The sequence below is a fragment of the Equus quagga genome, chromosome 3 (genome assembly GCF_021613505.1).
Source record: "Equus quagga isolate Etosha38 chromosome 3, UCLA_HA_Equagga_1.0, whole genome shotgun sequence".
NCBI classification, from domain to species: domain Eukaryota; kingdom Metazoa; phylum Chordata; class Mammalia; order Perissodactyla; family Equidae; genus Equus; species Equus quagga.
The window spans coordinates 135800229-135872104 of NC_060269.1; the positions used below are offsets into that span (position 1 = coordinate 135800229).

At 46.1% G+C, this 71876-nt stretch overlaps 1 protein-coding gene across 1 annotated transcript; it reads left to right on the forward strand.

Moving 5' to 3' along the window:
- The first annotated feature begins 8638 nt into the window (after positions 1 to 8638).
- On the forward strand, positions 8639 to 36483 carry LGI2 (leucine rich repeat LGI family member 2). The gene is made up of 8 exons (XM_046656665.1): positions 8639 to 9036; positions 10965 to 11036; positions 12578 to 12649; positions 14630 to 14701; positions 19715 to 19786; positions 20465 to 20634; positions 26972 to 27136; positions 34501 to 36483. Exons 1-8 carry the CDS (start codon positions 8834 to 8836, stop codon positions 35316 to 35318), a joined length of 1644 nt encoding a protein of 547 aa, XP_046512621.1. The 5' UTR covers positions 8639 to 8833; the 3' UTR covers positions 35319 to 36483.
- Positions 36484 to 71876: the final 35393 nt, after the last annotated feature.

Genomic DNA, 71876 nt, shown 5'->3' on the forward strand with positions numbered 1-71876 from the left:
GTGAATAAAACTGAATGAACATGGGCGTGTAGATGTCTCTTCAAGATCCTGGTTTCATTTCTTTTGGACATATACCCACTAATGGGACTGCCGGATCACATGGTAGTTCTATCTTAAGTTTTTGAGAAACCTCCATACGTTTTCCATAATGGCTGCACCAATTTACATTCCCACCAACAGTATACAAGTGGGAAAAGATATGTCTTCAAATAACTTGGAACAAGATGGAGGAAGGAATGGCAGGGTTTCTGCTTTCTAGAATCACATGGAAGGCACTGATACGGTTTTTTCCAACTCATCCCTAACCCTCACCCCAATACCTCCCAGCAGGATTGTGATGGCGTTGGACAATCCTGTCCACTGCAGTCCCTGACACTGTGACATTGGCTGCCTGATCTTTGGCAGGCCACTTAACCTGCCCTTGCCTCAGTTTCTTCATCTGAAAACGCCTTCTGTTCCAGGGTTATCAGGAGGCTGCCACTGAGATAATGAGAGTGAAAAGGCCTTGTAAACCTTGAAACTGCTGTATAAACATCGGATCTCATCAGTGCACTCTGAAGAGCTGCTTTATTTCTCCTGCCAGGCAGGGTAAATACCCCAACACGCGGATGCTTGAGATAGAAACACTCCCAGAACTTTTTTTTTGCTTTTTCTCCCCAAATCCCCCCAGTACATAGTTGTATATTTTAGTTGTGGTTCCTTCTAGTTGTGCCATGTGGGATGCGTGGCCTGACAAGCAGTGCCATGTCCGCACCCAGGATCCGAACCAGTGAAACCCTGGGCGGCCGAAGCAGAGTGCACAAACTTAACCACTCAGCCATGGGGCCGGCCCCAGAACTTTTCTTAACAGAGAGCAAACCTTTATCTGACATGAGCTAAGACAGCCTGCTGAGGACAAAGTCCGGATTTACAGCTGCCTCTTCCTGAAACAACCACTCTGGGTCAGTGTCCAGGCCGGTGGACACACCCCCTTGCCCTGCTTTAAATGATGGATCACTCGCTCTCCTACTGAATTAGCAGTCTTCAGGAGCCACATAAATTCTAAGCTCCAGTGTCATCCTCATGATCCAGAACAAGGAGTTGTGAGGTTTGTTTAAGGGGTGGAAATTATCTCAGTGCAGTGGAGGATCTGGTCTTGCCCTGGTGTAACGGGAGTGGTGAGGAGTGTGCTGGAATCAACACCATCTTGCCCTGTGAGCTGGCTCCTGAGATTCTGTCCAGTTGCCTGAGAGCTGCTAACCCAAGCACGCAGGATGTCCACCTGGATATGCTGCATGTGCAGCGCAGGCCAAGGGCAGCAGGAATCCACAGCTGGACCATATCTACCTTGTCCACCACTGTATTCCCAGAGTCTAGCATGGTGCCCGGCCCTGAAGCCACTCAATAATATTTGTTGAACATTAAACTAATCATTTCAGCTTTCAGATAAATGCACAGATTCTGTCTCTTGGACTGTGGAAGGAAAGTGTTGGGGAAAAACTAAGATATTTCTGAGGTACTAGCACAGTTTTTTGACATAGAAAAGTTTTATTTCCTTGGGTACATTTTAAGCATCTTGAGGCGAATATATCTATTTCCAAACCTATATCTATCTGTATCCATATCCATATCTATATCTGTTTATCTCTATATTTATATCTGTACATATCCATATTTATATCTGTATCCATACCCATACTCATGTCTATATTTATATCTTAATCTATATCTATCCTATCTATATCTATATCCAAGCCCATACTCACGTCTATATCTATATCCTGATTAATATCTTCATCTATCCATATCTATTTCCATATCTATACTCATACCCATACCCATATTCATATCCCTATCTACATCTATATCTATATCTACAGGGATTTGTGACTCTCAATGAACAGGTAGAGACCAACTTAATTAAGTAATTTGTACTGCTTATAAAGAGTTTTCCCATTCTTCAACTGATTTCATCCTTCAAGCAACCCAAACCGACATGCATTGTCTTCTCCCATTTGGAGAAGAAGAAATCCAGGCCCCCAGAAGATGAGACCTGCCAAGGTCTTGCTGGTGATAAATTACTGATAAATGGTGAACCTGGAATTCAAATCAGGACCTCCAACAATGCATTCCATGGTCCCCGCACTACATCAGAGTTTCTTAGTACTAGATTCTGATGAGCTCAGAGAGAGGCTTGGGGGAGGACTCTGAAGGTAAGTTCTGGATACTTTTCTTCAAAACAACTCTTCCTACAAGACTTAGGTGGAGTGAAGAGGAGAGACCCAGAGCCAGGCCTGTAGGTAGCAGAGGAAGCCTAGTCTACTTTCTGATATCAGGGACTGTCTGAAATTCTCGCCTAGGTGTTTAGTTTATACCTGAGAGCTATGTTCAAACGCAAACGTCCCTGAGAAGGGCAGTCCAATGAATCAACAGCCATTGGGATTAAATGTTGATGCATTTCAGATACTTCCCTCAGAACGATGTGAGCTGGGATGGGTTGAGCAGAGGGCATAAGATCATAGAATAACTCAGATGATATAGAATAGGAAAATTATAAGCCCCAAATATCTTTAATTTCATCTTGATTAAAACTAAATTGAGACCAGAGGCCACAGTCTTCAATAGCAGGAACCTTGAGGGGATATACATGTCCTTGGAGAATGCAAAGAATTGAATCAACCATTGTTTATAGATAAGAGAAGAGCTTAGAGGATATTTACAGACCCATTATTATAAATTTAAGTTAAATCTGCACTCATTTTGTAACTTGTTCCCCTAAAGTAGAATTTCTAAGTCTGCTTGCTAAGAAGAGTAAAGAGATTTCCCATAAAATTATTATACTGACTTATAAATTTGAGATAATGAAAGTTTGTTATATGGAAAAACTGTCCTTGTCTTAGGGGATTGGCTTTACTCACAGACCCATTGTCTGTGACTCACAGATGTACTTCTAATCAACTCAACCCAACTAAAAGAATGGGTACATTCTCTTAGAATTAGGAACATAACTAAAGGCATTCTGGTAAATATAAATTAAGCTACGTATTTGTCAGGGTTCTCCAGAGAAACAGAACCAATAAGATATATAAGAGAGGATTTATTATAGGAATTGACTGACTCAGTTATGGAGGCTTAGAAGTCCCATGATCTGCTGTCTGTACGCTGGGACCCAGGAAAATGGGGAGTGTAATTCAGCTTAGTCCAAAGGCCTGAGAATGGGGTGCAGGCGCAATGGGGTAAGTTCTGGTTTGAATCCAAAAGCCTGAGAAACAGGAGCACCAATGTCTGAGGGCAGGAGACGGATGTCCCAGCTCAAGCAGACAGAGCAAATTCCACCATCTGCCACCTTTTTGTTATATCTGGGCCCACAATGGATTGGACGATGCACACCCATCTTGATAAGGGGGATCTTCTTTAACCAGTCCACGGAATTACATGCTAATCTCTTTCTGAAACACCCTCGCCAATACTCTAAGTGATTAACTTTTTTAAAAAAGTACAAAATTTCAGAATAAGTAGAAGAAAATAGATGATAAAGGTAAGAGCATATATTAATGAAACAGAAAACAAAAACTGAACAGAGAAAATCAACAAAGGCATCACTTGGTTCCTTGAGAAAACTAATAAATAGACAAAACCCTGGTAGTACTGATCAAGAGAAGAAGAAAAAAGACAAAAAAAAAAAAAAGTGCAGAATTTCAAAATTTCCTTGACAAAGCGGAGGGAAAGAACATCACAAAATTGGAGAAAGAGGGAAAAGTTCATTGAAAGGCAGATCTGGGGACACTTACTGAGTTCTACCTGCCTGTCAGTTGTGTCTCAAAGTTGCTACACATTGCCTCTGATGTCTGAGTGGATTAGTGGTGTCTGAATGGACTAGTTAGGGTTCATTTGGTTGCAATGGACCAAAACCCGTACTCTGACTAGCTAAGAAAAAAGAAGAATTTACACATAACTGAATTTCACATAACTGAAGAGTTGAGTGGGGTGACTTGATGTGAGGTCCAAACAACACCATCAGGATCCCGCTCCTCCATGGGTGCCTTTCTCAGGAAGCTGCACAGGTTCTCAGGCCCACATCACTACAACTCCTTGGCCAGTGGAAAAGTGAGACTGCTTCCTGATATTTCAAGCATAAGCCCTACCAAGGGGTTTTGTTAGCCCTAATTTCTGTTTAGTGTTCATCACTAAACCAGTCACTGTGGCTGGGAGAATGGAATATTCTAGAATGCTCTAGTCTAGATGACGTGTACAATGGGAGATGGAAATATACAAGTGAGCCACACGGATTGAATATTGAGAAGGAATCATTGCCTCCAAGGCAAAATTGTGTCTGTTGTCACAAGAAGGGGCAGCTGATGCTGAAGAACAAATATCCCACAGGTGTCCATTACATGGTGGTGGGGAGGAGGTGGCAAAGGTCACCAGAAACCATAGCCAGGGTCTTGAGGGCCTTTCAGCTGATTTAGGAAACTGCATGAGATATCCACAGGGAGCCCTTGAAGAACATGGTTGAATTTAAAAGGCCAATCTGGGGCAGATTTAACATGAATTCCAGACTGTGACACCCACTGAGTTTGTAAAGAAAGGAAATGATGGGAAGCCAGAAACTGCATCTACATTTGACCAGCAGCCAACCACAAGAGTGGCATATCGGGGTGATGTGGTCAAAGAGGGATTGGCAAACTCTTTGGATAAAAATAAAAAGGACAAAACTGTTTTGGTTGGGTTTTTTTTTTTACCCCAGGGAATCCAATTTGTAGCCATTCAAACCAAGAGCCTTTGAGGTTTGGATGAATAGTTTTTCTTCCGTTGTTACAGCAAGGATCAGAGCCAGAGTGTTCGATGTTACTGAAGGCTTTCCAAAGCTTACAGTTCTGGAGGGAAGACCAGCTTGGGTGGAGGGGGGAGGAGGGGCGGGGAGTTTAGTTGGAAAATGGGGGAGGGGGATTAGAAGCATGATGAGGTCTCTGAGATTCCTACAAGATTTACAGTTTGCTTTAGAATTTGAAGATTATGTTTGGTTTAAAAATAGATCCCCCAAATGCAGCATTCTTAGACTTACCCTCTTCTGTAAGAATTCTGTTTCCCCTTGCTGACTGACGGCACCTGAGAGATATTTTCTCTTTAATGTCTGTATGTCCAAAATGTCATTCATTCATTCATTCCCTCACTCATTCATTTATTCAATCAACTAAAATTACATTGAGGGCTTCCTGAGGGAGAATCAAGGTTTCACCTAGGGTATGAAGATTTCCCAGGCACCACCCCCATCTCCTCCTCACCATCCCCACTGGTCATTTAGCTGCCAACTCAGCATCTGCACGTGGATGCCTCATGGACATTTCAGAGGCAACATCTCCAATACTAAACTCTTGCTACATCTCCCAGCCAAACCCTCTCCTCTTCTAGGCCTTCTCATCTCAAGAAATGGTGCTTCTATCCACTCACTGGCTCAAGCCAAAACCTGGGAGACATTCTTAACATTCCCTTCGACTTCACACCTAAATGCGATCAGGCATCCAGTCAATATTGACCAAACGAAATGACGGGTGGTTGACTGAGAGGGTGAACGAATGAACAATGCTTTGAGATGCCCACACATCCCACTCCAGCCTGCACTACTTTGTCCCCTGCAGGAATGCGTGCTCATGTCATGGAGATGCAGCTTAAGTAAGTGTACATCTGAACAAGGATTTTTACATTTTGAAAAACTTGCTATTTCCTGGAAACAGATTGTGTCTCTCTGATTGTCTATGAAGTTTTTTTTTTTAACCGCTGAAGATCTTGGAACCAAACCAAAGTAATCTGCATTTCCATTTTTACATCTTGATTTATAAACTGCACCTTATAATTTACAAGCACTCGCTTACTTAGTGTCTCTAACAGAGCCGAAACAAATACCAACCCTGCCAGCTATGCTACTCAAGTCTTCTCTCTGCACTCTTTCTATCAGGAACTTTCTAGTTTCTCAGGTTGCAGGGGATGCGCTAGAGTATGGGGAGGGTAAGGATAGTAATAATGATGATATGTCACATTTCTTTAGGGAAGAGGAGGGAAGGTCTCATTATTCCCATTTTATAGATGAGAAAATAGAGGCTGGAGATGGGAGTGACATGACCAAGAAGGTTTGCTTATGAGTGGTAGAGCCAGGCCTAGAGTCTGTACCTCTGGAATTCCTCATGCCAGGGGTCTTTCCAGGACACCAGACCAGGCTCTCCCTACCTCAGCACGAGCGACATTTTGGGCTGGATCATTCTTCGTTGTGCATTGCAGGATGTTTGACAGCATCCCTGGCCTCTCCCCATTAGATGCCAGTAGCACCCACATCACTGTGACAACCCAAAGTGTCTCTAGACATTGCCAAGTGTCACCCTGATTGAGAACCACTGTGCTAGACTGTGCCCTTATCTTTGATCAAAACGGAGGCACAAATGTTAAGAAAATTCTTCTTCTTTTACAGCCCCTCACACCCACACCCCGGCCTGCTCCCTCCAATCCTATGGTTTAGCTGAGAATTGCCCTGCCCACAATATCACATGGACCAGAACAAGCACCTAGGACCGCCCGTATGACACTGGGTGCTATACATTCTTGATCACATTTAACCCCAAAGGTGGATTCAACGATCGAGTCTTTGAGTGGTCATAACTTGCCCACAATTACACAGCTAGTGAGTGGCAGGCTGGGATGCAAACCCAAACCTGTCTAGTTCTGGGGACAGAGAGCTTACTTGCCCACCCTTCCTCCTTGCTTCGCTCCAACACAGCTGAGAACCAGGTTTTCTTTTCTTAGGTCTGCAAGATGGTACCGCATTTGAGAAGTCTCACTCCTCCTCTCTATAAAGCAGAAGCCCATCCCTCTTAGGGCAGACGTCTATCAGGCATGCAGGACACACCTCCATGCTGGTGGGTCCATGTGCCTGTCGCCCTCTCCAGACTGGTCTGCAGCCTCAGCCCCAGCACTGGGCCTTGCTGAGAAAGCCTTTGTGGAGTGCCTGCCGCCGTAGGAGTGCGGGCTAGACACAGCAGCCAGTTCCAGAGTAGGATCCTCCTGGCTGTGTCTTGCATGACCTTGGGCCACAGAAAAACATCTCTGAGCTTGATTGTCCCATCTATAAAACAGGAAGACCCACTTCTTGGGGTGGACTTGAGAATTAAATGATGATAACCATAGACTGGTTCACATCGATGCTAGGTGCTGGGAAAATGGTGACCTGCCATGAATGTCCAACTCTCTCCATGGAGTTACCTGTGACGAACTCACTTTCGATTCCTGAACCCCTTTTGGTCAGTCTGTGACCCCCATGTAGCCACGTGGAGTTACTTCTTTAGAGCTAATTGCCTAGCTAGACCTCAGGCTCCCTGAGGATAGAGCCTGTCCCTTTGTCCCCTCCCACAGTGGCCAGCTGGGTATGTGCTGAAAATGATTGCTGAAGGAGCAATAGCATTGATGACTCCTGTAGTAATAACCTTTTGCACCGGGTACCGCCTTTTCTGGGTATATCTTCACATATGAAATGGTTTTCCTTGGTTAGCATCCTGATGATGGTGCCCTTGATTCCCCATTCCGAGTAGTTCTGGCTCTCAGCCATTATTTTCCTTCTGCTTTGGCCATTTTCTTTGATTTCCCCATTTCACACTACCTTGTGGTAAGACTCAAGCTCAGTGGATCCAACATGCAGAGGACAGGAAGGGCTCAGTGGGGCCCTGTCCCAATCCCATCCGAGGCTCCCATCCCCATCTCTGCCCAGAGACGGTGGTTACTCCTCAACCACCAGCCAGTTACTGATGCTTTCTGCGCCTCAGTTTCTTCATCAGTAAATTAGGGCTATTACTAGGACCTGCCTCAAAGGGTTAGAAGATTAAAGGGACAGTGCCTAGAATGTATCACGCCCTCGCTCAATCTCTATTAACAATTACCCCCTGTCCTTTAATCGGGGTGGCTGGGGCGCCAGTGAGCATGCTGAGCCAGGGAAATCTTCGCAGGCTTTGTAGCTCTGTAGCAGGCAGTAGGCAGCCCCGAGGCGCAGGCAGGGGTTGGCAGCTTTTCTGTGGGGAAAGGAGGCTGGCTTCAGGAAGCCCAGGGTGCAGGGGGACGCGAAGCCAGACCCCACTGCCCCACCGCAAAACACAAGCAAAGCCATCCCCGTCGAACCACTGGCAGCATTCATTTCATTTCTTCTCGAAAATTAATGAAGACTGCTCAAAATTCTGCACTCTTCCAGCACCAGCACCGAGTCTCTCCTCCCACTAATCAAGCCAGTACCCCCGGCCCTACTTTTTGGGCCTCACGTTTGGGCCCGGCTACAAGGAGCCCAGCGCCTCCCCCAAATTATTGAAGTCCTTGGAGGGACTTCGGGGATCTGCTGCCCCACCGCTCAGCCAGGCCCCCAGGGGCTCTCCGTCCTGGCCGGCCCCTCCCCCAAGGTCCCCCAACTTTTGCCTCTCGCCGCTGCTCACGGGGAGGCTCCGGCAGGGTCCGGGAGGGGGCGGCGGCCGGGCGGGCCCCGAGGCCCCGCAGGCCGGCAGGGGCGCGGCCCCCTCCCCGGGGGCGGGCGGCCGCCCCGCCGTCTCCATTGGCCAGAGCGGGCTGCGGGCGCGGGTGCTGATGTCAGGCGGGCGCGAGTGCGGCGGGCGCAGCGGCGGCGGCCGCCCAGCAGCCCGGGCGCGGGTGGGGGGGCGCCGAGTGGGGGTGGCGGCCAGCATGCTGCTCGGCTGCGGCTCGGCCTCCCACACCCGCGGCGCCCTCGTCCTCGCCAGCAGCGGCGGCGGCGGCGGAGCAGCGAGCGGCGCCCGCGGCCGCAGCGGCGCAGGGTCCGAGCGCGCGGGGCCCGGGGACCCGGGGACCCGGCATGGCGCTGCGGAGGGGCGGCGGTGGCGGCGGGGCGCTGGGACTGCTGCTGCTGCTGCTGAGCGCCGCGTGCCTCATCCCGCCGAGCGCGCAGGTGAGGCGGCTGGCGCGCTGCCCCGCCACTTGCAGCTGTACCAAGGAGTCCATCATCTGCGTGGGCTCCTCCTGGGTGCCCAGGATCGTGCCGGGCGACATCAGCTCCCTGTGAGTGAGTGGGATCCCCCGGTCCCCGCCCCACCCTGCGCCCGCCGCCGCCGCCGCCGCCCGGGGAGTTGCCTCTGGCGCTGGGACAGCGCGACCCGGACCCGGCTCCCCAGCCCCATTCTTTGCGTTTGGGTGGGGGCTTGCTATGGGACGTGGGTGGAGGCTCGGGCCCTGGGGAGGATGGAGGGAACCCGAGACCCGGAGTCTGGGAACCCTGACAAGTCGCTGTGGCAGTGTTTCTCAAAGTATGGCCCGCGGGCCACCTGCATCAGAGTGACCTGGGGAGCTAGTGCCAATGCAGATTCTGGGGCCCGCGCCGAATGAAGCAAGGTTCTGGAGTGGAGCCTTAGAGTCTGTATTTGGCGTCCCCAGGTGATTCTAGGATGCATTAAAGTTTGAGAGAATGTGTGCTTTGAGGGGTAGAGCTGATAGTGTAGGGGCGTGTAGAAGCGGGGAGCGGGACTGGAGTGAGTGCGGCTGCGAAGGGGTGAGGCCTCACTGTCCCACCTCAGGTCTGGGGAGGTGGTTTACGCCCGGGCCTCCGCCGACCTCTCCACACTGCAGTTTGTGAAGAACCTCGGTAAAGGCATGCAGCCTCTGGAAGTGGGGGTCCGCCCCACGTAGCCTGGAAGAGGGGCGCACAGAGGACTCGGCAGAGCCCGGGACATGTGGGACTCTCCGCCCAGTGGCCAAGCGCTGGCCATCAGCCTGACTTCTTGCCCTGGGTTCACAAGGGCTTCTTGTCCCCCTCCCCACCACACTTTGTGTTGGCTGCTTTTTCTGCCCGCTGGACATAGGGACAGGAAAGAGCTCCACGGTGTTTATCCACCTGCTAAGAGGTGCTTTCATCCTGCCCTCACACAGCCACTCAAGCCACATGACCAGCTCTGTCACGGCTGTGGAAGGGGCTCTTGGGCTACAGCTTTACGGCTGGGAAATGCTTCCTGCTGAAATGACTCCCTTGTTCCAGGCCAAGGTGCTGGGGTGATGCCCGCTCGGTTACAGAGGCAGAGAACCCCGGCAGTGAAGTCGCTTGTGCCCAGGGCACTTCCTCTTGTGCCACACTGCCCTGCCTCGCACCCCAGACGCCGCACACAGGCCTGGCCCCAGGAGTAGAGGGCTTCCCGTTGGCGCTTATAGAAAGTTAGGAGGGTCTGGCTGGCAGGAAAGGGGGCCTTTGGATTCCTAATATCTCGAAGTCGGGTGACATGGAGGATTCCAGAAATTAGAATTCCCCTTGTTAAATCCTTTAGACCAGCAGCTGCTGGATTGATCTGCATGTTAACTGAAATAATTCTAAAATAATATATTGAGGTCCTGCTGTGGCCAGAAAGGACAGGGAACCTGGTGGGAAAAACAGTCAAGCTTCTTGCCCTCTCATTGACCGTTCTATCTGGCAGATGACATTGCCTCCCACCACACATTCAAGTTCAGGTGTCTCTGAGTTTTTCCCCAAGGCTTTCACGGTGCATTTAATCGGAAGTGCTGTGAGTGTCTTTCAGAGATGTGCTCCCAAGGGGAGTGGTTAATCCTACCCTGGCGTTCCGTGGGCCCACATTAGGGCTGTGTCTCCACAAACGGAATCATGGGCAGAGGTGAAGCAATTACCCCTTTTCAGCCACGGCCTCGTGTAGTTAAGTAAAGGAGGCGAGGGGATTGATTCAAACTGGCTGAGAGAACGTCTGTGGAAGGAGCTGGACTGATGGCAAAGGTTTCTGTTAGCCAGACTAGTTTTCGTATTGATCCAGTTCATTGGATAATGGCTCGACCCTTCTCCTTGCTACCCCTGAGAAGCTCCTGGCCAACTGTTTTAAGCCTCGTTCGTGAGGAGGAGCTGAAATACAGGTGGAGGATGAGACCGGTTGCCCACCCTGCCTGGCACTTCTAGAAGCAACCTAGGCCCCGTTGTGTTCCTCTTTTGTCTACAGGAGCCTGGTAAATGGCACGTTTTCGGAAATCAAGGACCGAATGTTTTCCCATCTGCCTTCTTTGCAGCTGCTGTAAGTATGGGACGTGCTCTCTGAAAATGGGGATCCGGAGGTGCGGTCCTGGGGGGAGCAGTCCCTGCCTCTTTGGTGTCAGTCCTTCGTAAAATAACCCTGGCTGCTCTTAGAGTGAACTTGCCCTGTGGTGTCCCCACGGAGCCGAGTCCCAAGGCTGTTCGCTTGGTGTCCTGTCCTTCTTTTGGCACATTTTCCTCAAGGACTTTATTGTAGATCCCAACACCCTTATCTGGCAACTGGGGACATGATTACATTGAATTACGACCTGAATTTCTCCTAAATGAACTGTTTCCCCAACACCTCCCTTTAAAAGAAAACCTACATTTTAAACTCTTCATGTTACTCTGAAAATAGAAGTATTTCTAGTTGACTGAGCACATAAACCGTGGGGCAGCATGTACATTTATATGCAAAATTTTATTTAGTCATCCTGTCACCCCTACGAGGAGGGTATTTTTATTTCCCCATTTAACAGATGAGAAGCCTGAGGCTCAGGGAAGTTAAGTAACTTGCCCCAAAGCACAGCCAGAATTCTCACCCACACTCGTAACTGCTCTGCATCCTGCCACTCCTGGCGACTGCTCGCATCGTGCTGGTGGCCCAGGTCAGTTCCTGTTTGCTGCTGAGAAGAAATGTCCAAAAAGCAGTTTTTAAAAGCAAGTCAGTGACAGGCACAGACATGAGTACGTAGCTCATTCTCTTTATTTGTATTGTTTTCTTAAATTTGAGATGAGATCAAAATTAAAACAACAGACTGCAGAAGAATATGGAGAATGGAATCCTAAATAAACTTCATGTTGATATTTTCGTTCTTGAAATGTGATGTACCTCCTTATACCATTATACTTAACATTTCAAAAGCTATCATTTCTTAGAAACTGTAGCTCTATTAAAATATGCTTTCCGTATGGTGGAAATACAATTTTAGATGTTTCACCAAATAAGTGGTAGCTATACAGACTATATAAACTTTTACCAAACAAACTTAAGTGGTGACTCATAGAAAACAATGTGCTGATCAAGAGTCTTCTGAAGATTTCCTAAACTTTTTTTTATTATTTCTTATAGAAATGTATAATATAGTAGAAAGGATTTTTTGGGGGGGGGTTCTCAGCTGTATGACTTTGGTCAAGTCACTTAACTTCTCTGGGCTCAAATTTTTCTAAAAGTAGAGTTGGATTAGATTCTTCTAGATCTCTGCTTTTAGTGATAGCTGTGTATCATAAAGCATTCCCTGGCTGTTTAGTTGTGCTGAGCTTTAGAATGTTTTGAAATAGCAGTTATCAGGTCATATTTACTGAGACCCGCAGGCGAGAAATGTGGAGTAATGGAGGTGACCAGAAAATCTAGCCAAAGGAATCCGCTTGCCATCATCCGTGAGCATCTGTGAGTTGGGTTGTGCCTCTAATGGACCAGTCTTAGGCTGAGAAGAGCCTGTGTTTGCCCGTGGACCAGAACATTCCAAAAGAAACAGAAAGGGCTTCATTATCTGACTCAGGTTTTACATCTCTGCCTTGAAATCTATCCTTTATTTTCAGGTTGCTGAATTCTAACTCATTTACAGTCATCCGGGATGATGCGTTTGCTGGACTTTTTCATCTTGAATACCTGTAAGTTCTCTGCTTTGTCCATCTGCCTAGCATTTGGCATCTCAGTAGAATTCCTGTATTGCTTTCCAAGCTGGAACACCATCTCTTCGAGAGCTTAGGGGTGGAGAAAATGGAGAAAACCCCATTCTCTTTTCAGTGCTGACCTTTTATAGTTCACTTGTGTGTAAACATGCTGGGACAGGAGGAGGCTGGAGACAAAGACGGGGAAAGGAGACAAAGAAGGAAAGATATTCATTCATTCTCTGCTGACATTTAATTTGTCATGTAGTAAGCACAATTGGAAATTGCATTGGATATTTTTACCTCTCATAACTAGGCATGGATTTGCTGATCAGCCAGAAATAAAGCTGAAGGATTCTGAGGGTTACTTATTTTTAAATAAAGTCTCCCTATTTGGGAATACAACTTCATGTTTTTAATTCAGCTGTTCTATATCCTGTTCGCAGTATCTCCTGTGAGCGCTTGATGAGCGTCTGATTTTATTTTTTCTCCTTTAAAAAAAAAGGTTATTTTTCCCTTTTTAGATGTGCAGTTTTTTTACCTAGCAATGAGCTTGCCCTTGTTCTGATTTCTTTTCCTGATTTGCCTTTTCCCCCTTTCATGTCTTTTTTCCCCTTAAATTCTTTCATCCTTGTCTTCTAACTTTGTAATAATATTAATCCTGCTATCAGATGGGCTTTCCCTACTTAGCATTCGGAGGGGTTTTTAAAGCCTCGTCTCTGCTTTCTTATCTGAGGTTCACAGGTAGATGTTTGAATTCTGAACACATCCTGGGTCTAGGAAAACTGCTGATTTTATGTCCTCAGGAAAGACGTCTCTGGGGAACACCTTTCTCCAGAGGACACATAATATGTTGCTCTCACAGTACTCTGACGGCATGCCTAGTATGGAAAGTGCGGTCCTACTGAAGTACTGGATCTAACTAGGTTCTGCCAAAGCACGTGAGCGGCTGAGGGAGGCAGCAAATGCAAAGCTATCAGTTTTCTCTTATGAGCCCTTCATCTTACTGTCAAGGTTATGGAGGAGGAAGTTCGCTTCAGTTTATCCTGAAGTCTATTATGGAAAAGACCCCTGATTTTTTAAAAAAAACAGACATCAGAAAGTAATCAGTACAAGAGTGAAGAACTATTTTGCTCACTAATGGCATCATGTTGCAAAGCCTCACCCTTGGACCGTCTCATCAAAGACCCTCTTACATTTCATGTAATGTGATGCCATAAACTAAAGTTTAGTTCTCTCTGGCCCTCAGGAGTAGTCACAGTGCATTCGCTTCATACTTTTCCACGAAGACTTTAAAGCATGGCCACAGGTATTATTGCAAGGTCCTGTGTGCAAGCCCTAAGACGTCTTAGCACAGAGAAAGAAGTTTGGGCCATACATACCTTCCTTGTACCTCCAATTCCCTAGTGGCCTAGGGATCTTGAGAATCTCCTTGCTCTGTCACCCATTTGCTCAGAGATTAGACTGCAGGACTCGATGAACTCAAGTTTGCCAGAAGCCAAGCTTAATGGAACTCTCCCTCAGCAAAAGCTTTAATAAGGAGACGTAAAACAATGGGCTCCCCTCAAGGGACAACCGTATTAACAAAAGTATTAATAGCCAGGCGCTGTGAAATGTAAGAAGGGTTGAGTCGGGAGAATGTCTGGAAGCATTCCAGTCTCGCAGAACTTCTTGCCTTTGTGTAGGGCTTTCTTCTTCTTTGTTTTTTCCCCAAGCTGTTTTTGCCCGTGTTGCCGACTCTGAATTTGAAGACTTCCGTGCTGCTTCTGGAAGGAATACAGAACACACCCTTGTGTGCATACGTTCTTGCACACATACCCTGCTCCCACTTGGAATCTGGTGTGGCTGACCTAGTCTTCAGAGATGAATTTTTAAAATTCATGAGTGCTTTTAGATTTTATTCTGAAAGCATACCACTGTCACTTTTTAGAGATATTAAGCAGAGAAAATTCAGTTTAATCATACTGCTGTTCTCCTTAGGTTCATTGAAGGGAACAAAATAGAAACCATTTCAAGAAATGCCTTTCGTGGCCTCCGTGACCTGACTCACCTGTAAGTCCTAAGAAAAGTGTTGTAAGTTCTTTAATGGGCAGAGTAAGATTCACTTCCTGATGCCTGTCTCTTTCTGTCTGTTTCCTCCATATTGTAACATTCTCTGAAGGAAGCTAATTTCCAGGTTCCCCAAGAGGTTTCCATATTGTCGATCAGACACTTGCCTGTTGTAATTACTCACACGCTTGGCTTTATTATCTTTCCATCCTCCTGAATTGCCATTATGGACCCCATGACTGCATGTGAATTAAGGAGCACCCTGAGCCATGAGGGGCCTGTGTCCAGTGATGGAGGAGGTGGGAAGGAAGCTAACAGATATCATACAACTACTGTGTGCCAGGCACAGTGCTGGGTGCTTACTGACCCTTCTCTTCTTTATCTTTAATAATAATCGGTGAGTCCCCATTTTACCGATTTGGGAACTGAGGCATCAGTGACTCATTGAAGAATGTTAAATGCAGGATCAAAATTAGGACAAGGTGGAATAGAGACATTTTTGTGGTTCCTCTAATTTGAATGCAAATAGCTTTTTCTTTTATGTTGGATTAATCTGCAGCTTAAGCTAAGCTCTCTGGGTTCTTTAATAGCTTTCTGGAGAAAAAAATTAAACAAATTGATTTGAATTGGCATATCAGAATGAAGCAAGTACACACACTTAGCAAATTTAGAAAACTGGAAAAAATAGTGGCTGTGTTTATGAAAATGTAAAAACACTCATTGTCTTGGTAGGAGCAATTTATTAGCCAGGAACCAGATCCCACTTGCATGATAGATATTTTGTGTTTAAGTATGATAACATGTCTCGTGTCCAAAGTCAGCTTGTCTGTGGTAAAAAGAAAATTGGGAAAATTGGAGGGCTTTGAGTGGGGATGTTGGGCAGAGGGGTAGTACCTTTAGCGTGTGTAACCCTGACTAATCCAGCATCTAAAGAGGTAATCATTCACATTATTCCCTGATATAGGCAAAGGTGTCTGTCAACAGGCTCAGCAAGCGCTTGATTCTGGAATCCTACCAGGCAGAAGCTCTGCCTGAGTTAATGCTTATAGAGCGAAGAGATGAGGGAACAGAGTGGGAGGTCCAGACATCTAGATCAGCACAGTCAGTCCTGGAGAGCGTCAGACTCTCGTTGGCATTATTGCTTCAGGTTTTCTTTTTTTCCTCTAAAAGTCTTGATTTTTTTCAAATTCAGCGTAGATGCCAAATCCCCACATTCCCGTAGAGGCTGAAACAATGGGCTTGGGGTCACACAGACTTGGGTTCAGATCTCAAGGCCGTCATTTATTAATATTGCTAAGCCTTTTCGAGTCTTGGTTTCCTCATCCTTAAAATGGGGGTGATTGTACTGACCTCACAGGATTGCTGCACGTAGTGGGTTAATGCCTGCTTGCCAGCATCTGGTCCATTACCCGTGGTAAATGCTCAGGATATGGTTGGCCTTGTTAACATCATCATCTCATCAACAACAGCATCATTCCCTCCCTCCACTCGTTAAGAACTCTCAAATGTCGCCATGGACTGCTGAGTAGCCTTGGCAGTTTGGCTGGCCAGACGGGGTCTGCTGAGGAGACAGCTGTGGGTGTCTGGAGAGGAACAGCTGTGGCCAGATAAATCTGGTTCCCAGAAGTCAGGAATGAGGGGCTTTGTTTCTGGGCAGATTATGAACTTAAAGCAAAGCTGATAACTGGTTGAATTAGCACAGATATTAACTTTCATTTGACCAGTTGGCTGTGGGTCCCTGGTCTGAAAACAGGTGTGAATGTGCAGTTGTTGTACATGTATATTTGCATACCTTTGTATATGTGTGCCCATGGGTGTACGGACTTCTATACATGTGGATACGTAACTGTTTGTGTGTACGTGTTTGTGCATTTGCATGCACAACCATATGTTTATATTGTGTGTGCATATGTGTAAGAGGCACCTCCTTTTCTGTGTGACAGGCAGAGAGCACGAACAGAGGGAACAAAGGAGTCCTCTGTTTAGGTCCAGAGAGCATCCGATGCGTTAGAGAGGAGCTAGGCCTGTCCCAGCGTGTATTAGCATCCTACACTCAAGCCTACAGGGCCCCCTCTCCCCAGCTCTCCAGCCGCATTTCCCTGAATGTCCTCAGAACACTGCTCTCTCAGTGAGCCCCCACGCAAACCCAACTCGTCCCATAACCAGGCTTTTCCTCACGTCCTTTCCCTTACCCAGGATGCTGTTCCTTCTGCCCACGATCTCCTAGAGTCTACTTTTCCTTCAAAGTCCAGGTTAAGTTCTTTCTCCCCCATGGAGCCATTCTTGACCTCCCCTCCACCCTTCCTGTAGCCTTCCCTGTTGGCTCCACATACCCAACACTTGACTGTAGACACTGGCGGTACTGGTGGTGCTATTTTATGGATGTTAGTTTTATCTCCCCAGCTTGGTTGAAAGCTCCCTGTGAGCAGGGCCCATGTGGATCTTCCTTAGCCCTGCTCTGCCCCCAGCATCTAGCATAGGGCTAAGCCAGGACGTTCTGATCTGCTGATTGACTGATGGGTTCCTTACTGAGCTGGATTTTCCGTATGTCCTCTACTTCTGGACAAGTCAGGTGACTTTTAAAAGTTGGCTCTTCTAGGCTGGAGATGTATGTAGTCATTAAAGCATTTAATACATTGTTTAAAGAATGAACCAGTCCTCTGACTTCCCCTCACTTTTTTGTAAACTTCTAAGCCAAGAGAGCACATCAGTTTTCTAAAGTTCACTCCTGTATTCAAGGAAGTTGCTATCTGGCATTTGTTTAAGTATCTGATTTTTATCTTTTATGAACTTTTCCAACACCTACAGACTCACATTCGTAAGTCTAGAAACAGAGATCAGGTTTCATAGCATTGAAGGAGCAGTGCCAATCTGTAACTAAAATCTAGGAACATTTGTTTTCCAGCGGTCTTGTAAAGCCCAAGGGACAGGTTGCTGTTAAGTAGTTTTAGAAATGAAGGAAGTGCCATGAATTTGTAGACAAAATGAAGTGGAAAGTGAGACGTTATGCACTGAGTGTGAGTCGAGTGGAGAGTTCAACTAAACGATCTGGCTCCCTGAGATCTCAGTTGAATGCTTGGAATGGCTCCTGAGCATTCTGCAGGCTGCCTTAACCAATCCCTATATTCTTATCACTTCAATAACAATACATTTCAACTAGCTAAAAATTTTTAGCTAAATAATTAACCTTTGATTAGCTAAGAAATTTTGTACTTTCTAGAAAAAATGACCATCAACCGGAAAAAAGTCAAAACAAACATCTCCTTTTATAATTTCAAAAAGCTACTTCTAGAGTATGCTCAGTCTGAATACATATTCAGCCTATTTTCCAACATCTTTTAAAATGTACCAATAAATCATTTAGTAAAGAAAACTAAAGTAGTACATGAAATTGTATTGTAATCCATTTGTGGTTGCCTAGATGGGAAGGGGTGTAATTCAGAAACTATAGGTCTCCCCATATTCTCTTGGTATCTTGAAGCAAGAATGTTTGGATTAAGCACAGGCTCAAAGCGCTCTACTCTAGCTGTGTCTAAGGAGGAATACCCATTTCTTTAATTCTTCTTTCTGGGATGGGTCATTGTGATACTACAAAAGACTAATTTCATATGTATTTTTAAAGATGTTGGTGCTGAATTGCCTACATGTTTATCATTTATATGTTTTGCTATTTGTTCTCATGTGAGTATAAAAGAAAACGAAAGTAGGCATCAGTTTCTTGGCTGACTCACATTAGAGCATGATGCCTGGGGGAAGTCACAGGCTTGATGTACTTCATTTCAGCTCCCAGCATCTTCCACATCAACAGTCCAGCACCATGGACATTCATCTTCAGCAGGATGATGATAGGGTACTGCATAATCCTGAATCGTTGGAGAAAGAGGCTATGGTGTTCATTCGAGTCTACTTCCTGGAGATGGGGAATGGACTGGGATATTTTAGAAAGAGCTTCAACACTAAAAGCAAAAATGCAAAATGGTTTGTGGTCAACCTTCATTAATGAGAAAATGAAATTGATCACAGTCAGTCTTCTCTAAACATTGTGGTTCATTGAGATTTTATAGTATGGTTAGGGTTAGAGCCAAGGGGCTTCATGTAAAAGAGTATTTATGGAGTCCTTTCTTAGAGTCAAAAGTAATAGAATTCACTTGGATGGACCATTAGAGAACTTCTTGGGATAAGACTATGCATCTTTTTTTTTAATCATTGTCATCTTAGTGCATAATTCATTCATTCAACAAAGATTTACTGAGTCCCTACTATATGCCAGGCACTGTGCTAGGAGCTGGGGATACAGAGGTGGATAGACCACAATTTCTGTCCTCATGTTGTTTATATATAGGGAGAATACACAGTGAATAAACAAATAGGTAATTGAAATATATAGTATGCCAAGTGATGGTCATGCAATGCGATCAGCAGAGCAGGGAAGGGAGATGTGTAGAGGTCAGCGAAGGTGGTGATAGTTGGGGACAGACCTGCAGGAGGTGATGGAGTGAGCTGTGTGGGCATCTTGGGAGAAGAGCATTCTGGGCAGATTAAGGACACATTCAGAGGCCTTGAGGTGGGAGCATGCTTAGCTTGTTTGAGGAATAGTGAAGAGGCCAGTCTGGGTGATCTGAGTAGTTGAGACGTGGTCCCTCAGGTAAGCGGGAATGGAGGTAACCCTAGACTATGGAGGGTCTTGTGTGACATCCCAGGGACTTTAGCTTTTATTCGGAGAAACATGAGATGTCATCTGAGGTTTAACAAATGTATATAAAGAGCTTAATAGATGCTTGTTTTGAAAACAAAACAAAACAAACTTACATTGTACTCCAGCATCTATAATGTTATCTTTGTGTAAGTAAACTCATTTCTTTATCTCAGTGTCGAAGACCAAAGCCAGACCTTGAACCATGTTGTGCTGAAGCGGTTTAGAGCTCTGTTTTAAACCATCGGCTTTATTTAAGGGACTTCAGTGTGACAGGGCATGAAGATAATAACCACATTAAAAATGTGACTTTCTTGTTCTAGTTCTTTGGCCAATAACCACATCAAAGCCCTCCCCCGGGACGTCTTCAGTGATTTGGACTCCCTGATTGAACTGTAAGTAATGAAAATTAAGTTTGTGTGTGTTTGTCATTGTGTCCCAGTTAATTATGTCTTTAAATCCCTCTCTCCCTTTGCTGCATTCCTTTTATGTTGTAGCTGAAAATCTATGACAAAGTACTGCCTGCTGGGAAACAGGGTGCAGTTTGTATTGTGTTGGATTTTGCCGTTTAACAAGATACTTAGTAGCACTGGCTAGCTCTTTCCCCGACATAGTGTATCTATCTGCTTTATCTCCCAGCGTTTGTCACTTCTCACCGGACAAAGTTTAACAATATCTTAAAGCTTCAATTGTGTCTGTGAAAACCGTCTTCCTATAATGTCCTGTTTTGTTTGTGAGAACCTGTGTCGGTGGTATTTTTCTGTCATCCCTCCCCCATTTCCAGCATGGCATGGTGACAGTTTCAAGAGGGTTTGGGGAAATGTGATATGTTGGCTCTGAGAGCTTTCTGTAGGCCGTGTGGTTAAAATTATGGGCACTGAGGAGCTTTAAATAAAGTCAGTGATAGGTGCAAGAAATAGGATGCATTAAATACAAAAATTTTTTTAAATTCCATTGGGGGGGGATTAAATATATCAGGATGTTAATAATTCTGGAGTTTCATGTTCCTGCCCAAACATTTCAGATATGTCTATTTCTCTGTGTGTGTGTTTGTGTTTTGTTTTGTTTTTTAGAGATTTAAGGGGCAATAAATTTGAATGTGACTGCAAAGCCAAGTGGTTGTATCTGTGGTTGAAGATGACAAATTCCACCGTTTCTGATGTGCTCTGTATTGGTCCACCAGAATATCAGGAAAAGAAGCTAAATGATGTGACCAGCTTTGACTATGAATGCACAACTACAGGTATTCAGAACTCTATCATTGAAGCCTGATATTTAGACTAATCCCTTTGTTTTTCCTTTAGATCATCAACAGGGAGTGGGGAAAAGTGGGTGTAAAAGTTTTCTATCAAAATTATTTTTGAGAAAATTTAAGCATCCTAAAAGAAATGAATTGACGTGGTAAAGAGAATATCTCAACGTGTTTGGAAGGATTTTTGTTAACTGCACTGGCTTTATTTTTATTCTTTTTGATTCTTTACAAAATTCAAAAATCTCTAAAGATGTTTTTTAAAGGTCAAAGTATAAACCAGTGAGTTCAGCATAAAAAGATTTTCAGATCAGTCCAGGTTTCACGGAAAGCCAGTGCTAAGAGGCCTAAATTACTGTTCTCTTTGCATTCTATCATCACTGTTCTCTTGGTTGAGCAATATGAAGTTTATTGAAAATTTAACTAATAAATACCAGAGTTTAAAATCTATAAATTGCTTTTGTAGTTCCATGTAAGAAGAGGTAACTCGGTAAATTATAACCAATGGCAAAGTAGAAATATAACTTAACAACTAGTTATCAAAGGAAAAACTCACATTGAAGAAAAAAATGTAAGGAAAGTTTGATTTTGTTTTCCAGGGCCTGCCTCAAGGTTTCAGTTTATACATTTTTCAGGTTATAAGATAAAAGTAAAATACTGACAGCTCAACTGTCACATCTTGTGGAGGGCAGGGGAGTGTCTCCGTGGGAAAGGCTTAGACGGAATTGCTACAGCTTCTAAAGGCAGATTTGAAAGGAGAGCAGATCAGTCCGCAGTATGCAGCCTGCTTACCAGACTTATAAAAATAAACATTTAAGTTGTGAGTTGATATCTACAAAGCCTCAAGGCAAGTCAACAGGAGCCACAGAAATGAGAACTGAGAAAATAGTTACGGAAACTCAAAAGACAAAAAAAACCCCAAGAACAAAATTTCATAGTTAGGCCAGTCCTCCTGCCTCCCTCCAAACAAATAAACAAACAAAAACTCACAGAGTAAAAATTACTTCTAGATATTTTTGTAAATAAAGGGACCTTACAAGTTCTGTTCCTTTCTGATAGAAAACCTGAAATCTTAGGGAAATGCCCTTGTCTTTCATCATCGAACAGAGGCTTGTTCAGCTGTGTAATTGGCAGGTGCCCTCCAGCTGGCCGAGGCCACTAGGAGCTTATTTATTGTATGGTAGAACACTGCAGTAAATCAGAGGTCGTAGTCAGTGGCATTTGCACCAAAAGGTGGCATTCAAGGCCATTTGATATTAAATGCTAAATCAACGCTTGCTGGGTTTCCTCTCTGCCTCTTTTCCAGTTTTTCTGGAGAATTCTCTAGCTCCTAGGTGAAGTTACCAGCTTTTCCACTGTTCTTTTCACACCTGGCCATGATGTGTGCAAACTTGGCCAATGTCTGAGAGGAATGACATGGGCTAGAGAGAGGCTTGGGGAACTGGGAATAATTTATATGAGAAAACATGATTTCTGACCTTAGAGCTCTGGGGATGGTTATGAAAATGATCCAGGTTCTGAGAATTGTTATAGGAATGAAGAGGGCTTGGAACCCAGGTAGCCAGTTCCCCAAATCTGTTCTAAACCCAGAATCCATGTGGTGGCGTGAGCCTGCTGACACATTGTAGGGAATTCTCTGTCTTAGATATATTTGTCTTTGCTAACAAGCTTCCTACTAAAATTTAGAAAGTCAGCAGTCCTCCCTGGTACAGGGAGATGATGACTGTCTTTGCTGTTGTTTCATTTAAGATTCATGAGCAAATTAGCTCTTGCTCACTTTGTTCCATCATGAAAAAATGGCATAACCAAGTTGTGACCCGTCCCCGTATGTCCCTGCCTTGTAAGAACTAGGTCGATAAATCGTGAGTTTTTTGGCTTTCTATCTTCTGCTCAGATCAAGCCTCATCCTCTGGTGCTCTGTTAAAGGCTGGGGAGGAAACATGAGGATGGATGGGAGATGGAAAGCCAAATCCAAGAGTCATGGTACTGTTACCGCATCCTCACTAGAGAATTGGGAAGAAGCGTGTTTTCTGAGTGCATCCTTTTCCTCTTAGCTCAGATTTTCAGGAAAAGAGTAAATTCTTCAGGTCGAGGAAGGAGAGGAAGATACTGTTCTTCCGGGGGAGAGGAAGATAAGTTACCCTTCTGTTCCTGGCACAGGGGTGTAATTAACACCACAAAGCCACCACTGGACAGCTTCAGCTCTCTAGATTAATCACAGTCCTTCCATAACCCTCCGCTTCAAATCTATTTTAACCACCTAAAAATTCCTCTTACCTACTCATGATTCCCTATGTTAGGTGGATAATTCACTAAATTCCTTAGAGGGAGTGAATTTTGCATCCTAATTGTCCTGTTAGCTTCCCTATTTCAGGGCTGATGAAAATGCAAAGAGAAATAATGCATTAATGTGCAGTGTCTCTCCCAATAGGATCAGCATCATGTATAATTTATTTTCTGCATGTGCTATAAATAGCTATGTAAAAATCTGTTGATTCCAGTGGGAGCAAGGCTTAATTGTAAGAGTCCCACTGACATCATGAACTTAATCCAATGTGAATGGAAGTGGCAGTGCTTTTTGCAGAGAATGCCATTAATACTTAAACACTAGTAAATTGATCTCATATCAATATGTGTATTCTTTGAGCTCTTTCCACAACGAATGTGCTTTTGCCATTTGTGAATGATAAATGAAGATGGGGATGGGAGAAGGTATTGGGATTCCTCGAGTCCGCCCCCCCGTACACACAAACGCAGCAATCATATTCTTTCACCCTTTTCTTCCCCTTTTTCTTCTCTTCCTCCTCTTTTTTTTTGAGGAGAGGAGAAGAGGTTTCCTATTAAGAATTAGATTTATAATTTGAATGATTTAACAGTCTGCGTTGTGCCAGATGGTCAGTATTTAGAAAATAGTATGAAACCAATGTTTTGGGAAAATAAATGATAGTAGGACCAGTAAAGCCTGAATTTGGAAAATCCTCTCTATTCTGATAGCTCTTTTTCATCCCGGGATGCTTTAATAAAAAACGGAAACTTTTTGGGCTGCACTTTGAACGACCTGCGTTTTTAAGCAAATGCTCATGTTTCTGAGAATTCAGAGCGCAGTCAGGAGACAGATGAGAACAAGGAGCCGATGAGTTACAGGCATCGCAGGCATGTCTGGAACCTTCTGCAGACTTATCTTAGACGAATGCAACTGGAGATGTTGGAGGAGCTTAGAGCCGTCTGGGTTGTAATAAAAAGAACACAGCTGTGTTCTCTGAGTCCTTTTCTGTGTCCAGAACAGGAAGCAGACGATGACAGCTGCCATTTCCGTCTTGTTCCGTTTATCTCCGTGAGAGCACAGAAACCTCAAAGACTTGGGTGGTCAGCAGCCGCTTTCTGGCTTGAATGCTGGTTCTGCCAGTACCAACAGGAATGAACCGAGGTTGAGATTTTCCTGTTTTGGTCTCTGATGGAGCAACGCTGGTATTTGGGGGGTTGGTTGAGGGCTGGGGCTAGGAGCCATTGTGACTCTTCTCTAAGTCTTCATGCAGGCAAACTGATACTATCATTGTAACTATAACTAGATAACTGTCTAGCTACCCAAACAAAAATCCTGAGGGTTCCCATGATGAGGCTCTGTGCTAACACTTATCTGTTTAGTCTTGTTTAGTCTCTCCAATGACCTTATGAAGTAGACGATACCCTCATTCCACTGACAAGGGCCTGAGGCTCAAGGCCAAGGTCACAGAGCTGCAAATGCAGGCGGGAACCTGAAGCCCAGTGGTCTTTAGGTCTTACCTAAAGTGCCAGCTCTTCCCAGTGCTCCACTCCCTGCTGGGGGGCTGCCTTGTCCACTGTGGCCGCCCCTCCCCCAGGCTCCCCTTGCTCTCGGGGTGCAAAGGCAGCCTCCTCTTCACTTCTCGCTCTTCTCCCTGCACCTTGTGTGCATCATGCACTCAGCCCCTGTCCTCTCGCCTCACAGTGTTCAGAGTGGGCCATGGGACAGAGCCAGCCTTCCACACTCATCAAGCCAGCAAGCATTTATTAAGCACCTCTTGTACACTCAATGAGGAGAGGAACACCTCCAAAAGGTGACATGCATTGAGCACTCACTTGGCACTAGGGACCGTTCTCAATGAGTATGAGTCATAATATACGATGGGGAAACTCAGGCAGAGAGAGGTTAAGTACCTTCACCAAGGTCACTCAGCAAGATGGTGGAGTCACAGCTCTGGCATCTTATCTTAGATGCCATTAAAATGGACACTCCCCCAAGAGATTGCCCAGTGGTGGCTAGGACAGAGGAGATGGACTGTCCTTTCTTGGACCTCAATTCTGTGTTTATCAAGCACTTATATATGCTGAGCCCCGAGATGAGCTTTTCCACCAACATCAACCAGTGTGTCCTTGCTGTCAAGCTTGGGAGGTAGGTGTCACTGCCCCCATATTGTGGAACAGTAAACTGAGGCCTTGTAGGGGAAAGTGGACAGTCCAGGGTCTCAAGGACAGGCAGTGGTTTCAGGTGATCTGACTCCAGGCACAGTGCTCTTTCCTGTGCCTCATCCTGCCGTCTCTCCCTTAGCCCCGCCCCCCTTCTGCCCGCTAAGCGTCACCTGCTCTTCCCATCACTGTTCCACTCTTCCCATCTCAACACTCACTCAGCTGCTCTCACCACCTTTCCTGCCTGTGTCCCTTTTGCGGTGTCCCTCTTCATTCACTACTAAGTGGCCCGCCTCTTTATTGCCTTTCGCATTTGACATCTTTTATGAGCCTTCCGAGTCAGAGTTATTTCTTGAGTGGCTGCCAAGGGCTTGTGCCATTGGAAACTCGGAGGAGTGTAGGACCCAGGTCCGACCTCAGGAGGCCGTTGGTTCAGGAGACACCCCGTGCTGGCTGTGTGGCCACAGCCAGGCATGCACCCTCTCAGTTTCTGGGCTTCAGTTTCTGGCTCTGTAAAATAACTCAAGCCTCTAAGATCTCTCCAAATCTATCTGTGATGTTGCCATGGTGGAGACTCAATCATTATGAATAATAAGATGTAAACAAGAGCGCCTAATTATGAGTCCAGCGAGTTAGGAAGAGTCCTGCGGATTGGACTGACTTTGTAGAGATGGGACTTGAGGGGGCATGGATAAAGATCGCGTGGGGAAGAGATGGGCAAAGCCAGAATTTTCTCATAAGAATGACTTTCCTCAGCCAGCTGTCTGCCATCATTTTCCCTGGGCACGGGCAGCCTGCTGAGAAGCAGAGCACGTTGAAGCACCTCTGGCCAAAGAAATAGCTTACCTTCAACTTTGCTAGTGTTTTGTTTTTTAAATTCTTTCCTCATTGGTTTTCTGGCTACCCCACACACCAACGATCCTGGCTTCTGAGGGCATGCTCACCTTTCCTTGGTAAAACCATACATTCCCTGTCAAGATTTATTGCAGTGAGCCAGCCATAGCTCAGGGGAGTGATATGGACGAGGAGTATTGACTTTCCACTAAATGTAAGAGGAGAACACGTGCTCAGATAGGACGGGTTCTGTGTTGCTTGAAAGTCCAATCGATCTCCTGTAACAGCTTGTGGAGCTGCAGAGCATGTCCGGATCCCAGGCACAGCTGTCACTGACCGCTGCACGGGGGCCAGTACCAGGAAACGCACTTAGGTTAGCTTCCCCGCCCTGTGGCTTTATAAACCTCTGACACCATATCACGGGGTTTGGTCAGGTTTCCAAATGTGCAGTGTGCTGTTTGGGGAGTTCACTTTTAGTTTTGAACCTGAGGTGGCAGTGTGTCTCCACCGGGATAATGCAAGCTGGGGGGTATGACAGGCGATAAAGGATCCCGTTGTCAGGTAACCTAGAGCAGCCCCACAGCAAACAGAATGGAACAGGTTTCGTGACTCTGGGGGCTGTTCTGAGAGGGTTAGAAATACAAAATCCAGGATTTCCCAACCTGCTGGGACTCCTGCAGCCTTTCCTCACAGACTGATTTTCATGATAGTGTCAAGGAATGTTGCTCTGTGGCATCTTTTCTGTCTTGTGTTTTAGAAAGCCAGGTCTTACCAAATTTGTTTAAAAACTTGAGATCCTTTAGCCAAATTTGTGAGCTATTTATCTTAAAAAAAAAAAAACAAAAAAACCTCTATTAGAAGCTGTGCATTCAGTCTGAAAGTTCTGTGCAAGCCAGAATCCTTCTAGAATCTTCCAGAGTAAAGCACACTGTGATTGTGTTGCTTCTCTACTGTCCTTCCTCTTCCCCGGTCCTCTGTGGAATAAATGATAGAACGATCGAAGGGTAATGGGGGTCGGTAATTCCCGTAAGAGATCTCATGGAGACTTTTGTTTTTAAACACCCATTCCCAGATTTTGTTGTCCATCAGACTTTGCCCTACCAGTCGGTTTCGGTGGATACGTTCAACTCCAAGAATGATGTGTTCGTGGCCATCGCTCAGCCCAGCATGGAGAACTGCATGGTGTTGGAGTGGGACCACATCGAAATGAATTTCCGGAGCTATGACAATATTACAGGTGTGTTGTGGCTTTGATAGGATGTATTGACCTAATTTCAGGACGGCCTAAAGCCTGTGAGAGAAGAAACGTTCTCTGTCCTACCGAGGGAAAGCTTGGCTCTCTGAGCTGGCTGGGTTCAGGGAACACATTCCAGCCCACCTTCATCTCCAATTTTTTTCTCCACATGGTCAGTTATTGGTGAGAAACCTCAGGTGGTGATTCCATTTATTGTGGGTGATCCTTTTGAAAAGAGAGGGGGGATGGGTTGCATGTGGTGGGAGGCATTTTCCCATAGTGGTGAGAAGTCACTTGGGGAACCCCTTGATCCTGAGCAGTTACAGCAGCCTGAGACTGCACCCGCTTTTTAGCAGCTAAATGAGTCCTTCGACTTTTGTTAAGCTGATTATTAACTAATATGCTAACACACGTGTGCATGTACACACACACACATGCATATGCATGGACACACATGCACACACACCCATGTGCACCCACGTGCACAGACACATGCATACATGCACACACATAGCTGCACACACACGTGCACACGTTCTGTGGCTTGTTCCTACTGCCCCCTTGCCAGGTCCTGGCGATCCCTGCTTTTCTTTAATAAATACATACAAAAGAAGACGAGATGGGTCCCTAAATTCAGGACTTTAGGATAAGACAGTTAATGCTTCTTTCAATGCCGTCAGGGGATCCCAGTGTCTTAGCGCTACTAAAAATGGGCTGTCTACTTGCTTTTTAAATAAGTGAATAAAGTCAAAATAATCTTTCCAAGACTTCTCATTTATCAAAGTGCAATCTGATAATAATACTAACTTTATAAACAGCATCCCAACAGCCTAATTGTCACCCCGTGAGAGGATTTCCTTTAGCGGTTCCCGATTCAGGGTTGAGCAGAGCTTTGCTATTGCAGCCAGGAGCACGTCTAGGTGGAATTTCCAGACCCGGAGGCTCCGAGGACTCTCTCAGGCACACAGTGGCTTCGCAGCAGGTGCGAGGAGGTAGGGAGGGCGTTGCTTCCCCCTAGGGAGCAGAGCTGCTAATGAGCCTCATCTCAAGCACTGAGAGGTCCCTGTGATGCACATCCGGATGCTCCAAAGATGCTGTTGTAGATGAGCCGCGTTGCTGTCGGGCCATCTGGCCTCCTAGTGCTGAGCTCACATTCCTGAGCTCAGAGCGCAGATTCAGCACAGAGCCCTGCAGGTGAACCGACAGAGGGAAGCCCAGGCCTTCGGACCCTAAACCCAGTCCCTGTTAAAGGAAAAAGAGAGATGGGAGGGGGACTCGCTACCCGCGTGGTTTTTGCTTCCCTCTTCTTCCTGACTCGGAAGATAGGTGAGGGATGATGAGCTGGCCCCTCGGCCTCCCCCGTCCCGTCCCCACAGGAGGTGGTGGGAGCAGGGTGAAGCTTTGCTCTTGTATGGCAAGTTTCAACACCAGTGCTTGTTGCCAGTGCTGGTTGCTGGCCTGGAAGATGCCATGTGCTGGTTTGTCTCATTGGAAACTCACAATTAAGGTATTATTGTGAGTTGCCTGCTGGTCCGCAGAGGACAAAGGCCCTCTCTTCAAGAGAAAGGTGGCATATAGACTGTGAAGAGCTCGGGCTTTGAAAACTGATAAATGTGGATTATTATCCTGACTCTGCCATGTGCTGGGTGGGAAGTAGCTGTGGCTCTGAGGCTGTTTCCTCATCTGTAAGATGAGCAGTAGGTATTCCTCACGTAGATGTTGAGAGGATCCAGTAAGTGCCAGGCACAGAGCAAGTGGGTCTTCAGGCCAGCTGCCTTCTTACACCTTTACAAATGAAGCGATGGAGGCCCAGGTGTGTCCCGTCACTCCACTGTCACTTCTGAGGCAGACCCAGGGTCTGTCACTGTTGTGTCCCACCCCTGCCCTCCTCCAGGTTGACCTTGCTAGGAAGGGACAGCACTGCCCCCGACCTGCCCTTCTGACATACTGCAGCTGGTGGCCTCCTCAGGTTCATCACAAAGATTTCCTGAGCGCTTTCCTCTGAGCCAGGCACAGTCTAGGTGCTAGGGCCATAGCAGTGAACAAGGCAGATAAAGACTTCCATCCTCAGGGAGTTTACATTATAATGAGAGAGACAATAAACAAGACAAATAACTGTAACACATAGAACACATTAGATAGCAGGCATGCTAAAAAGGGAAAAGAATGTGGAGAAGGAAGAGTTGAAAAGCTGGGCGTGGGGGGATTGAAATTTTAGATAGAATGTTCGGTAAAGGCCTTATTATAAAGGTATTATTTAAATAAGACTTGTGGGATGTGAGGAGTTGATCCACATGGAGAGCAGAGCAAAGAGCATTCCAGAAAGAGGGAACAGCAAGTGCAAATGTCCAGAGGCAGGAGGGTGTCTTTCCTGTTGGAGGAGCACCCAGGTGGCCAGTGTGGCTTGAACGAAACGATCAGGGGCAGGTGCAGGAGACAGTCAGAGAGGAAAGAAGGGCTGACCCTGGGGCCTTGCAGGTCCTGTGAAGGACTTGGGCTTCTAGTCTGAGAGCTCTGCAAAGTCGTGGAGGGTTTCACGCAGAGGTCAGGGCTGAGCAGAACACACAGGCACCTGGTACGGAGTGCCAGGTGGTGGCCAGCTGCTGGGTTGAGAGTAGTTCGTGGGGAGTGGAGGGGACAAAAGTGGAAGCAGAGTGATGAGTTGAGAGGCTGTTGGGACAATCCAGGCAGGTACTGATGGCCTGGACCAGAGCTGCTGGGTAGGAAGTGGTCAGGGAGATCCAAGTGTGTGGGCTGGCGCCAGAGCCAGGTGGACCTGGCTAGTTTCCAGGGCTCCTCAGCCCCTCAGTCTTGAAGTCTGAATCTTTTGAGAGGTGGGCAGCCCTGACGTGAAGCCCACCTGGGTCCTCTTCACAGCCAAGCCCAACATATGAGTTACCTGATGGGGTAGTTAAGCTTGTGAGCTCCAACTTCGACTGGTTTTTGGTAAAACTGGCTCCAGCTCTTTCTAACTGGTGATCTTGGCCAAGCTACTTAATTTCCTTGAGCCGCTTTCATCCGTAAAATGGGAATTTCATGAATTTCCATTTTACCTGTAAGGTGAGATCATCACGGTATTGGACCCGTGGGGGTAATACGCATAATCCTGAGCACAGTGCCCGGCAGATGGTGAATCCTCCACAAACGTTGTGGTATCAGTGGGGATAAAAATAGATATTTGATGGGCTGGCCTGGCGGCACAGCGGTTAAGTTTACACGTTCTGCTTCGGCGGCCCGGGGTTCAGGTTTGCTGGGTCGGATTCCAGGTACGAACCTATGCACCGCTTGTCAAGCCATGCTGTGGCAGGCGTCCCACATATAAAGTAGAGGAAGATGGGCACAGATATTAGCTCAGGGCCAGTCTTCCTCAGCAAAAAGAGGAGGATTGGCAGCAGATGTTAGCTCAGGACTGATCTTCCTCAAAAAAAAAGAAAAAAAATATTTGATCACCCTTCCTTGCTACCACCACTAGGAAAGCCACTGGCTTCAGATCTTTTTCTCTTAATTCATGAAAACACATGCAATCCATACATCAGGGTCCCAACATGCCCTGCCAAGTACATATTGCCCGTTTCCTGTCGCTGACTGATTTCCGATCACATCTTACAGTTCACCCTCCTCACTTTCTTATATTTCTCCCTTCACCTGGGTCTCCAGGCTCAAATGCAGCCTCCTACAGGAAGCATTCCTTGATGACCTGTTTGGAGTGAAGTATCTGTCTTCTCTGTCCCTTATGTGAATTCCCATTAAACACAAATGGTGTGCACTGTCACGTAAGTTTTCATTTAAAGGAGGGCAACTACCGTTTATGTACTCAGTGATTTATAAGCCTTTTCTCACATAAACCTCATATCATTAAACAACTTCATAGCATGTATATTTATTGTCTCCATTTTATAGGGAAAAAAGTAGGAGCCGTCCTCCTTCCCCTCAGACCCTAGCTCTCTGCCTTCAATTAAACCCTCTCCAGGACTTTGATAAGCACAGGAATGCAGGACGGCAGAGCACGGGCTGAGGGAGGCAGGGGAGAGGGTGGTCATAGAAGCAGGTGGGCCGCTAGGTAGAGGCAGGAGCGTGGCGAGCTGGAGTTCGGCGTGGCGGGAAGCCCTGCAGCACACGTGTGCTGGGCAGATGACCAATGGGTCAGCAAGGGCGCAGCCCGGGCCGCTTGATTTGAACGAGACCAAGGAAAACATGCACCCGGTCTCCCCTCACGGGGCGGTGCCTGCCTCATTTGTCATCTTGTCCCATCGCAATCCAGGCCTGGCAAGCCTGGGGCTCCAAGGAATGGGAGGGGCACCTGCATCCTCCTTTGTGGTCCTTGGGAGCATGAGGCACAAGGGCCGGCTCCAGCTGTCCATCCGTCTTTAGGCGACGACGGAACCCATGGGCATTCTCTCCCATCTCCTTTCTCTCTCATCTCAGCTCTCCTGCTTTTGGTTTGTTTGCCTTTTGATTTCTGCATGCTGAGGGTGTTCCAACCTCTCATCTCTCTTCCCCCATTAACATACACACACACGCACACACACACGATGATCTCTGCTGCTACTGACAGCTCTTTGGGCCACAAGTGTCTACTTGGACAGAGGTGCTTTGGAGCATCTCCAAGAAAGGCATTCTTTCTGTCTCTCGCGGCCGCTTGGCTGAGACTGGCAGAGCGTAGAGCACTCCTGGGCAGGAGGGACCCCCTAGCCAGGTGGCTCAGGAAGGGGACGAGGAGCAGGCACTCTCACCTGGTGTTGGCAGGTGGGAGTCAGTGCAGCTTTCAAAGAACAGTCTAGTCATTTAAACCCAGAAAACTTGAAAGGTGCAGAAAGTTTGCCTCAGCAATTCCTGCATTTAAGAACACTGCCAGATGGTTTTCAAAAGAGATTTCTCTACAAAGAAGTATGTTGCTTATAATAGTGAAGAACTAGAAATGGCTGCAATGTCCAACAATATGGGATTAGTTAAATAAAATATAGTGTACCCACGCAATGGAATACTGCATAGCATTAAAAAAATCAAGTTATAGAAAATGCAATAACAAGGGAAAATGCTCACAACATAGTGGTCAAGTGAAAAAAGGAGACGATAAAAAACCCATGCATACCAAAAGCCCATGTATGTGCTGTAAATAGACTTGGGCTTATTAAAAAGCACGTTTGAGTATGTGCCTAGGTTGACAATTAAAGAAACATATCAAGATATTAAGTGTTACTACAGCATTTGCAGTATAGGTGATTTTGATTTTCTTCTTTTCTTTGTGCTTTTTGGTGCATTGCTGGAGGGTGGACTGGAGCCAGACTACCTGGATTTGGATCCCAGGCTCCAGTACCTACTAGCTGTGTGGCCTTGTATAAGTTACTTAACTTCTCTGTGCCTCAGTTATACTCTATAAAATGAGGATCATGATGATAATATTAATAGTACTGGCCTCATAAGATTGTAAGGATTAAATGAATAAATATATGTAAAGTGCTTAGGACAGTGCCTGGTCATGGCACACACTGTGTGGTACTATTATTATTGTCAAAATGTTCTTTGGTGAACATTGAAAACCTTTATACTCAGAAAAAATAACAATATAACACAGTAATTAGTTTTAAACAAAGGAAAGAGACCAGGTTCTTGCCAAAAGACCGGAGCAGTGAAAGAGACAAGTAAATACCACTCTAAAACCCGCCCACCCCCAAGGTTAATACTAAGGTCAGAAATGGGGTAATTACCCTTGTAATTTACAGACCAAAGTCACTTTGATCCCAATTGCCTAGAAAATCAGGGGAAAGAAATAGCTTTTAATCGAATGACCTAGATGGAGGGTCAATACTCATTGAGATATGGGTGGTCCTGCTGCTTGCTGGCTGGAATGGGGGCATTAGGGAAGGCCTGGGGGTCTTGGTGTAGAGTAGGAGACAATGGGAGGAGGTGGCCCAGACACCACTGAAAATGTTCCCCTGTTCCTGCAAAGTTCTGATTTTGTGCTGCCTGAGCGGGATCCTTCAGACCGCTGCTCCTTCTACAGACGTTTATACACTGCCTGCTATGGCCAATGGCTAAAGTGTCTAGGCCTTTTGATTGTCAAGACAACTGCTTCAAGTATCCAGTAACAATAGCTACTAAGTATTGACCACTCCCTGTGTGGGGTGCTCTGTACTAAAACCACTGACCAGGAAATTTCTCGTTTAGTCTTTACTAGCCCTGTAAGGTCAGCTCTGGTAGCATCCTCAGTCCCATTTTGTAGATGAGGGGCCTGAGCATAGAGAGGTAACTGGCATAGGCTCAGGAGGCTTATAAGGTGCGGGGCTGCATTTGGGACCCTGGGCCACGAGGTCTAGAGTCACAGGGTTTAGCACTCTCCTGCCTTCCTTTGGCTCTGGAAATCAGAAGAGGTCAGATGTCTTCACAAGCCCTCATTTGTTTCTCCTGCTTCTGAGACCCAACTGACCGTTTTACCCTCACTAACCCCCCAAGAGAAGAAGCCTGTTTCATTGCCTCATTCTGCCCTGTGGTGTCAGGAGATACTTTTTTGAGTAACATGAAGACAATTAGTTTGGCGTGTCAGTGAATTTCCTGAATTATATGCCTGCCTCTAAAGACAGCAGGGGCCCGGGTGACAGGCACTTACCATACCTCTATGGAGGCACATTTTTAAAAAAATCTATTTTTTAATTTTTAATTGTGGGAAAATATACCTAACAAAATTTACGATCTTAACCATTTTTAAGTGTACTGCTCAGGAGTGATAAGTACATGCACATTATTGTGCAACCAAACTCCAGAACTTTTTCATCTTGAAAACTGAAACTCTGTACCCGTTAAACAACAACTCACCATTCTCCCCTCATCTGAGGCCCAGCCACTCTCTACCTTCTGTCTCTATGAGTCTGACTCCTCTGGGTACCTCATATAAATGGAATCATATATATTTGGGTTGTTTGTGACTGGCTTATTTCACTTAACATTGTGTCCTCAACATTCATCCATGTCATGGCGTGTGTCAGAATTTCCTTCTTTTTTAAGGCTAAGCCGTATTCCACTGTATGTATATACCACGTTTGTTCATCCATTCATCCATCCATGGACACTTGTGTTGCTTCCACCTTTTGGCTGTTGTGAATAGTGCTGCTATGAACATGGGTGTGCAAATGTCTGTTCGAGACCCTGCTTTCCACTCTTTGGGGTAAGGATGCATATGTGAAGTTGCTGGACCATATCGTAATTCTATGTTTACTTTTTCAAGGAACTGCCCTACTGTTTTATAGAGCAGCTTCCCTATTTTACATTTCTCACTAGCAGTTCGTTCGCAAGGGTCCCAATTTCACTGTGAAGGAGCATTTTTAGCTGTGGCTGCCCTAATCCTCTCTTCCCTTTCTTTTGGAGCACAGGCCAGTCCATCGTGGGCTGTAAGGCCATCCTCATCGATGACCAGGTCTTTGTGGTGGTGGCTCAGCTCTTTGGCGGCTCTCACATTTACAAATATGACGAGAGCTGGACCAAGTTTGTCAAATTCCAAGACATAGAAGTCTCTCGCATTTCCAAGCCCAACGACATCGAGCTGTTCCAGATCGAGGACGAGACGTTCTTTGTCATCGCAGACAGCTCTAAAGCTGGTCTGTCGACTGTCTATAAATGGAACAGCAAAGGATTCTACTCGTACCAGTCTCTGCACGAGTGGTTCAGGGACACGGACGCAGAGTTTGTCGATATAGACGGGAAATCACATCTGATCCTGTCCAGCCGCTCCCAGGTGCCCATCATCCTCCAGTGGAATAAAAGCTCTAAGAAGTTTGTCCCCCACAGTGACATCCCCAACATGGAGGACGTGCTGGCCGTGAAGAGCTTTAGAATGCAGAACGCGCTCTACCTCTCGCTCACCCGCTTCATCGGGGACTCCAGGGTCATGAGGTGGAATAGTAAGCAGTTTGTGGAGGTCCAGGCTCTCCCATCCCGAGGGGCCATGACCCTGCAGCCCTTTTCTTTTAAAGAGAATCACTACCTGGCCCTCGGGAGCGACTATACGTTCTCCCAGATATACCAGTGGGATAAAGAGAAGCAACTCTTCAAAAAGTTTAAGGAAATTTACGTGCAGGCGCCTCGTTCCTTCACAGCTGTCTCCACTGACAGGAGAGATTTCTTTTTCGCGTCCAGTTTCAAAGGGAAAACAAAGATTTTTGAACATATAGTTGTCGACTTAAGTTTGTGAAGGTGTGATTGGTGAATTTAAGACATGTAGCACTAGCTCTCGCGAGAGAGGACCAAGAAAAAAAAATTTTTTTAAGCCAAGTTCAGAGCTCTGAAATTAAAAATGCACTGAAGAAATAGTTAGAAGTTTCCAAACTTTTAGAACTCACATTTTAATCAGGGATTGCGTTTCTTGGCTAACTGCATGACACGTCCATTCTCCCATTTAAAAAGACATCTTAAAGCCTGTAATTACTGAGAAAAGAGTACAGCGTTAACTCTTGCCATCCAGGAAGGTAATGTGCTTTTTTGTTTTTAATGAGGAAGGAGAAAATCGGATAAGCTGGGACAGCTCTTATAATGAAATAAAAAAAAAAAAAAGACCGAACAAACCATGGGCCCTGCTCATTCCATTTTAGCAATCCTTTTGGGAAGAACGCTTAAAGCCAAAGTCAGCTGAAAAGATTTGCTGATGATTAGTTTAAAAATCTGATAACACTCAGCAATGCTATTTTGAGCCATCCCAGTTTCCTGAATCCCCCTTAATAGCAGAACGTTGGCTATTTCATTGGCTCATATGGATGCTCGTCATGGGTGTGTTAACAAAATAATGTTTGACATTGCTCCCTCCCTTTGCTATAAAGACAATATTCTGCTGACACATGTCTAGGCCCATGACGGCCTGTAGGCCCCGGAGTGACACAAAGAGATTTTCCCCTCTTCCTTGTGGTTCAGAGCTGACCCCATGGTGCCCAGAGCAGTAACGGTTCTTTGATGCTCTCCGTGCCTCAGCTGCTTCTCTGACCCATCCTTTGAGTTTGTGGGTAACCAGCAGATAGGCCAAAGACTGAATGGTGCTTTTTATTCTGTCCTTTAAAGCAATAGAACAGGTATTTCCATCTGACGAGCATCTGGTAGAATTTTTGAAGTAGGATGTTGTGGCATCAAAGAGGACTTTACACAAGAGTCCGTGTACTTTGAAACCTTGGGATGGCTGCTTGATTGATGCATATCTTTGCCCTCTGGGCAACTTAATATTTCAGATACTTGAATGCCCACCTCCCTTCTCCTGTGACAGTCCTGCTTTGTTGATTTGCTGATGTTGCCGCTGGCCACGCAGCCTGTCTGATGGTGCTGCAGCCCCCAATGGCAGGACCTGGGATACTCCTGACAGCAACGCTCCTCGCTCTCCCGCCACTCAGCTAAGGCACCCCCGGGGCCCCCACACTCACATGGGGCCACGTGCTGCTCATCCTGTCCAGCCGGGGGGGGGGGGGGGGGTCTCAGGCTGATCAGTTGGGACCAGCTTTGGAGCCAGACATGCTGAATCCCGCAGGCTGGGTCTGCACTCGGGACCAGGTGCCTCTTTCAAAATGGGCCTCTCTGGGGTGGTCACCTGGGAAGCTTGTGGGGTCTGGTTTTGTGGAAGGTTCCAGGTGGATGTTCTGCCTGATTAGCTGATTCTCTTCAGAGAATATTCAGTGAATGCTTTTAAGGGGTGGCTCTCAAGGCGTAACCCAACAACTTCTCTTCTAGCCACGAAAATAGCACAATCATTGTACTGTATTGTTATTTTTTAATGATTGTTTGCCAAGTCATGACTAGGTAGATGTTTTGCCACAAATATGAATGCGCTTGTTGTTTCCAGACTTTAAGCAATGCAGATCGAGGCAATAAATAGCACTTAGAGAACAATGCATCAATGTCACAACAGCACTTGGGCACATTCTGGGGACAGCAGGCTGAGGGCTTCCAGCCTGGGACACCAGGGACTTTAATGAACTAGCTCACCCGCCCAAAGTAGCATTACTGCTTGAAATTTTCCTACTAAGCACTAAGTAAACAGAAGAAAAGGGGCTTGTCTTCATTTTTTAAGCACAAGTCACTCTTTCTTCTGCGTTCTTTTGCCTTCCTGGTTTATTTGAATTGACTACGAATGCCCAGATCCCCACGTCGGAGGCTGAAAGTGGGACAGCTCTGCTATCCCTCCGGCTGTCGAGACGGGCACGCTATTCTTTCTGGCGCGTGGAGCCCCTCAGAGAGGCCTGGGTGGAGAAACAGGCACGTGGCAAACAGTGCCAGAGACATTTAGACAGTCCCAGCACTTGTGCAGGTGGAAGTGACGTTCCCCATTCCCGCCACTTACAGAGAAGGTGACTGGAGCATCTTTTCACGGTGCTGCCTCTACGGAGCAGCGCACCCACCCCAGCGTCACCTCTGCGGGTGAAGTTGGGAGCCAGCCATTTGCGCTCACTACGCTGGTAGCCATCGCCCAGAATCTGGAAAACCAGGAAGCACAGGTGCTGGGCTTGGGATGGGGGACTTGCTGAGTCCACATGAGACAGTGGAGGGTGGAAGAAAGATCTAAAGGCCTTGGGAGTGAGAGGGTGGGTAGTCCACTCAGCTGCAGCCAGATTTTCTTTTTAAAATTTTTTACCAGTTGGGAGTCTGCGATCTAGAGTCCACAAGGTGAGGGAGGAGACATTTGCTCTGGAGAACAATGTACTAAGGGAGCATGGATGTTCTTGGCGTGAGGTGGTGGAAGCTTTGCTTCGTCAATCTTACTGCTCCATCCAAGAATCCTCGAGTTTTAAACAATTTCTGCAAGACGTTTTTTCCCAGTAACAATGTACGACAAAAAAACCAAACCACAGCAAAAACCCAAAGCAGAGAGACATGTGGGACCATCCCCTGTGGAGATGACCTGAGGAGGGGCTGCTCTTGCTTCTTCCTTCCTTCCCGTCAGCCATTAGTTAATCATCTTCTCAGCTCGTTTCTTCTTTATAATCTCTGTGGCGAGGCTCCCAGACTCCATCTCTCCATGTAGCCATGTGGCCAAGCCACGCAGCCTTAAACTAAGGACTTGTCCCCAAATTCCATGAGCTCAGGAATAGATCTCTTAAGGAGACTCTAAAAACGAGCCTTCAGTGCGAATGGCTCTGTGTTCTTGGGCAATAGATAATAAGACCACCTTGCATTTTGGCAAAGCTTTACTCTTCGACGTACATTTGTGTTCATCTCATTCGTTCTTAAATAGTTCTTCAGTTTATTGGAGGACAGGTATTCTAATTTCAGAGAGAAAGAAATAGAAAATCCAAGTCAGTTGCCTGCTTAAGATTATCCAGTAGTGAGTGGCAAAGCCAGAACTTTCCCTCTGAACAGCCGGCTTTGTGTTTTCTTTCCATGACGCTCTGCCATCCCTCAAGTAAAGACTTTTTATCATGATTTTGAATATAGCAGCACCTTGAGATAAAATAAAAAATGCAACGAAATATGCAGAGCCAGAAGGAAAATAGTGCTGAATAGACACCATTCAATCAGCTGGTGCATTTAACGATTAAATCCTGGGAACAGCTATTCCATGCAAGGCCCCACTCTTGAAAGTCTTCCAGAAGTTTCAGATCGTTTTCTGGTCTAAAGAGAGTTTCTAGCTGGCGCGGTTGTTTCTCCCCCCACAGAGCTGTGGGAGGGATGTTAAGGTTGAGACACATCTGGTTCTTGTCACAAGGTCCACAAGATAAACAAGAAGAGTTCTATGAAGGAAAAACTAAGAACTCGAATGCACGAGCGATGATGAATTGCTCCCAGCCGTAATCAGCCCTTGGGGAGCGTGCTGAAAATGGCAGTGTTGCATTTTTCTTCCCCATGGAGTGAGAGGCTGTGTATTTTTAGAAAAGAAATCAGCGTGGGATGCTGGAGGTTTGGCTGCTAGGAACACTCATGATGGAAATTTCTCCGACTGGGGGTGTAATGAAAGAGAGATGAGGGTCTGCAGGAGGGGAGTGTATTTGCATGCCACCTAAAGGAAATCCCTTTAGCCCGCTTCCTGATTCTTCGGCGGCAGCGGTATCAGCTCCTCCCTGGCAGTTTTGGAAGCGAGTTCTTTAATTAGGCAGTGGCCAAAGATGCTTTTAGACAGCGCCCTGGAGTGTAATGCAATAATCTAGTTGTTGATGCAGTGAGTAGGGTGGTCCAGTCTTGGGGGGACAAGGGAATGGGCGGAGAAGCAGGGCAGATGGCTGTGGAGGAACCTCTTTTGGGAAAGTAGAAATAAATTGGAAGGATAGAAAAGGTAATAATGATTTCCTTTGCCTCACCCAGGCAAGTAGAGAGTGGAACGACCAGGCAAATTAACAGCCTCCCAATTATTAATAAAGAGAACCAATTGTAATGCTAATTAAAATAAGAATTATATTATAAAGCTACTGAGATCTAAACCAAGGCACTCTTATCCTTACATTATTCCACGGCTTGTATCAGAATCTACCTTTCTTCTAGTAGGAAACTGTGTGTTCCCTATCAATCCCTTTGACTATCAGGAATGTATAAAATTGTGATAAAATAGGCCCACGTGCCATTTGGTAGCATTTTTATGTGTTTTAAATGCATAACTTAGATAAAATAAGAATAGCTTATATGTATGTGAAAGCAAATTTCACAGTATGCAAGCTACAATGGATGAATTTTTAGGCTGAATATCTATTTAGCTCTTTTTGGTAAATAGAGTTGACAAACGACTTGCCTCTTAATTCAATACATTCTGTAAGCCTATGAATAAAAAGTAGCTCCTGCCTAATATGGCTTTGCTCTCTGGTCTGCTTGACTATGGATATGTCCACTTGACTCATAGAGTTGAAGGGACATCCCTGATGGGCTACGAAGACAGGGTGGAGTCTGCCCATTTATCTTTGTGGCTCTCTCCCTGTTTACGTGGAAGATGGGCACCACAGAGGCCTTTTGCTTCTTCTACTTGCAAACTAAAAAGTCACAAAAAGTCACTGAAGACCTTTATAGTTACTCCTCTCCCTGAACTGCAGAATCATAATCTTGACCGATTGACAAAGAACTCTGAGGATCTTTGGGTATCTTCTGATTCTGCGTGGTAAGAAGGAGATGAGATGGCAGGATCTCATTGGTTGGGTTGAACCATGAACAGCTTGGTTGAACCATGAGGGCAGGACTTTTGACTTGTTCTCTCATGTCTGGGGTCTAACCTGGTACACAGCAGGCATGCAATAAAGGTTTGCCGTGTGTCTCTGTGGTTTGCTCTAAGATCCATTTGGTTTTGTTAGACAATGAAGGGTCACCAACTCAATTCACTTATGACTGTGTACCTACTGTGTGTCAAATACTTTGATATGCTGTGGGGCTTTTCAAAAAGTACAGGTACAGAGTTTTTGCCTTGTGGGACTTACACCATAGTTAAGAGGAAAAGTCATAATTGCATGAAGCTATAGTTATGACACAAGGTCTGGGTAACATTCTGCATCACAAAGCAGTGTGTCACTAATTGTGAAATGAATGAAACAGGTAGGGGTGATAACCAAATATTTAACTACTTGTATGGCAGGTGCACTGAATTAGTTTTCTACTGCTGTGTAACAAATGGCCACAAATGTTGTGGCTTAAAACAAAACACATTCGTTGGCTCCCAGTCCCCGTGGTCAGGAGTCCTGGCATGGCTTAACAGGGTCCTCTGCCCAGGGTCTCACAAGGCTGCACTCGAGGCATCAACCAGACTACCTTCTTATCTGGAGGCTCGACTTGGGAAAGATCTGCTGTCCAGCTCCTTCAGGTGGCTGGTGGAATTCATTTCTTTGTGATTATAAGACTGAGGCCCGGCTTTCTTGCTGGCTATTGGTCAAGGAGCCTCTTTCAGCTCCTTGAGGCTGCCCACAGCTCCACGCCAGGACCTTCTCCATCGGTCCTCTCACAACATAACTGTTGGCTTCTTCAAGGTCATCAGGAGTCATAGGTGTGACATCCCATGGCCTTTGCCCTATTCTGTTAGTTTGAAGCAGGTCACATGTCCTGCCCTCACTCATAGGGAGGCAATTAGAAAGAACACAACTTATGGGGGGAGGGGGTCACCTTAGGGTGTGTCCACCACAGGCACCAACCAAACAGAATGGGTGCCCAGCTGATCAGAATAGATACTAACCATAAACAACCACTGACCTGGGCCCAGTACATTCCAGTGGAGCACGAGCTGTGAATACAGATGACAAATTCATAGGAGAAAAGGTCACTTCAGGCCAGGGCAAGTACCCTTTTGACCAGTATAGAAGGGAGAAGGGCCTGGTTCCTTTTCATTCTTGCTTTTTTCCATTAAGTCATTGTTTTGTGTTTGTGGAGAACTGCAGAAAAGAACTGTATTTTTCCAAACCTGAAAGTCAGAGGCTCATTAATCCTGATATCTCGGTGCGTTTTGTCTTGGAACTAAAATGCTCTGTGTAAACTGCCCAGACCAAATCATGTGCCCATTAGCAAGGCAAGAACACTTATTTTCTCTGTTTCTCAGAGAGCTAATTGGGGGCTAACTATCTAAGAAGAATTGGAGGCATAAGTAATGTGTCACTTTCATTGATCACCTGTTCCAGCAGTTGGCTTCTATACCTGCCCTTCAGACAGGACAACCCTTTGCTAACCAAGGCCTAATTGGTACATATGACTTTTTCCAACAAATTGGTAGCAGAGCTAAGACTGAAGGCCTAGGATGAACCCCATCTCTTTGCCTCTGTTCCAGGCAGCTTCTTGCTAAACCTGAACTTCTCCTGCCTTCAGCCAGACAACAAAACAAGGCAATACAGGAAAAGAGGCGTACAGTAACGAAAGTGCTACCCCAAGTGCCCAGCACTTTCTGAAATCTGTATGTCAGCCCTGAAGAACATTCTCCTGCATTCACCTCCAGGTGTCTAGTCTAGGAAATCTGCTAAAAACCAAAAGAAAAAGTGTGGCTGGGTTCCTTCGTCTTACAAGAAACAATTGTTAGGACAGAGAGAAGCCTGCCCAGATTTCCATGCCCCACCTCACCCCGTCCATCCTCCCCAGAAATGACCCAGAGCCCTGATCAGCCTCTCCAATGGTAGGGCTGACAGATTCCAGGTTGTGTCGCCAGCCCAATCCATTCTGTCGCCAGCCCAATCCATTCTGTCACCAGCCCAGTCCGTTCTGTTGTCTCCCTGTTTGCTTTAAAGTGTTGTATGGGCTGAAGAGCACATGCAAGTAGGTTTGGGGCCTCAAGAGAAAAGAGTGGTCTTGACACTTGTCCTGACCCTGGGCTCAACTGTGGTGTGATTCACTCCTGACTCCTACATGTGTTTCTTCTACCCCACCTAAGAATTCCGGACACATCGCAACTCCAAAATATTTTTATTTCAAGTTTACATAGTTCCTTTGTTTCTTTGGATTACGGCATCTTGGCTCATAAATCTTGGGAAAATCCGAATTAACTTTTTCACTTGATTCTTTTTAGCTAATGTTGAGTATCCACTATGTGAACAGCACTGTGCTAGGTACTGAGGATACAAAAGTCTTCAGAAACATAAGAAAAGCATTGAGGAAGCTTTAAAAATAGTGCTTCCTTGCCATTTTACATTTGTGGTGGGAATTCTCGGGGCACATGAACATAACCTAAGTAAACAATGAGATCCAGCTGATCCAGTCTCACCACAGTGTAGCACTCAAGGAAACAACCCAAAAACCAAAGAGCAATTCAAGTAATTCCGATCTCTACCTGTGTCCTGAAAGAAGAGGAAAGTCTGCTTATAACTGTTCACACACTGCTTCTTAAACTCAGTCTCCCCCAAGCCTCTTGCTCTCCAACACCTCACATCCAGCAGCGGCCCCGAGTCTTCATTCAATAAAACCTCCCTTACATCACCTCTCTGACTACTGCTTGGCCCTCTTTCCCATTTCTCCACATCAGTTTTCCTGGGAAGACAGTAGAGAGAAAGAAGCCCTAAATGCTTAAATATTAATATATTTTATTCCTGCTAGAGTAAATTCAGTAAATTTTAAGATTCTTCTGCCTTTGCTTCTCTCTGTCTGTACCATGCTACCTCGGGTGGTTTTAAAATATGTTCACAAATTCTTTAATGCCCCTCCTCTCAGGATGTGGAGGCTGATTTCCCTCCCCGTGAGTGTGAGCTATTCTTAGTGACTTGCTTCTAAGCAATAGAATGTGGCAGAAGTGTCAGAGCATGACTTTCAAGAATAGGTCTTAAAAGGCACTGTGGCTTCCTTCTTGCTCCCTCCTGAATTGCTCACTCTAGGAGCCAGCCGCCATGTTGTAAGGATGCTCAAACAGCCTGTTGAGAGGCCCACATGGAAGGAACTGAGGCCTTCTGCCAAGAACCAGCACCAGGAAGTGAACTACCTTGAAGGTGGATCTGTCAACCCCAGTCAAGCCTTCAGATGATTGCAGATCTGGCCAAGATCTTGACTACAGCCTCATGAGAAACCCTGTGCCACTAAGCCACTCGTGGATTCCTGATCCATAGAAATCAAGATAATAAGTGTTTATTGTTTTAGGCTGCTGAGTTTTAGAGTCATGGATAACTCATATACCTTTTTTATTGGCTTATAGGAATGAGATTGCTGACAAATGAATCCACTAATTTGAGAAAGTTTAGGAACCAACACATACACACACACACACACACACACACCATTCTGTAGCATATACCACACACATGTACACATCACACACATACTATCCTACCTCTCCCACAGACCACACACATACACACCACACACACACACATGCAAATCATACCACACACACACACTACATAAACACATACCACACACACACACCACACCAGCCCATACTGCCCCACACACATACACATTGTTTAAGGGAGAGGTGTCATTTCCACAATGATTCATGCCCAAGTTGGTATGTGCCTCCTGAGCAAACAGCTGTATTGAAATCAAAAGGAGAAAACGTTCAATTTAGCTAAAACGTCAAGAAAGGTTTCTTGAAGTTATTTGAGCAGAGTCTTGACTGGGAATTGAATGTGGAAAAGGACTGTAATTTCCTTAACTTCCTAAGCACTCCCAAGAAGACTTCTTAGTGACAACAAGGATTCTAACCTGTCTTTTAAGGATTGTGACTCACTCAGAGAAAGATGAGGATGTTCTGAAGACCATCCCAGATTCCTCAGAGACATCTTGGTCGACTCCTGGGCTTTGAGGTCATCCTGTCACCAGCTGCTATGGACTGAATGCTCACATTCCCCTAAAGGTTGTGTGTTGAAGCCTAACCCCCAGTGTGATGGTATTGGGAGGTGAGGCCTTTGGGAGGAGATGAGGTCGTGACAGTGGAGCCTTCATGAATGGATTAGTGCCCTTATAAAAAGAAGGCGGCGCCATGGGGTTCCCGCTCTCCACCGAGTGAGGATAGAAGCAGAAGGCAGCCATCCGCAAGCCAGGAAGAGGGCTCTCAGGAGACACTGAGTGTGCCAGCTCCTTGGTCTTGGACTTCTAGCCTCCAGAACTGTGAGAAAGAAATGTTGTTTAAGCCACTCAGTCTACAGTATTCTATTATAGCAGCCCGAACAGACTAAGACACAGGCCCCTCTTCTCTGTCTGAACATGGTACCCATTGAGAAATAGGGAAATGCCAGAATAGCACCTTTGTTACTGGTAAGGGTTACATGGGAGACTGTGACTTATCATCTGCAGGCAAACGGGTTTCCTAACACTGAACCCCAAAACAGACAGATTGATATACATGGTCACAGACTCACGGTCTGGAGAAGCAGGGGACGTGTTTGCCTCTGCAGGCCAACCAGGAGGGAGAGGGAGAGAGCAGCTGTTAGCACGTCCAGTTTCTCCATCCTAACTCACCGGTCACATTGGGACGTCCCGCCTCATCTCAGGTGGAGAGAGTGGAGCAGGCAGTTTGGTGCTGGCAATGTTATGCTCCGGGGCTCCCTCCACGCGGAAGGAGACATCAGGAGTAGGAAAGAAATCTTTTCTCCACAAACATCCACAACTCAGGACGAGGCGATGTTTCTTTATCCTTGAGCGGACGTGAGGAGCTCGGGCTCCCTGTTTCCTAACTCTATTTGCAAATCGTTCGCAGAAACGAGGGGAATATATTTTTAACCACTTGGAAAAGATCTTTTTGGTATGAAATAGACCAGAAGAAAAGGAAAATCTGCCAGCACTGAGAGAGGATCTTTCCAGCAGGTGACGGGAGTTGATATAGTTCTGTAAGCTCTGTTCTCCCCCCTTATTCCCCTTTCTAGTTTTTTATTTGCTATTTTATCAGCTTTTTATGTTGAATAGCACCAAATATAGTGAAATATAATGTCATTCCTGGGTCCTGAAAGAAGAAGCAGGCCAACTTTAAATGTCTTCCAGTAACATAGAAAGTCAGGAGAATTTTCTGGTATTTCATATCTTCAGCAAAGTGGAGTATCTGCTCTACTTTCTAAAAATGACACTCTCACCACGGTTTCCATCTGCATTTACGTTCTGCGAGCACTGCTGAGGTAGCTTTTTTTCTCTTATGTTTACTGCCAAAGCATTTGCATTTTCTGTCACAATAAATAACCCAGTAAAACCCTCCAATGAGTAGGTTCTACCCTGGCTCTTTCTAAGCATGGAGCTATAGACGATGATTTATAGTCATGATGGCTCAGAGGAAGGGATGAGTGGACCTTTGCAAAGGAAAAATAAGTGAATTCAAACAGATGCTCGCTGAGCTCTTACGAAATTAAAGATGTGACATTGACGTGAAATTTCTGTAACCGTTAAAGTTGTGGCTCGGGGAAGCTCTCATTCCAGAGGCTGTGTCTGTGTGGGTCACCGCTGCTCCTGCAGCACCCAGAATGTCGCCTAGCCAAAAGGGGTTCCCCAATTCATATTCACTGAAAGGATGCTGATTGAATGAATGGTCAGCATTTGTTGAGTGCTGGGCCCTAGGCAGAGAGTGTTCCATGACATAACTCATTTATTCTCACGTCTATTCTATGAAGCAGGTACTCTTGCATCCCCATTTCACAGATGAAAAAATGAAGGCACACAAAGGTTTAGGGCTTCCCTGGGTGACACAGCTAAAGAGTGGCAAAGCCAGGGAACGGTGGCCCAGAGCAGTTAGGTAACTTGCTCAGGTTTGTACAAAGAATAAGACCTGGCGTATGAACACAACTAGTTCACCTCCAGAATAGGGTTAAAAATGCAGGATGCCCAGTTAAGTTTGAATTTCAGATTAACAATGAATATTTTTCTAGCATAAAGATGTCCTAAACATTGCAGAGGATATACTTATGCTAAAAAATTATTCCTTGTTTTCCTGAAATTCAGATTTAACTGAGCATCCTGTATTTTCATTTGCTAAATCTGGCAACCCTAATCCAGAACCCACACTTTTAACCACTTTACTGCGCTGTCTTCAAGATGTTCAAAGTGCAGCTGGGGAGAGTGATCCCCATTCTCATTTCAGTTTGTATGTCTGCATAATTCACATGATATGTAAATTTTTGCATCTGATCCTCATAACCAATAGGCAGGGTCAACATTATTATCTCCTTTTATAGATGAAGAAGTTGAGACCCAGGTAGCTGATGTCACTTGCCCAGGGTCACATGGATAATATTAATCACAGCCAACTGTTACGTGGCACTTGCTCAGTACTGAGTACTGTTCTAGCAGTTATATACCTATTATCTCATTTAGTCCTCACAAATCCTGCAAGGCAGTTGCAATCATTATTCCCATTTCACAGATGAAGCAACAGAGGCACAGGAAACTGGTTTTTGAACCTAGAAAAATCTGGCACCAGACAATGTATGTACTCTCATCCACTGTGCTACACTCCCTCTTTAATTCACAAACACAAAAAAGCTATAGCTTTGTAGGTGACGGTGCTGATCCAGAGGTGTTTGACTCCAAAGCCTGTGTTTTTTCTGTAACACAATTCAAAGTAAGGTGTGTGTGTGTGTATATATATATATATATATATATATATGTAGTAGTGGGGTGGGGGAACACAAGAACAGTGAAGGTGTCTGATTTGCTGTGTGACTAATATGAGAAGCTGGAGAGTTCATCCTTGAGCTAGTCCTTACCTCAGTGAGGACTCCCTGGGACAAGCATTTTCTGCTGTCCACCATGTTCTCTTACATCTCACTTACCCAGCAGTAGTCACTGATGTGGGCCCCTCTCCTGTGCCACCAGCCAGACACTCCCTCTGGTGTCCAGGATGCAAGGTACCAGGCCTGAGTCCAGAGACCTGGTTCATGTGGGCCTGAAATCCTTTGGAGGCCTCTTGTTACAACACCACTGTGTATTAGGTGGGAAGCGGAGGCCAGAGATGACATGTGTGTTAGAGTTTTCCAGAGAAACAGAACCAATTGTAGATAGATAGATAGATAGATAGATGATAGATAGATAGATAGATGGATAGATAGATGATATTTAGATAGATACATAGACAGATAGATAGATGATAGATGGATGGATAGATAGATAGATAGATAGACAGACAGATTATAAGAAATTGGCTCATGCAATTTTGGAAGCTGAGAATCCCAATGTCTTCAGTCCCAAGATCTGAGAACCGGGAGACCCAATAGTCAAGTTCCAGTCCAAGCCCAAAGGCTGGAGAAGACCGACGTCCCAGCTCAAAGACCGTCAGCAAGAGAGAATGAATGCTCTCTTGCCAGTCTTTTATTCTATTCAGGCCTTCAATGAACTGAAGGAGCACCCCCTACACTGGGGAGGGCAATCTGCTTTCCTCAGTCGATGGATTCAGATACTAATCTCATTCAGAAACACTCTCACAGACACACTCAAAAATAATGTTTAACTGTCTCTCTGGGCACCCCGTGGCCCAGTCAAGTTGACATAAAATTAACCACCACAGCCTGTCTTGCCCAAGGACTGTAGACCCGGCAATTTCCCACTCATGCTTTGTCTCTAAAGTAGAAGATTAGGAACGTGACTCTGCCTGGCAATTTGCAGCTCTAACCATCTGGGCTAGAAGTAATGACAATGGTACAAGCCTATGGCCTTGTGATTTCCTGAAGCAGAACCAGGAGGCAAGTGAGGCTGTGGCCCCTCCGGCTAGGGACCGGCCAGCTGTGCCAATACCTCCACCTCACCTTGGGACTCTTGCTGTCAGTCCACATAGGAGCAGCTCTGAGGCCAAAGCTGTGCTTCTCCATGGAAGCTAACACGAAGGCTTAGTTTACTTGCAGACTCTGTGTTAACTGCTACACGGGGTACTCTCTTGCATTTTTGCATTTTATTGGGGAAATTCATTCATTCATTCATTCATTCAGTATTTGTTGAGGCTTGCTATGTGTGGGGCACTGTGCTAAGCACTGGGGATTCAGAGTCTAACAAAATAGCCACAGTGCCCGCTTGTGTGGAGCTATTTGCTGTGATGCTCAGAAATTAAGTGGTTCCCAGAGGCCTGTGGTCATATCCCAAATGTGATTAGCCTACACAGTGATTCATAATTTTTTGGAGGATCAACTTTTTATAAGCTGAATAAAGTTGTGAATCTTCTCAGCAGTAAAAATAAAAGCATATTTCTTTTTATTTTCCAGTAATTTTATTGAGAACATAATGGTTTATAACATTGTGTAATTTTGGGTGTGCATTATTGTTTATCAATTTCTGAATAGATTTCATTGTGCTCACCACCAGTAGTCTGATTTTTGCCCATCACTGTACATATGGACCCCTTAACCCCTTTCAACCACCCCTCGCCCCCTTTGCCTCTGGTAACCACGAATCTGTCTTCTTTAGCCATGTGTTTGTTATCTTCCAAGGCATATTTCCATTCAGAAGTATGTCAAGAATCTGACCACGTCCAGCCTGGTCAATGTCGCCATTGTCTCTTCTCTTGACGATTGCAATGGCCACCTCGCTGGTGCCCCTGACTCCCCCAAGTCTGTTCTCTTTGTTATTACGCGGCCTCTGCTCTCACCCAGGGGTCAGCAAGCTAAGTCTCCTGGGCCAGATCTGGCTCTCTCTCTTTTTTGGTAAAGAGTGTTTTATTAGAACGCAGCCATGTTCCTGCATTTATGTATCACCTGTGGCCATTTTTGTGCTTCGAAGGCAGAGCTGAATAGTTGCAACAGAGATTCTATGACCTGCAGAGCCTAAAATATTTCTTCTCTGGCCTTTTATGAAAAATGTTTGCTGGCCTCTGGTCTAAACAACTTCCTCTTGTGACCATCATTTTACACGTGAAGAAAATGAAGCCCTGAAGGGTTAAGTTGTTCAAAGTCAGACAGCAAGTGAGTGGTTGCTCAGCTGGAATTCAAACCCAGAACTGTCTGACTCTCAAATTCAGACCAAATAGCGCCTTCAAGAGGCCAGGCTGAGAAATCAAGAAATGAAGTCATAAATTGACTCATACTCCACTCAAACAGGCAAAAAATTAAGCTTCTGTATTTTTCCTCTAGTTGACCTAATATTTTTTTATGGACCCACCCCACTGGGTAATAATTAACTAAATGTAGGCCAATCCAGCAAACTCAGCGTAATCCGACAATTTAAATAGTCTACTTAGATCATTCAGCTCGTGGGGAGTCAAACACACCGTTTTTCAGATTTCTACCCTCTTGGCTTCTCCTTGAGGAGAACTTTCAAGGTCCTTGTGGGAGAGGGAGTGGGGTAGGGAAGGGTCCTCAGATGCATGTAGAATTTTCTGGATACTCTCTGGCCTCTGCCCTGCCCTGGTTTGGTCCCTGGCCTTGGGACCACTAAGGTCTGGCTGATCCTATCTAATCTGGTTGAGTGACTTCAGGTGTTTCCACCTCTGCAAAATTGGCATCATAATAGTACCTACCTCACAAAGCGAATTAAAAGGTTAAATGAGGTAAATAAATGGAAAGCACTAGGAGCAACGCCTAGCATTGAAGAAGTGTTCAAAAGCATAGATGTTGTTTTTGTTGGCCAGGCCCATCCTGGATCTTGGCTATTGGCCCCAGTCCTAGGCACTTAGCTGTAGTGGCCTCTTTGTCTCCTTTGCAGGCCACTCTGCCAGCCCTATCAGCACCTGTGGGTCACCTCATCAGCGCATGCATAAACGTTGAGGTCCCCCGGGGACCAGAAGTGCTGCTCTGTCAGAGTTGCTGTCCCTCACCTTGTGCCATGTCGGAAGATGCCACTTGGTGGGCTTCTCCTAGATCCTGCCAGCCTCCACCTGGGTTACAAAGGGAAGGGTGCCACTGGCTCTGCAGAATTCTCGGCTCTCCCCTTGACCTCTGCAGCATGTCCCCCCACCTCCAGGGGCTGGTCCGGTCCTTCTGCTTCCTCTGCCTCTCTCCTCTGCCTCCCAGGATCTCCCAAAGTAGGAGGAATGGACTTCCATTTCCTCTGCCTCATACCATGGCTTCTTTCTCCTCTGTCTCAGGGTAAAACTGTGATCTTAGTCAGCCAAGCTCGAATATCAGAATGCGACCAGAGGAATTTAGAAAATCCTTTTCTTTTGACCGCGGCTGGCAGTCAAGACTATTGTCTTGCTAAAGAGGTCAAAGAAGGCAGTTTAGAGCCTCAAGCTGATGAATGGCCTCTTTCTTCTGGATAGAACCTGCCATTTCCTTCCCCGGGGCAACTGGGAGCTGTTACCGTCCCCAGTGGAGAAGCACTCTGGCAGGTCCACTAGGTGGAGATGTTGTAGAAGAGAACTGAGTCCCAGAGGTCTGATGGGCCTAAATGTCCACCAGGGTCCTTCCTAGCTGGAGGCACCGAGATCGTGGCCTGCCTAGTGGAGAGCTGAGAGGACCTCTGGCCTTTCAGCCGAGGGCCAGGGTCCTGGACCCTGGGTTTCCTGTTTTGCCCTCAGGAACAGTACAAGTCCAGCCTGGGGGCTTCTCAGAGCAGGTCCAACCCTGAGAACTGGCTGAGCGTTCCTATTTCAGGGGCCACTTCACAGTGTGCCAAAACACACCCTTCCAATCACCAACCGTGCTCATGCTTTCATCTATAAAAATAAATAAACGTTTCTGTCTATTAAGGCATCATGTGAAAATTCCTCACGGAAGAGTCATCAGAAATGGAAAACGTATTTAGAAAAGCCTATTTTATAAATTATGCTGATATTGTGTATGTTAGGGGCTCCTCAAAGGGACAGACAGACATCCTCCAGAGGGGCTCAAACTGGCCTCAGTAGAAGCCCACGTGAAGACCAATTGGAGAAAACATGCAGTGTAAATTGAGATGATGTGGATGCAGAAAGCAAGCCACACTTTCAAATAGGAGCCACAAATTAAAATTCAATGATGCAGGTGCCACAGGCTGTACTTTCCAACTTTGGCCACAGCAATACCTCCCAAGCCAATATTTGAATCTGGGTGGGCTTGTGGTTTACTTGTACCCAATAAACACAGCCTAGGTGATGCTGTGACTTCCAAGCCTGGATCATAAAAGAGAGATTAGATTTCTATGTTGCATAACAAATTATTACAAATTTAGTGGCTTACCACAACATTTACTATTATCTCACACTTTCTGGGGGTCAGAAGTTCGGGCATGGCTTGGCTGGATTCTCTGCTCAGGGTCTCTCAAGGATAAAGTCAAGGTGTGTGGGCTGTGTTCTTATCTGGAGGCTCAACTGGGGAGTGATCCACTTCCAAGCTCCCTTGGGTTTTTGGCAGAAGGTCATTTCCTTATGACTGTGGGATCCATGGCAGCTGACTTCTTCAAGGCAAGTGTATTAGTTTGCTATGGCAGCCAAGACAAAATACCACAGATCAGGTGGCTGAAACAGCAGAAATTTATTTTCTCACAGTTCTGGAGGCTAGAAGTCTGAGATCAAGGTGTTGACAGGTTTAGTGTCTTCTCAGGTTTCGCCCCTCTCTTTGGCTTGTGGATGGCTGCCTTCCTGCTGTGTCCTCACATGGCCCTTTCTCTGTGCATGCATCCCTAGTGTCTCTCTGGGTGTCTTAATTTTGTCTTCTTATAAGGGCACCAGTTGGATTGGATAAGGGCCCATCCTAATGGCATCATTTTAACTTAATCACCGCTTTAAACGCTCTATCTTCAAATAGTCACATTCCAAGGTAGTGGGGGTTAGAGCTTCAACATCTGAATTGGGTGGGGACCCAGTTCAGCCCATAACAGCAAGCAATGGACAGAGAGTCTCTGCTTCTTGGAGTGTCTCACTTCAAGAAAGATCTAGGCCTTCTTTTAGAGGATTTGCATGATTTGGTCAGGCGGGATCATCTCCCTTTTGATTAACTCAGAGTCAACTGCTTAGGGACTTTAGTTGTATCTAAAAAATTCTTACACTTTTGCCATCTAATTTAATCTAATCTAATCTACTATAATCTAATCTAATTGTGGGAGTGATATCCCATCCCCTTTGCCATGTAACATAGCATAATCATGGGAGTGACGGCCCATTCCCTTGGCCATATTCTCTTGGTTAGAATCAGGTCACAGTTCCTGCCAACCCCAAGAGGAGGGGATTACACAGTGGGTAGACATTAGGAGACAAGAATCCTGGGTCCCCCCTAGGGAGTGTTCCCCACAAAAGGTGTTACAACGTCTGTCTGGTTTGCTGGGACACTCGCCTGGAGCTCTGTGCCATCATATAAGTGGACTGACTGTGGTGAGACCTCCATGCTGTGAAGAAGCTCCTACTGTCTCACTAGAGAGACCCCCTGGAGAAGCCCTGAGCCTCCCTGAAGAGAGAGATGCCCAGCGGCAGCCCCAGGGGCTCCAGTCTCCCTTGCTTGCATCTCCAGCCCCGTCTGACTGCACTGCAAGAGGAACTCCAGGCCAAAATCACCTGGCTGAGCACTTCCTGAATTCCTGGCCAACAGATACGATGTGAGATGATGACAGTTATTGCTCTAAGCTGCTACATTTGGGGGCCATTCTTTATGCAGCAATAGTGACGGGAACAGCAAGCATTCCAAATGGGAGCAGTTCAAAGAACACTGCCTCCCGTAGATAACTCTCTGGGATGAGTTTCACAAGGAATTTATTCACGTAGCATCCCTCCCTTGCCTGTGACCTCCTTATCTGTTTTACTGTCCTCCACTGCTCTCACTATCTGGAACACTCAATGCTTAGTTGTTTACCTGCCAGCTATTCCCCACCCCCCACCTCCTCCCAAAATGTAAATTCCATCACGGCAAGACTTTGTCTCTTCTCCTGCCTGGCAGGAATGGATCCTCAATACAAACTTTATTATTTCAGTGTGGACGGCTGATCTGACAGCTGGAGGGAGGCCAGAACAAAAAAACAAGTATTCAGAAAAGGTCAGAAGGTCAGCAAACCACATAGAAATAGAGCAGAACTAGTCCTTAGTGAGTATGCAATTCAATGCCACATTTCATCCTTGAGGGGATGGATGCCCAGAGAAAAGGACTTGAATGACGCAGGAGGTTAATGGCAGAGCTGACTCCTAGGACCAGGACCCCGACCTTCCTTCTAGGGTTCTTACCGCTGAGTAACATTCAGGGCGAATCCACACAAAGGTCCCAGTACCCACACTGCTCTCTTGGTCTTCTGGTAGAGTTTTGCCTGAACATGTACAAATCGAAAGACATTTTATTTTTTTAGAGATTGCTTTCTTCTGTTTCCCCATTAAAATACAGTTGGAGCACTACATTGATTTTAAAAAAAGCCATGAGTGGAGGTGGGTTATTATGAATGAATCTCACTTCAGGAGTCATGAGGATTGTCTTGGTCTGGGTCCCCCAGAAGGCAGGACCTGAAACGAAGGCTTTATTGCAGGCAGTTACTATTGGGGGTCATCTCTGGGAGCAGGAATGAGGAACAGGAGGGGGAAACAAATTGTCTGGTGCTATGGGGGCTGCTACCCGATCCACTAGGACCTTCAAAGTGGCCTTGTGAACTGCCTGCTGAGGGGATGGAAGGGGACTCATTATCCATGGGTTCTCATCCTCCATTGGCCAAGGAGGCCTCACGGGCATTCAGTGTGGCCCACTTCTGGGTTGGGCAGCCTCTGGGGGTGCCCCATACAACGGCATCAGGATGCGTGTCCTCCCAAGGCAGGAGGACAGAGGTGGGTAGCCGATCCCACACACCGTGTCCGGCAGCCTCTACACAAAGCTGGTCGGAGTCGGCCTGGAACTGGCCACTGCAGAAGCGGCTGGAATAAGAGGTGAGGCCTGGAGGATTTCAAGGAGCGTTCAGGAGGGCTCTGTCTGAACCCTAATGCCCAGTTCTTTCCAGTGCAGACAGGTGTCAGTGGTTCAGAGGAGAGAGGCAGCTCAGAGTTCCTGCTATGAGCCTGTGGCATTTCTGGCTAGTCAATGGCCTGGATTTCTCATCACAGTGTTCGCTAGGAAACTTCACCGGCAGCATGAAAGTCATAAGAGAAGCACGATGTGCCTTGCTTTATATTTGGAAAGAATGGAAACAAAATCCCACCTCTGGGAACTCTGGTTGCCTGAGGTTTCTCACTTCCTTGATGCTGCAGTGGACGTCAAATTTGTCCACACGTGGGCCCTGAATATAGGGATGTTAGTAAGGGAGTGGGGGCTTAGGCTGCCAGGGAAGATGCTCAGGAAAATTAACCTGCACCGACACAGAACAGTTACCATTTGCTGAGAATACACTATTTCCAGGCACAAGGCTAAGCATGTAAGAGTCGTCTTCTCATTTAATTATCACTGAAAACCTTTGAGGTTTATTATTTAAATATTTATTATTTAAATATTTTTTATTAAGAAGCAGGACTGGCTAAATAATTTGCAGGGCCCTGTGCAAAATGAAAATGCAGGGACCCTTGTTCAAAAAGTAAGAATTTCAAGAGGGCCACAGCAAAGCACAAAATGAAGTGGGGGGCCCTTCTAAGCAGAGGGGACCCTGTGTGACCACACAGGTTGCACACTTACAAAACTAGCCCTGTACAGGAGGAAACTTAAGCTCAGAGAGGTTAAGTGACATGCTTAAGGTCACACAGCTGGTAAGTGTTGGTGCAATCGTTTGAAACCAGGTTGTCTAACTCTATACACACTTTCTTAGGCTGAAGGCAGAAGGCTGAGTGGGAAAGTAAACTTGATCCGGAGTCAGAAGGCTGAGGTTTGAGCCATTCCTCACTTGTTATGTTTCCCAACTCAGGTCAGGTCTTTGCCTTCGTTTCCTCATCAGTAACTTCAACTCAAAAAGCCCAGCACGGTGGTGGCCTCTGGAAATGAGATGGGTGGAGACAGTAAGAGTTGTCTTATACTTTGCCCGTGTCACAGAGTTAGGAAGTGCCTGATCTCAGATCGGCCGTTCCTGCTGAGTCCAGGGCTCTGCGTCTTTTCTCGGGAACTGGAGTTTCCTGGGAGACTCTGGGGGTGCAGGAGCTTCACCAGCTCACAGCTGGTGCCTCAAGCCTCTCGGCTGCAGGTGACAGAGGATGACTCGGGCTGACTGAGCAGAGAAGGAGCATTGGGGTTTTCTGAGTTCTCCTATGGGGAGGCCCAACTCTTAATGTTGGAATTTCTCCAAACACAGCAAGGATGCTCCAGTGCTCCAATGTGTGACCGACAGGCTGAAAATGCAGTAAATATCCACTGCATTGACTACAAAACGCAACAATGATGATCAGTTAGGCTCATGTTCAACTCATGTAACAGAAATCTAACTGCAGAAGCCTAACCGAAAGAAGCATTTGTTTGGCTCACATGACAAGGAGTCCAGGGGTGGGCAGTGCTGGGCTGGTGACGCTGCTCAAGGAACCAATCTCCCTGCTCCTTCCACCATTCCTAGAGTGTGATTGTCAACCTCATGGTTCCAAGGAGGCTGCTCCACCTCTAGACATTGTGTCTGAATTCCAGGTAGGACAAAATGGGGAAGAGTAATGGGCAAAAAGCACATGCCAGCCAAGTCCTTTTTTTCTCAAGTTAACAATAGTTTTCCCACATGCCCCATCCAGTAGACTTCCACTTGTACTTTTTTGGCAAGAACTGGGTTACATGAGAAGCTAAGGAAAAGAACAGTTTAACACAAGGCTGCAAACACAATTTCTATTCTGAAACACAATCAAGAGTTTGTTAGCGCAGAAGAAACAGAATACAAATATTTGCTGGGCTGACCCAGCAGTGCTTGCCAGAGCAGCTCTGACACCATTATGTCTCAAAAACCCTCCACAACGTCTCCCTGTTCATCCCACGCTGCCCAATAGAAATATGACACCAACGAATGCAAGCTACTAGTGGAGTTTACCATTTCCTAGTAGGCACATTTAAAAAAGCAAAAAGAAATAGGTGACATTAATTTAAATATCTTATTTAACATGATATATCTGTAATGACATATCATTATGTAATTAATATTTTAAAATGTTCATGAGATCCTTTAGGGTTTCTCATGCCAAGTCTTCAAAATCCAGTATGCATTATTTCAGACTTAGAGGACATCTCGATTTGGACTACCTTCTTTCAAGTGCTCCATATGTGGCCAGCAGCTTCTGGACTGCACAGCACATGCTTGTACTTCAGGAAACTGTTCTCAGTTGGATATTTTTAAAGGTGCAGGGGAGTTATAAGCGAGGACACACTAGCCTTGCCCAGTAGGCAGAGATGCTGAGGCTCCTGCAAGACCATCAATAATCATACCACACCCACGACAGTCCCAAAGAGTAGGAGGAGCTGTCCTGCCAAATGCCGACAGTGCTCCTATTGAGAAGCACTCTTTCAATACACGTGAAGTGCTCAGAACAGCACCTGGCTCATGGGTAGCCCTCAATGCAAGTTTACCATTGTCATTCTTATTCGGTGGTCAAGTCCAGACTTCATCTCCCAGCGTATAAAACCTTCTATAATCTGATCCCTATTACTAAGAAACTATACACATACACCATACCCATAATAAGTATTTGGGTAGTTGTTTTATCTACTTTGTATTGCATCTGTGTGTGTATAAATATCTGTATGTGTGTATCCGTAGATCTGTATCTGTATCTGTGTCTATAATCTGTATCTACCTATTTCCAGGCTCTTCATATTTCATTTCACTGGTCCTCAAATCTGCCTTGGGAATAGGAGAGTAAGCATTGTTAGTCCCATTGTACAGATGAGAAAACGAAGACCAGAGAAATTGAGCTGATTGCTTAAATTCACACAGCCAGTGAGTGTGCCTTCAACCCTCTTTGTCAGAGATTACGCATAAGTCTGGGAGCCGTACCAACACCGAGGCTACCGGCATCGCGGCTGAAGCCAGTCCATCTTCCATTTCCAAAGCTCTGAGAAGCCCTTCCTCGGGCGTCGCAGCGGAAGAACAATTCTCCCCAGGCCGGGCCTCAGGCTCACCACACAGCTTCACTCCTGTCCTAGAAATGAGCTTGGAGCGGGCGACAAAGGAAACATCCCAGCGCAACTGCAGCCCCAACAATGACAACTGATGAGGCACCATAGCAGGATCTGGCCTGTAATCAGTCTCCAGCTATCCTCAGCTATTTAGGCGTCCATTCTGCTGGCTCCAGAGAGGGAGCAGGGAGAGGCACAAACCCCTCCGCTTCGGCTCCTGCTCATCATCGCGCAGCAGCTCGCGGCAAAAGGACCCCTTTGTGCCAGCGCCGCAAATTACAGCCCGGGCAATCTGGAGTCTCAGCTAGAGCAGAGTCTTCTCTCTCGTAAAAGAAAAATCTGTTTGAAGCTTAATTATAGTCTGTCATTACCCGCAATCTTGTAATGATCCAAAGTCCCTAGCGAAATGATAATAATAATAAAAAAGAGAGAAAGTGAAAGACAGAGAGAATCAATTCAAACACGAGTTGAAAAGACCAATACGAGTGAGAAGAAGGGAGGTGATAGTGGCATTCTTCATAAACAGTTGTGAAATGAGGATCAGAGCTTCAGAATGGTAAATAGTTATTCTGGCTCTATTGTCAATTTACCAGGCCAAGGACTCAGTGCTGACTTTATCCACTTTCTGAATCCTTAATCTGATTGCTCCAAAATTCACCTTGCAAAATGTAAGAGCAGCTCCCAAGAGAAACCAATGCCCAAAATCAAATGACCTACATTTAATAGGACAATGCTTCCCGGATCCCGAGAGGATGCACTGAACGGACTAAAAGTGTTCAGTGATTGTTCTTGGCATGATAGCAGGAAGACGCTGAGCTTTCTCAGAAGACACCTTTTAAATCAAGCGTTGTGTGTCAGTTTCCATGGCCTGGATTATCATTTCCTTTCAGGCACAGCCGGTCATTGGGCGCTCCCTCTTGTGGCCACATCAGGAATGGAAATGTATCTCCTTTTCCACCACCCCCACTTCTCCCCAAAAGCAAAAGCAAGAAGACCAACTGACCCAAGCCCGTGGGTCCAGGATTGGGACTTGCCAGAGAGGAATACCAGGGAGGCGGGCTTTGGGAGAGTCTCAGAGGTTGTGCCAAGTCTTTCTGGAGCCCAGATGTCCTCCTGAATCTGTGAAGCTTTGTAAAATGACGTGAACTTCAAAAGAGATTTCTCCCTTTCTTTTCCTGTTTAACTTCTTCCTTAGTTATTTTTCATAAATTATTTGTGGAAATTATTTTATGTTGTATATAAAATAGATCCTTCGTTATTTTCCATTTATTGCTCTGTGAGAATTCCTGGAGCATCAAAGAAAACTTTTAAGCCTTTGTACTTAAAAGCAAGATTCTTGGTGTGAATTCAGATTTCTGGAATAAACATCAATGCATTGGACATGGAATCCAGTTTGGAACATGGGGCTGACTGTATTTGGAGAGAGTTAAGTGAGTTCCCCAGTCAGATCTCCTTCACTGGAATGGCTGCAGGGTTGCAAGGAGAATTTGGCCACCATCTCACGCAGCTCCTCATTCTTGTATCATTGCACTCTAGTTTCAGGAAGGAAAAGATAGTGTGACTTACCGTCAGCTCTGTTTCCTGGTTTTGAAACCACAAGTAGTCTTCTTTGTTGTGGGAAGAAGGGAAAGATATGTTAGGAAGCAATATGTTGCAAATAACTGAAAACTCAACTCAAACTCGCTTAAACAGAATTTATAGGCACAGGTAAATGAGAAGTCTACATGTTCACTTCAGGTAAGGCTTGACCCAGCAGATCAGAAACCTCATCAAGGATCCCATTTCTCTCCATCTCTCCTCTCTATCTTCTAAGGTGTAGCAGACATTGTGCTCGGCCCATTTCCCCTCAGCCCTTCCTGAAGGTTACTTGCAGACATCTCCTATATACTCCACAGAGTTCCTGCATCTTTCTGCCTGAGGGCATTCTCTGTCCCTGGTTATGTATTCAATAAGCTGGAAATACCGAAGACTTAATACCCCAAGATTGACCCTCAACATCTGGGAAAAAATGTTAATGAATAAATATCCCAGCCTACTCACCCCAGTGGGAGGATTATGAGATGTGCTCCACACCCTTTCTCAAAGTGTTCCCCAAGGAACTGAGTCCTCGCTGCCCACAATGGTCTTATGAGTCCACCCTTTACTGGCTTCCGTGCTTTCCCTGTCTCACGTCCTTGCTCCTTCACAGTGCTTTTTGGGATTCCCTCCCCTACAGATCACTTACACCCAAATCCTTGTCTCAGGATCTCTCGTGGGGATGGGGGTAATCCAGGCTTAGAACAAAGCACACTGCTTCCAGAAAGGGGAGTATGAGTGTTGGAGAGCAGACCACAGATGTCACCCTATTGAGAAATCCTGAAGACTTGCCCAAGTCAGAGAAGCCAGAGGACTTCCCTTCTGGACGTGGGGCGTGGCAGGGAAGGAAGCCCGTGAGAACAAGTAGATCGGAATCTGCAGCAAGACTCCCAGCGTTTCCACGGCAACCAGCACACGCAACGCTGAACCCGTTTCATTCTGTGGAGGGCAGTGGGTGAGGAATGGCGGGAGGCAAGATGGAAAGAGGGAAGACAGCCCGTTTCACTCACAGGGGAAATTAAAGACAACAACCGAAGGAGACTGGTTCCAAATGCTGTCCTGCTCCGACCCGCATGGCTGATCTGAGGTCAATCTGATTTTCCCGACCGCTCCAGACCACATTCACTTCCACACCAACACGCGATCCCTCAAGCTTTAGACTAGTGGCATCCAACAGAAAAAGAACATGAGTCCCAAATGCAAGCCACGTATGTGATTTTAAATCTCCTATTGTTCACATGAAAGGAGGGAAAAGAAGCAGGTGAAATTCATTTTAATAATGTTTCATTTAACCCAATATATCACACATATCATCCTTTCCACGGGTAATCAATATGAAAATTACTAAGGTGATATTTACATTATTTTTTTTTTTAAAAAAATGCTAAGTCTTCCAAAGCTGGTGTGCATTTTACACTGTGGCACATTTCAGTTTAGACTGGCCACAGTTTAAGAGCTCAGGAGCTGCACGTGGCTAACGGCCACTGCCTGGGACAGCAGATTTAGAAGAGAACTCGCTGCTGTGTTTGCATTGGGCTTTAGAGTTTCAAAATGCTTTCGTAGGCTTCTTATCATTGGGTCAACCTTCCCAAGAGGCGGACCCCTGCGATATTATCATCCTCATATTGAAAATTCTTTAGAGAGAGGTATAATTAGGGGAGGTTAAGCTATTTTATGCTCCTTGGGGGAGGCAGGGCTGGGGCTTGAGCTAGAACCCAGTCATGAGTACCTTTCATCACACTACGTGTATTTTATCTAGGTTCATATCATCTATTTTTATCCTCTTCAATATCTAGTAGTTGCTAGACAAGTTTGTTGATTAACAGATGATATTAGTTAGGATTTATTTGGCTACAAATAGAAACTGAATTCAGACTAGCTTAAATCAAAAGAGAGAGAAAGAGAAAATATTGGTTTACGAAATGAATACATGTGGTTTCAGGAATGGTTGGATCAAGGGGTAAGAACTGATGTTTTCTGACTCATTGTTCTGCTTTTGTCTGTGCTTAGTATCATTCTTAGGCAGGATATCCCCACAAGATGGCAAAGAGGATCACTATCCTGCCAGGTTGACATTTTCAGTGGAAAAAGAATTCCCCTTTCCCAGTAGTTCCAGCAAAAGTCCTGTAGAGTTGTCTCATTTGTCTGGGCCCATGTTCATCCCTGCCCAATGACTGTATACCAGGACTAAGTCACATGTCCGCCCTGGAGCCACGAGAGCAAGACTGGGGCAGGGGTGTTCCCCTAAAGAAAAAGGGACTAATGGGTGATAGGGGAGCAGAAACCACAGATGTCTCCCCCACAGATCTCACATGTCTGTCTTAGCATTTGCATAGTTAGGAATGAGTCTCTTCTGGTCAGTGCCCTCAGTTAACTCAAGCCTGGAGAGGAGTAACTGGGAAGTGCAGGAGCTCTGCTCTGGGACAATCCACGGATAGTCCTCCAGGGGCCAGATGTTCCCCGTGACTAAGCATCCCTTCCAAAGCCCCCCTTGGCTCCGAGACAGTGTGAGTTGCACAGCACACTTGACAACGCTTCTGGTGATGCCCTTTGGACAAGACTCAGGGGCAACAGCAGCTAGATGATGGCACAGTTATAGAAATGTGTCCTGGTGATACCGCTTCTCTCATTTCCACCTTCCCTGCCCCTTATTCGGTTCACGCTTCTACCCTCCAGTCGCTCCACGCAGACCCAGGTCCAGGGCCAACCATACGCAAGCAAGACAAGCAACTGTAGACTGTCTCATCTGGGGTACCGCGTTCCTCCCCACAAGGCTTTCCCTGCCAAGTGCACCCCGGGATGACTCTGAGGCACCCAGATGTATTAGCAGCATCCCTTTGAGTACAAGGTACTCTTAAAAAGAATTAAAATGACTTCAGAGAAAAGGTAATTTATTGGCTCATATAATTGAAAAAGCCAAGGTAGGCACAGCTGAACAGAGAGGACTCAAGTGATTGTCACCGGATCTCTTCTCTCCTTTCTCCTCCCTCTCCTCCTCTTTCCTCCCCTCTGCTCCCCTCCCTCCCCTCTCCCCAGTCTTCCCCTCCCCTCTCCTGGTTCTGCTCTCCTCTGCTCACTTCTTATCCAGTTGCTCCAACAAAAGCCCCAGGATGGGCTTTGCTTGGGCCAACCTTGTACCAGTCACTGTGGCCAAGAGGTGGGATGAGCTGAACGGCCGGCCCCGGGTCAGATGCTCGCCCTGGATGGAGGGTGGGAGGGGAGGAAGAAGGTTCTCCAGATCACATAGATTGGGAGTGAAGGAGAGCTGGCCCCTCAAGGAAAACCAGGGACCATTTGCCAGAAGAGGGGAGAATGGAGGCTGGGCAGACAAAACAGCCATGTCCTATGCCCAGCTCACAGACTCCTCTCCCAGCCTGGCGAGGCCCCACTCCCAAGTGGTGACCAATCACCTGTTAGGAACCCTACCGGACCTGCCTCCGCTGCTGGGCCCAGAGTCTGGCCCTGCCCTCACCTGGTCTGTCCTCCTCCACCAGTCCTGGAAGCCAGGGCCTTCCAGCTGGCTGCCCATGCCAGACAACTGCATTTTCCATGAAGCATGGGATGCCCCAGTCCTGAAGGGCCTGCTCCTCCACCCTCTGTTTTTATTCATTCACTCACTCATTCTTTCAGCAACTGTGCGTTGAGCTTTCATCACACGCCAGCGCTATTCTCACCACTGGGCATAAGATGAGAACAAAACGGACAAGCATTTGAGTTGGGGAGAGAGGCAGACAAGAAACACACAAAAGGGCACAAGATAATTTTGGAGGATGTTATGTTCGGTGAGGTGGACAGGACAGAGATGCACAGAGGGTCCCCCTTGGGCAGGGAGGACAGAAGAGGTGCCTCAGAGGAGGAAGCAACCAAGGTGAGCCCTGAGTGAGAGAAGGAGCTAGCCTCACACAAGGCCAAGGGCGGAACGTTCCAGACTGAGGAAATGGCAGAGGCAGACAAGCTCCGTGTGTCTGAGGAACAGCGAGGAGGGCCATGCTGACTGCAGTGTGAGGGCAACACTGTTCACACAATGTGCCCGGATCACTAGGGGTTTGGCTATTATGGTGATGAGTTTAGACTTTTTCCCTCAAAGCCAGGGAAAGCTACTAGAAGGTTCCAAGTGGGGGAGTGGTGTGATCAGTCACATCTGTAGGCTGTACCTACTGAGGTTCTTGAGGTCTCTGCTTTGAGGCGTCAGCCCTCACCCCACGTAGGTCTCAGTGGAACAAACAAACGGGGGTCCGCATCAACTCAGAGAAGTCTCATGCTGGCTTTGAGTGGGACAGCTGAAATAGAGAGCCTCAGAATCAGCGAGACCCGAGGCCCCCAGCGTGGCCCCAGCTGAGGCCATGCAGCCGAGTGTGGGAAGATGTGATTCAGTCATACGAGCGCTCAGCATTTATTGAGCACTTATTGTGTGCAGGCCTTGGTGGGGGCGTGCAGAGATCAATAGGATGGGCTCCACCTGCCCCTCAGGAAGCTCAGAATTGAGCAAGGGGGAAAAGGAGAGTCACCCTGGTGGAAAACTTCCTACGTGCTGGGGAATGAGATCACTAAATCCGTAGGATGGCATCCTTAGTCAGCCGGGAAGATGCAGAGATTCCGGTTCTTTCCAGGTGCCGCAGCAGAGCGGGGAGTTGATGTCAGGTGTGCCTGGTTCCAAAGTGGTTACTCTGCCCTCTAGACTCGCACATTTGCCACTTGCAAGGACCACATCGCCTGGAATTGCTGACAGAGCAAAGCACTGGGGGTTCACTTTGGGGAATTCAAGGGTTTTCCACCCCACTGGGTTCTGGGTTGGGGCGGGTGTACACCCATGTGGCAGGGCGGGCCACAGAGCTGAGGGAGTCTCCAGTCTCTCCCAGGCCTGTGAGTCTCAAACCACAGATGGCTGATTGGGGGGGAAGGGAGCCGGCACCTGCGGGCCACCTTCGGGAGCAAACTGTCAAGAGTCGCTGTGCCTGAGGCTGACCTAGTTTGACAGCGGGCCGCACACAGGCGCTCTCCTTCTCAGCATTTGTTCCGGGCATTTGTTTATTTGCAAACCACTCTATTGCCGCTAAAAATACTCTTCCAAAGCAGATGCACAACTGACCGTGACTCTCCATGAAACAGCCCGCGCCCAACACTGAAGCCTCCCCCTCGGGCCTCCGGGCTCAGGGACCACAGGGGAGCAGGGCACAGCATTCCTGCGTTAGGACAGGCAGCATCCATCATTCCCATAACTCCAGATGAATTCCTCCTTAAGACGTATGGCGATTAAGAAAGGGTCTGTCCAACTGTGGACAGTATTACATGGAACCCTTCAGCTGCAACAAAAAAATTCAACTCAGACTGAGTTAATCACACACATAAAAAGAGGTGTGTTGCCTCAATGAGCAAAAATTCCAGGGAGAGTTTCAGGCACAGTTGGATCCAGGCACAATGGATCATCAGAATCTGGTCCTTTTTTGGTCTTTCAGTTTTATTTTCCTCTGAGTTGGTTCCACTCTCAAGCAGGTTTTCTCCTCACAATGTCAAGATGGCTGCCGGTAGCCTCAGGAGTACACACTCCCAGCTCCAAGTTCAACCAAAGACGGCTTCTTTTCCTGGATAATTTTTTAACAGTTTTATTGAGGTATAATTGATAGACAGTAAACTGCACACATTTAGAGTGTACAATTTGGTACGTTTTGACATGTATACAGCCATGAAACCATCACCACCGTCAAGATAGTGAATAAACCCATGACCCCAAAGTTTCCTTGTGCCCCTTGGTAATCCCCATTCTCACTCCTGCTTTTCCCCCATCCCCTGATCTGCTTTCTATCCCTTTAGATTAGTTTGCATATTCTAGAGTTTTATATAAATGGAATCAGGCAGTATGTACCTCTTGGGGTGGGGGGTGGGGTGGGGAGTGGTCCTGGATTATTCTGAGTTTAATTGGCTCTTGTTTTCGTAGTTTCTTTTTATTTTATTTTATTTTTTAGGTTTTTGAGGAAGATTACCCCTGAGCTAACATCTGCCACCAATCCTCCTCTTTTTGCTGAGGAAGACTGGCCCTGAGCTAACATCCATGCCCATCTTCCTCTACTTTATACGTGGGATGCCTGCCACAACATGGCTTGCCAAGCAGTGTATAGGTCTGCACCCAGCATCCTAACTGGCGAACCCCGGGCCGCCAAAGCACAGCATGCAAACTTAATTGTTGCACCACCAGGCCGGCCCCGTTTTTCTAGTTTCTTAAGGGAGAAGCTGAGATCATTGATTCGAGACCTTTCTTCTTGTCTAGTACAGGTGCTTATTGCTACAAATTTCTCCCTCAGGACTCCTAGGGGTGTCTCACAAATTCTGATATGTTGTGTTTTCAGTTTCATTGAGTTCAAAATACTTTCTAATTTAATTGTTAATTTCTTCTTTGATGCATATTATTTAGAAGGGTGTAATTTCATTTCAAACATTTGGGAATTTTTCTGAGATATTTCTGGTATTGATTTCAAATTTATTTCCACTGTGGCCAGAGAACATACTTGATATGACTTGAATCTTTTAATAGTTTCTTTAGTGGTTATGTTCTAGGTATTATAATACAGTCAAGTGTCACTTGACAACGGGGATACGTTCCAAGAAATGCGTCATTAGGCAATGTCGTCGTTGTGAAAACATCGTAGAGTGTACTTACACGAACCTAGATGATATAGCCTACTGCACACCTAGGCTGTGTGGTACTAATCCTAAGGGGCCACTGTTGTCTATATGGTCCATCGTTGACTGAAACGTCACTATGTGGCATATGACTGTATACCTAGATGTGTCACCAAGGACAGACTTTTGCTGATGTGTATTGGCTGAGTCCTTGGTCCACGTGGCTATTTACTGTGTCATCTGCAGTGGATGCTGTCTGGTGGACTTTAATGTGATATACAAAGATAGTACATTTATGTCCACTAACACGGGACCAACCACCTGCCTCTTCCCCGGACTTTCCTGTTCCGTCTTCCAGTCTCACTCCTTCCAGTCCTCTTCTCAACCCCCTATGTCAGGAGTCAGGAAACTTTTTCTGCAAAGGGTCAGATAGTAAATATTTTAGCCTTTGCAGGCCATACATATGACCTCTGTTACAACTACTCAACTCTGCCATTGTAGTGCGAATGAAACCACAGACAATGTGAAAATGGATGGATGTGACTGTGTTCCGATAAAACTTCATTTACAAAAACAGGCATGAGGCTGGATTTGGCCCACAGGCCGGAGTTGGCTGGCCCGTGATCTAAGTCACTCATTGCCCATGAGAACAAGTATTCCCTTGACTCACTTCTTAGTGTTCCCCACAAAATGGTGACCGGATGCATCGCCCCAAGGGAAGATCTTCTCTCACTGGTGTCTTTCAGGGCCTCCGCTGAGTGGGGCTGCACTGTGGTGGTGGTCCATTTTATGCCTACACCTACATATCAAGTCAATGACTCGGTGGACTGAGCTTGGACTAATTCCTCCCCCTTCAGAGAGTTGTAGGCAGCCCCACATGAGGTGTGAGCCCTGAGAGAAGAGCAGTGAAACTCGGTAGGTGACATGAGGATCTGGGCTTCTTGTTTATGAAGCCTCCTCGCGCCCTCTGGCCCTGCTTGTGTCTGACCTCAGAGGTACCATTTCTGTCTGACAATGGGTTGTCACTGGCTCTGCTTGTTTTATTGTTTGCTTGGTTTGGCAGCTTCCAGCTTATGACAGGCAGTTCTGGCCACATAGTCACTTGATGTCCCACGGTAAGGTGCTCAGTTTCTACCAAGCCCAGTTACATGCCTGGAGCTGTATTTTGAATGGCTTATAGTTCTCTTCTGTAGATTTCATGGCCTTATTCCAGAACTCTCGGGGTTTCTGATGTGTCTTTACTATTGGAAGCAGAGGTTCCACGTGGTGTCTTTCTCTTGCACAGATACCTATGGTACCATGGCTTTCTTGGTTACATAGTGCCCACAACAGGGATGCTGATGCCATAGCCTAGTCCTACTACAGAGCCCTTGCATGCTCTGGGCCCTCTCAGAGCTAGAAGCCTTTCGGGTCACCTGACGAATTGGGTTGCATCGGTTTTCTCAAGTGCAAAATATGCTGCCTCCAGAACCCAGAGGCCTACTAAGTTTTGCTTCCTTCTTAGTGCTAAGAGGTCCAAGGTCCAAGAATTTTATTCTGGATGGAATATCCTGGCTTGCCTCAGACCACTGAACGTCTATAAAGTCCACCAATATGGCAGGCCCTTGATTCTTTGTAGGGTGTTTCTCCCATCCCCTAGAATGTCCTGCTGTGGCATCCATCTTGCTCATTGGGTCCAATTCATATGACATCACTGATTTAATAGACCGATGCATTGTTCTTCTGGATGTCTACATAGCATGTGTCACTTCAGGCTATATTATAACAGAGGTCAGGATAGCTCTGGAGTAAACCTTGTGGGTAGCTCCAGAGCAAAACTGTGACCATATACTATCGTCCATCTCATGCCATGCAAACTGCTTCTGACCCTCCTTCTTGATGAGTGTGGGAAAAACCACACTCACAGTATTAATAGCCACATACCATGTTCCCAAGGTTGTGTTAATTTGCTCTAGTAAAGATACTGTGTATGGCACATTAGCTGAAGTGGAGGCTATTACTTGATTCAGTTTGTGGTTATCCCTTTTCATCTGCCATGGTCCATCTGATTTCTGCAGGGGCCAGACTAATGCTGGGGACCCGCACCCAGGCATTTGTTAAGCCTCTGAAGATGGCGCTACCCTCTGCCATATCCCTTCCTCAGGACTAGATACATCTATCTAGATAGATAGATAAGTAGATAGATAGACATAGATACAGACATTTATATTTATAAAAGTCTATATAAAATATGTATATATATATTTTTACTATCATGTCTTGGCAAGAGCAGATTGATGCTGAAATTTTAGGAGCTTCCACTTGGCGTTTACTCTATAGATTAAGAAGCCAATGTGAGGGCTCTATCTATTGCTAAGTATGTCCATTCACATTATACATTTTACCCGAGAAATGCCCAGTGGGTCCTTGTGGACCCAGTGGACCCACCGTGAAACACTTACCCCAGGGCTCCATTGATCACCTGATCCCATATGTCCACTCTAATAAGCCTCCAGGTGTCAGCATCTATTTAGACCTTGTACCCAAAGCCCTTGAAATCTTTGGGTATCTCCCTTCCCCAGGTTACCTGAATTAGCGGGCGTAGGTCCTTGAGGAAGGACTAACTCTTGCTCTGTGGTTGCAGGATCCACCCTCATGAGGAATTAGCTTCTCCTTCAGTCAATGGATTCTGGGTCTGAGAAGCAGCTTAGGTCTGGAAACTGGGCAGAGCATCCTGACTTTCTCCTGAGAGGGTTGACCTGTCTTCTCCTCAGCCATCCTTGGGCTCTTGATTATACATCTTAAACAGTACCCTTGTTGGTTACCCAGCTATTTTGCCCTGAGAAACACCATGTTCCATGAGCCATAGGGTGGTGGTGAAGGCATAGAGTAGCTGGGGCCAGAGAGTGTGAGTGTGGGACGCGTGCTGGGGAGAACTGAGGTAACGGAGACTGAAATAATTTCCATTAATAGCCTGAAATTACCTAGATCTGGTTTAGTCTTCACAGGATAGCAATGCAATAAATTCATAAGTTCAGGCTTGGGAATGGAGTCAGAAAGCTGTCAGCAGCCTTTAAACAAAACAGGACAGCTTTAGAAGTCACTTTGAAAGTCTTTACATATGTTAATAGAGGGTCACCAAGAAGGTGAGTTGGGACCATCCGGCCTGGGGCAAGTTCAGAGAAATCCTTGTTATGGGGTCGGGTGGATTAACTAGGTTTTCCATCATCTCACAAGAACCACTTTGGTTTCTACCTCGGCAAAGGGGGAAATGACTCAGCATTGATCCAATTAATTTAGTAGAAGATACATGAAAACCTTGAGGTTTATATTTTTGCCTCTCAGTATTCCAACAATTGTGCCCCAATTTTTTCAGAACCGCCTCTAGAGTCTATATACATACATTGAGCTTCTTGCCATCTTCTTGGGTGAAGATTAAAGCCAAGATTCTTTTCCTCTATTTTTGGGGAGAGGGAGTCATTTAACTGAATTCCCTAGAAGAATTTTATCTTTGTTTCTTCAAAAAGCTTCCTTTAAGTGTAACCTAGGTACGACACTCTTCCTTTTATTTCCACCTTGGGATTTTGGCCTTACTGTCTCTCGTGCCTAGAAGGAGTTATCTGGGCCACTGTGGAGCCACGGGGCCTTCTAGCATTGCCAGTAACCTGGGACAGCTCGTTAGTAATCCAGGCAGTAGGAGAGGAGATTGGAGCGAGGCAGGCCCGTCAGCCTCAGCTCCCCTGGAGCCCCTGCCAGCTGCTACAGAAGCGGACTTCATTCCTCTCCCAGCTGTCAACCACGCGCCAGTCCCCTCCAGACCGTATAGATAGTGGGTGACAATGGGAAGGGGAGCGAGTTATGTCCCTTGGGGATGAGCACTTTACTGGAGGGTCGGGTGGATCTCATGCAGCACCACGGAAGTATTGTTACATCTCCAGGGATGTCACAATCATCTCTGAACAGAAATTCTCAAATCCAACCTTGTTATAAAAAAGTCAATTACAAAAAGACAAAATTACAAAAAGACAAATACCTAGGATTCCACCCATACGAGATACCTAGAGAGTCAAATTCGTAGAAGCAGAGAGTAGAATGTTGATTACCAGGGGCTGGGGGGAGGGGAGATGGCAGCTATTGTTTAATGGGTATAGAGTTTCAGTTTTACAAGATGAAAAAGTTCTAGAAAGGTGTGGGAGGAGGGGATGAATAGGTGGAGCACAGAGGATTTTTAGTGAAAATGCTCTGCGCGATACTATAATAATTAATACCTGTCATTATACATTTGTCCAAACCCTTAGACTGTACAACACCAAGAGCGGACTGTGACGTAAACTATGGACTTTGGGTGATTATGCATCAGTGTAGGTTCATCACTTGTAACATATGTCCCACTCCAGGGAGGGATGCTGATAATGGGGGAGGCTACGCATGGGAGGGCGCAGGGGGTATATGGGAAACCTCTGTACTTTCCCCTGAATTTTCCCATGAACCTAAAACTGCTCTTAAAAAATAGTCTTAATTAGGGGTCGGCCCGGTGGTGCAGCAGTTAAGTGTGCACGTTCCGCTTCGGTGGCCTGGGGTTCTCAGGTTCGGATCCCCAGTGCTGACATGGCACTGCTTGGCAAGCCATGCTGTGGTAGGCGTCCCACATATAACATGGAGGAAGATGGGCACAGATGTTAGCTCAGGGCCAGTCTTCCTCAGCAAAAAAGAGGAGGATTGGCGGCAGAAGTTAGCTCAGGGCTAATCTTCATTAAAAAAAAAGTAGTCGATTTAAAAAAAAGAAATCCCCCCCAAACGTTCTGGAGATCTGTTTCACGACAATGGGAATCTTACTTAACACTACTATACATTTAAAAATGGTTAAGATGGTAAATTTTATATTATGCGTTTTTACTGCAATAAAAAATAATTTAAAAAGTCATTTAAACTTCACCTACTTCCAAACCCAGGTGGCTCCGAACAGTTAATAATGGACAACGCATCTGTATAAATAAAGCTGGCAGGGTTGGCCCCATGGCCGAGTGGTTAAGTTCATGCGCTCCGCTGCAGGTGGCCCAGTGTTTCTTTGGTTCGAATCCTGGGCGCGGACATGACACTGCTCATTAAACCACGCTGAGGCAGTGTCCCACATGCAATAACTAGAAGGATCCACAACGAAGAATATACAACTATGTACTGGGGGGGTCTTTGAGGAGAAAAAGGAAACAAACAAAATCTTAAAAAATAAATAAATAAATAAATAAAGCTGGCTGTCCAAGGCGTGAGCCTTAGCACACATTGCGTGTGGGTGTGCACACGTGTCCTGTAGTACTTTCAGGATCATGGAGTTGTGAGTGACCTAAGCCAAATGGAGAGAAATTGTTTGGGACCCTGGAAATCAGCACTCCCGTGTCCCAAGCAATGAGAAAGAGGCAGCTCTGGGAGAAGGGTGGTCTAGCTGAGCTGAGGCGATTGGAGCAGAGGAAAATGGGATCCCACTGAGAAGAGGATGCTAGAGAGAAAGGAAAGGGCTTGCACTTCACGAAGCTCCTCACCATCTAGGATCCGAGGAGCCACATTCACATGCAGCCCTGACCCTCTGCAGAGTCTCGGAGGATGCCTCTGCCGTGTGGGCTTTGGTGAAGACTTGGATTATTAAGATGCAAATTAATAATCATAATTCCTGGCCCTTAAATGGCACTTTTTCCTGAAAGACCTCAAAGAGCTTGACTATTTACTGTTCCACACAAAATCCTGCTTTCTCCAATAACACTGTGATATATAAATGGCCACAAAACCAAAATAAAAAGAAAACATCTTAAATATAGTCACTATGGCAGGTGCATTTGGGCTGCGAAATGTATTTGGTTGGATAAATTGTTATCAGCTAGGCTTTCCCTTCTTCTCTTCCTTTTTAAGCCACCATAAAAACCCAGAGTAAGTTACCATGAAAAGCTATAATAATGCTAATTTTGTTCCCATTTCCTGGCTTTTTCCACTAGACTTGAGGCTCTTTAATATGACTTTAAAATTTTTTCCCATTAATAATACCCTTTCTCTTGGGCTCTGCTCTTTTGAAGTTGTATTATTATTTCCCTCTATGACTGACTGCGGCATATTTACTGTTTAAAATCAGCTCCTAATGCATGAAAGCAAATTCCCAAGGGCCACGTTGCCCACCCTCAAGTTTAAAAGCTTCCAAAAATGAGTGAAGAGGCATCACCCTGAATGGAAACGTTCGGGGCAGCTTGCCCTGAACCTTCCTTGGGAACAGGCAGATCTGGAGCATGCAGTGCATCTCAATGAGGAGGCGTGCGTCTGATCTGTCACTCGCTGCCTGCAGTCCTGGTAACCACCCAGGCACCAGCGGTCGCCACACGTGTGATAATGGCCCACTGTGGGCA

Excerpts from the sequence above, each read along its gene's own strand:
- LGI2 (XM_046656665.1), top strand. The coding sequence starts at position 8,834 with ATGGCGCTGCGGAGGGGCGGCGGTGGCGGCGGGGCGCTGGGACTGCTG. Across the intron at positions 14,702-19,714 it reads CTCCGTGACCTGACTCACCT|TTCTTTGGCCAATAACCACA; the intron begins GTAAGTCCTAAG and ends TTCTTGTTCTAG. Across the intron at positions 19,787-20,464 it reads TTGGACTCCCTGATTGAACT|AGATTTAAGGGGCAATAAAT; the intron begins GTAAGTAATGAA and ends TTTGTTTTTTAG.